Source organism: Rutidosis leptorrhynchoides, chromosome 2 (genome assembly GCF_046630445.1).
Source record: "Rutidosis leptorrhynchoides isolate AG116_Rl617_1_P2 chromosome 2, CSIRO_AGI_Rlap_v1, whole genome shotgun sequence".
NCBI lineage: Eukaryota > Viridiplantae > Streptophyta > Magnoliopsida > Asterales > Asteraceae > Rutidosis > Rutidosis leptorrhynchoides.
The window spans coordinates 559,927,844-559,999,932 of record NC_092334.1 but is presented as its reverse complement, the minus strand read 5'-3'; the positions used below and the strand labels follow the sequence as shown (position 1 = coordinate 559,999,932).

General features: G+C 34.3%; 4 protein-coding genes across 4 annotated transcripts; 3 read left to right on the top strand and 1 right to left on the bottom strand.

Moving 5' to 3' along the window:
* Nucleotides 1-24,199: 24,199 nt before the first annotated feature.
* On the top strand, nucleotides 24,200-26,760 carry LOC139893115 (uncharacterized). The gene is made up of 2 exons (XM_071876253.1): nucleotides 24,200-24,333; nucleotides 25,049-26,760. The coding sequence occupies exon 2, from the start codon at nucleotides 25,132-25,134 to the stop codon at nucleotides 26,671-26,673; it is 1,542 nt and encodes a 513-aa protein (XP_071732354.1). The 5' UTR covers nucleotides 24,200-24,333; nucleotides 25,049-25,131; the 3' UTR covers nucleotides 26,674-26,760.
* Nucleotides 26,761-27,558: 798 nt separating this feature from the next.
* Nucleotides 27,559-29,537, bottom strand: LOC139893114 (uncharacterized). Its single transcript, XM_071876252.1, has 5 exons — nucleotides 29,247-29,537; nucleotides 29,053-29,130; nucleotides 28,769-28,844; nucleotides 28,037-28,110; nucleotides 27,559-27,938 (listed from the first exon to the last, which is right to left on the bottom strand). The coding sequence occupies exons 1-5, from the start codon at nucleotides 29,361-29,363 to the stop codon at nucleotides 27,867-27,869; spliced, it is 417 nt and encodes a 138-aa protein (XP_071732353.1). The 5' UTR covers nucleotides 29,364-29,537; the 3' UTR covers nucleotides 27,559-27,866.
* A 12,751-nt stretch (nucleotides 29,538-42,288) lies between these two features.
* On the top strand, nucleotides 42,289-49,936 carry LOC139893112 (glucose-6-phosphate isomerase 1, chloroplastic-like). Its single transcript, XM_071876251.1, has 14 exons — nucleotides 42,289-42,945; nucleotides 44,484-44,606; nucleotides 44,962-45,060; nucleotides 45,187-45,270; nucleotides 45,999-46,142; nucleotides 46,232-46,297; nucleotides 46,649-46,717; nucleotides 46,834-46,941; nucleotides 48,057-48,109; nucleotides 48,186-48,324; nucleotides 48,722-48,878; nucleotides 49,057-49,135; nucleotides 49,282-49,348; nucleotides 49,575-49,936. The coding sequence occupies exons 1-14, from the start codon at nucleotides 42,394-42,396 to the stop codon at nucleotides 49,707-49,709; spliced, it is 1,875 nt and encodes a 624-aa protein (XP_071732352.1). The 5' UTR covers nucleotides 42,289-42,393; the 3' UTR covers nucleotides 49,710-49,936.
* A 7,240-nt stretch (nucleotides 49,937-57,176) lies between these two features.
* Nucleotides 57,177-57,614, top strand: LOC139889725 (uncharacterized). Its single transcript, XM_071872660.1, has one exon. The coding sequence runs from the start codon at nucleotides 57,177-57,179 to the stop codon at nucleotides 57,612-57,614; it is 438 nt and encodes a 145-aa protein (XP_071728761.1).
* The last annotated feature ends 14,475 nt before the right edge of the window (nucleotides 57,615-72,089 follow it).

Here is a 72,089-nt window from a genome sequence, read left to right as displayed (position 1 = left end):
GCCTATTGTGTCCGGGAGCATTCGAAGATGAGGAAGAGAAGATCGACGCGTTTGTGAAAGGATTACCGGAAAGAATCCAAGAAGATATAAGTTCACACGAGCCCGTCTCCATACAACAGGCATGTAGAATGGCTCACAAACTAGTGAACCAGATTGAAGAAAGAATTAAAGAACAGACTGCTGAAGAGGCCAATGTGAAGCAAGTCAAAAGAAAGTGGGAGGAAAACAGTGATAAGAATCACCAATACAACAACAACAGCAATTACAACAATAATCGCAACAATTATCCCAACAATCGCAACATCAATCGCAACTACAACAAATGGCCCAACAACAACAATAACAACAACAACAACAGCAACTACAACAATCATCCCAACAACAATAATAACCGCAACAACAACAACAATCAGAAGCAGCTATGCCAAAGGTGTGAAAAGTATCACTCGGGGTTCTGCACCAAATTTTGCAACAAGTGTAAAAGAAATGGTCATAGCGCGGCGAAGTGTGAGGTCTACGGACCAGGGGTTAATAGAACGAAAGGAACAAATGGTGTCGGAACGAGTAATGGCGGAGCAAGTAGTGTCAGAGCAAGTTATGCCAATGTAGTTTGTTATATATGTGGAAAACTGGGCCACATTATTAGAAATTGCCCGAACCAGGAGAACACGAATGGACAAGGCCGCGGAAGAGTTTTCATTATTAATGCGGCAGAGGCACAGGAAGACCCGAAGCTTGTTACGGGTACGTTTCTTATTGACAATAAATCTGCTTACGTTTTATTTGATTCGGGTGCGGATAAAAGCTATATGAGTAGAGATTTTTGTGCTAAATTAAGTTGTCCATTGACGCCTTTGGATAGTAAATTTTTACTCGAATTAGCAAATGGTAAATTAATTTCAGCAGATAATATATGTCGGAATCGAGAAATTAAACTGGTTAGCGAAACATTTAAGATTGATTTGATACCAGTAGAGTTAGGGAGTTTTGATGTGATAATCGGTATGGACTGGTTGAAAGAAGTGAAAGCAGAGATCGTTTGTTACAAAAATGCAATTCGCATTATACGAGAAAAAGGAAAACCCTTAATGGTGTACGGAGAAAAGGGCAACACGAAGCTACATATTATTAGTAATTTGAAGGCACAAAAACTAATAAGAAAAGGTTGCTATGCTGTTCTAGCACACGTCGAGAAAGTACAAACTGAAGAAAAGAGCATCAATGATGTTCCCATTGTAAAAGAATTTCCCGATGTATTTCCGAAAGAATTACAGGGATTACCCCCACAGCGATCCGTTGAATTTCAAATAGATCTTGTACCAGGAGCTGCACCAATAGCTCGTGCTCCTTACAGACTCGCACCCAGCGAGATGAAAGAACTGCAAAGCCAATTACAAGAACTTTTAGAGCGTGGTTTCATTCGACCAAGCACATCACCGTAGGGAGCTCCTGTTTTGTTTGTCAAGAAGAAAGATGGTACATTCAGGTTGTGTATCGACTACCGAGAGTTGAACAAACTTACCATCAAGAACCGCTACCCACTACCGAGAATCGGCGACTTATTTGATCAACTACAAGGCTCGTCTGTTTATTCAAAGATTGACTTACGTTCCGGGTATCATCAAATGCGGGTGAAAGAAGATGATATTCCAAAGACTGCTTTCAGAACACTTTCGGTCATTACGAGTTTATGGTCATGCCGTTTGGTTTAACTAATGCACCAGCTGTGTTCATGGACCTTATGAACCGAGTGTGTGGACCATACCTTGACAAGTTTGTCATTGTTTTCATTGATGACATACTTATTTACTCAAAGAATGACCAAGAACACGGTGAACATTTGAGAAAGGTGTTAGAAGTATTGAGGAAGGAAGAATTGTACGCTAAGTTTTCAAAGTGTGCATTTTGGTTGGAAGAAGTTCAATTCCTCGGTCACATAGTGAACAAAGAAGGTATTAAGGTGGATCCGGCAAAGATAGAAACTGTTGAAAAGTGGGAAACCCCGAAAACTCCGAAACACATACGCCAGTTTTTAGGACTAGCTGGTTACTACAGAAGGTTCATCCAAGACTTTTTCAGAATAGCAAAACCCTTGACTGCATAAACGCATAAAGGGAAGAAATTTGAATGGAATGATGAACAAGAGAAAGCGTTTCAGTTATTGAAGAAAAAGCTAACTACGGCACCTATATTGTCATTGCCTGAAGGGAATGATGATTTTGTGATTTATTGTGATGCATCAAAGCAAGGTCTCGGTTGTGTATTAATGCAACGAACGAAGGTGATTGCTTATGCGTCTAGACAATTGAAGATTCACGAACAAAATTATACGACGCATGATTTGGAATTAGGCGCGGTTGTTTTTGCATTAAAGACTTGGAGGCACTACTTATATGGGGTCAAAAGTATTATATATACCGACCACAAAAGTCTTCAACACATATTTAATCAGAAACAACTGAATATGAGGCAGCGTAGGTGGATTGAATTATTGAATGATTACGACTTTGAGATTCGTTACCACCCGGGGAAGGCAAATGTGGTAGCCGATGCCTTGAGCAGGAAGGACAGAGAACCCATTCGAGTAAAATCTATGAATATAATGATTCATAATAACCTTACTACTCAAATAAAGGAGGCACAACAAGGAGTTTTAAAAGAGGGAAATTTAAAGGATGAAATACCCAAAGGATTGGAGAAACATCTTAATATTCGGGAAGACGGAACCCGGTATAGGGCTGAATGGATTTGGGTACCAAAATTTGGAGATATGAGAGAAATGGTACTTAGAGAAGCTCATAAAACCAGATACTCAATACATCCTGGAACGGGAAAGATGTACAAGGATCTCAGGAAATATTTTTGGTGGTCGGGTATGAAAGCCGATGTTGCTAAATACGTAGGAGAATGTTTGACGTGTTCTAAGGTCAAAGCTGAACATCAGAAACCATCAGGTCTACTTCAATAACCCGAAATCCTGGAATGGAAATGGGAAAACATTACCATGGATTTCATCACTAAATTGCCAAGGACTGCAAGTGGTTTTGATACTATTTGGGTAATAGTTGATCGTCTCACCAAATCAGCACATTTCCTGCCAATAAGAGAATATGACAAGATGGAGAAGTTAGCACGACTGTATTTGAAGGAAGTCGTCTCCAGACATGGAATACCAATCTCTATTATCTCTGATAGGGATGGCAGATTTATTTCAAGATTCTGGCAGACATTACAGCAAGCATTAGGAACTCGTCTAGACATGAGTACTGCCTATCATCTACAAACTGATGGGCAGAGCAAAAGGACGATACAAATGCTTGAAGACATGCTACGAGCATGTGTTATTGATTTCGGAAATAGTTGGGATCGACATCTACCATTAGCAGAATTTTCCTACAACAACAGCTACCATTCAAGCATTGAGATGGCGTCGTTTGAAGCACTTTATGGTAGAAAGTGCAGGTCTCCGATTTGTTGGAGTGAAGTGGGGGATAGACAGATTACGAGTCCGGAGATTATACAAGAAACTACCGAGAAGATCATCCAAATTCAACAACGGTTGAAAACCGCCCAAAGTCGACAAAAGAGCTACGCTGACATTAAAAGAAAAGATATAGAATTTGAAATTGGAGAGATGGTCATGCTTAAAGTTGCACCTTGGAAAGGCGTTGTTCGATTTAGTAAACGAGGGAAATTAAATCCAAGGTATATTGGACCATTCAAGATTATTGATCGTGTCGGACCAGTAGCTTACCGACTTGAGTTACCTCAACAACTCGCGGCTGTACATAACACTTTCCACGTCTCGAATTTGAAGAAATGTTTTGCTAAAGAAGATCTCACTATTCTGTTAGATGAAATCCAAATCAACGAAAAACTCCAACTCATCGAAGAACCCGTCGAAATAATGGATCGTGAGGTTAAAAGACTTAAGCAAAACAAGATACCAATTGTTAAGGTTCGATGGAATGCTCGTAGAGGACCCGAGTTCACCTGGGAGCGTGAAGATTAGATGAAGAAGAAATACCCGCATCTATTTCCAGAAGATTTGTCAACACCTTCAACAGCTTAAAATTTCGGGACGAAATTTATTTAACGGGTAGGTACTGTAGTGACCCGAACTTTTCCATGTTTATATATATTAATTGAGATTGATATTTACATGATTAAATGTTTCCAACATGTTAAGCAATCAAACTTGTTAAGACTTGATTAATTGAAATATGTTTCATATAGACAATTGACCACCCAAGTTGACCGGTGATTTACGAACGTTAAAACTTGTAAAAACTATATGATGACATATATATGAATATATATATATAGTTAACATGATACTATGATAAGTAAACATATCATTAAGTATATTAACAATGAACTACATCTGTAAAAACAAGACTACTAACTTAATGATTTTTAAACGAGACATATATGTAATGATTATCGTTGTAAAGACATTTAATGTATATATATCATATTAAGAGATATTCATACATGATAATATCATGATAATATAATAATTTAAAATCTCATTTGATATTATAAACATTGGGTTAACAACATTTAACAAGATCGTTAACCTAAAGGTTTCAAAACAACACTTACATGTAATGACTAACGATGACTTAACGACTCAGTTAAAATGTATATACATGTAGTGTTTTAATATGTATTTATACACTTTTGAAAGACTTCAATACAATTATCAAAATACTTCTACTTAACAAAAATGCTTACAATTACATCCTCGTTCAGTTTCATCAACAATTCTACTCGTATGCACCCGTATTCGTACTCGTACAATACACAGCTTTTAGATGTATGTACTATTGGTATATACACTCCAATGATCAGCTCTTAGCAGCCCATGTGAGTCACCTAACACATGTGGGAACCATCATTTGGCAACTAGCATGAAATATCTCATAAAATTACAAAAATACGAGTAATCATTCATGACTTATTTACATGGAAACAAAATTACATATCCTTTATATCTAATCCATACACCAACGACCAAAAACACCTACAAACACTTTCATTCTTCAATTTTCTTCATCTAATTGATCTCTCTCAAGTTCTATCTTCAAGTTCTAAGTGTTCTTCATATATTCTACAAGTTCTAGTTACATAAAATCAAGAATACTTTCAAGTTTGCTAGCTCACTTCCAATCTTGTAAGGTGATCATCCAACCTCAAGAAATCTTTGTTTCTTACAGTAGGTTATCATTCTAATATAAGGTAATAATCATATTCAAACTTTGGTTCAATTTCTATAACTATAATAATCTTATTTCAAGTGATGATCTTACTTGAACTTGTTTTCGTGTCATGATTCTGCTTCAAGAACTTCGAGCCATCCAAGGATCCGTTGAAGCTAGATCCATTTTTCTCTTTTCCAGTAGGTTTATCCAAAGAACATAAGGTAGTAATGATGTTCATAACATCATTCGATTCATACATATAAAGCTATCTTATTCGAAGGTTTAAACTTGTAATCACTAGAACATAGTTTAGTTAATTCTAAACTTGTTCGCAAACAAAAGTTAATCCTTCTAACTTGACTTTTAAAATCAACTAAACACATGTTCTATATCTATATGATATGCTAACTTAATGATTTAAAACATGGAAACACGAAAAACACCGTAAAATCGGATTTACACCGTCGTAGTAACACCGCGGGCTGTTTTGGGTTAGTTAATTAAAAACTATGATAAACTTTGATTTAAAAGTTGTTATTTTGAGAAAATGATTTTTATTATGAACATGAAACTATATCCAAAAATTATGGTTAAACTCAAAGTGAAAGTATGTTTTCTAAAATGGTCATCTAGACGTCGTTCTTTCGACTGAAATGACTACCTTTACAAAAACGACTTGTAACTTATTTTTTCGACTATAAACCTATACTTTTTCTGTTTAGATTCATAAAATAGAGTTCAGTATGAAACCATAGCAATTTGATTCACTCAAAACGGATTTAAAATGAAGAAGTTATGGGTAAAACAAGATTGGATAATTTTTCTCATTTTAGCTACGTGAAAATTGGTAACAAATCTATTCCAACCATAACTTAATCAACTTGTATTGTATATTATGTAATCTTGAGATACCATAGACACGTATACAATGTTTCGACCTATCATGTCGACACATCTATATATATTTCGGAACAACCATAGACACTCTATATGTGAATGTTGGAGTTAGCTATACAGGGTTGAGGTTGATTCCAAAATATATATAGTTTGAGTTGTGATCAATACTGAGATACGTATACACTGGGTCGTGGATTGATTTAAGATAATATTTATCGATTTATTTCTGTACATCTAACTGTGGACAACTAGTTGTAGGTTACTAACGAGGACAGCTGACTTAATAAACTTAAAACATCAAAATATATTAAAAGTGTTGTAAATATATTTTAAACATACTTTGATATATATGTATATATTGTTATAGGTTCGTGAATCAACCAGTGGCCAAGTCTTACTTCCCGACGAAGTAAAAATCTGTGAAAGTGAGTTATAGTCTCACTTTTAAAATCTAATATTTTTGGGATGAGAATACATGCAGGTTTTATAAATGATTTACAAAATAGACACAAGTACGTGAAACTACATTCTATGGTTGAATTATCGAAATCGAATATGCCCCTTTTTATTAAGTCTGGTAATCTAAGAATTAGGGAACAGACACCCTAATTGACGCGAATCCTAAAGATAGATCTATTGGGCCTAACGAACCCCATCCAAAGTACCCGGATGCTTTAGTACTTCGAAATTTATATCATATCCGAAGGGTGTCCCGGAATGATAGGGATATTCTTATATATGCATCTTGTTAATGTCGGTTACCAGGTGTTCACCATATGAATGATTTTTATCTCTATGTATGGGATGTGTATTGAAATATGAAATCTTGTGGTCTATTGTTACGATTTGATACATATAGGTTAAACCTATAACTCACCAACATTTTTGTTGACGTTTAAAGCATGTTTATTCTCAGGTGAATACTAAGAGCTTTCGCTGTTGCATACTAAAATAAGGACAAGATTTGGAGTCCATGTTTGTATGATATTGTGTAAAAACTGCATTCAAGAAACTGATTTCGATGTAACATATTTGTATTGTAAACCATTATGTAATGGTCGTGTGTAAACAGGATATTTTAGATTATCATTATTTGATAATCTACCGTAAAGTTTTTGAACCTTTATTTATGAAATAAAGGTTATGGTTTGTTTTAAAAATGAATGCAGTCTTTGAAAAACGTCTCATATAGAGGTCAAAACCTCGCAACGAAATCAATTAATATGGAACGTTTTTAATCAATAAGAACGGGACATTTCATATCACCCCCAAACCGTCCCTCTGTTTCCATTTTCTCTGATTTAATTCACAGCCTCATCTACTTAACCCATGTTTCAGTGCTTCCTTAAGACCCACTTAACAAAACAGTCCATGGCCAATTCGGCCCAACAGAGAAACCGCAGCCCAACAGCAATTTGGTCCAACAGACCCATAATCTTAAGGTAGTTTTTATTGAAAAAAAATTATTTTTGCAGCTTCCTGGTTTCGAACCCAGGACCTCTAGATAACCCAACACATCATCAAACCAATGCACCATATCCATTTTTCTGATACATATCCTAAACTAATTTATATAACTCGTCTCTTCTGTTCTTCTTCTTCTTTCAAACAAAGCCCATAATCACCATCATTCCTTCATACCCATCGTCATCATCACTAATCGCTAGCATCATCATCATCATCATCATCATCTTCATATCATCATCATCACGATGATCATCATCATCAATATCATTTCTTCCGTAACTATCATCATCATAACCATATCATAATGATCATCATCATACACGTAATATCTTCATCAATAAATCGCCATCATCATCATATCATCATCATCGTTTCATCATATAGATCGTCACATCATCATCATCGTTTTATCATATCAATCATCACATCATCATCATCGTTGTTATTATCTCGTTACCTTCATTTGTTTTCTTTTTCTTCACGTCATCAACTTCCATCATCATCTTCATTTTTTCATAAATCACGTGTTAACTTCCATATTAACACCGAATAGCAGCTGCAATAACTTGGGCTTGATCAAAACAGAATCGATAGTCTGTGTTGGTTGTTACAGTGGTTGTTTTGATCACGAGGAAGATGGTGGCGTTCGATGAGGATGGTGAAGATGGCCGGTGGTGGTGTTGCAGTGATGAGATGGGTTTCACGGTGGTAATTAGAAGAGAGAGAGAGTAGTAGATGGGAGAGGAAGGTGACGGTTGGTTATTGATCATAGGTGGTCGATGGTTGATGGTGGCGGAGATGGTGGATGACGGCGGTGGTGAGGTGAAATGGGTGAGAGTTGAGTCAAGAAAGGATGCAGATATTTTCCTTCTAAATCTCCATCTCCTCATATACATATAATATTAAATTAAATAATTATAATATTAATAATATTTAATAGTAATTATAATATAATAATAAGTAACTGTTAAACATGTGAGGTTTGAAAATCATTCGGCCGACAGTTCAATTCGGATATTATATCATGCCCCGTTGATAATTAGTGGTGGATAAAAAAAGTCTCAAAAAAATCCCGAACTTTTAGATTAGCTATATTTATTTATTTTGGTCATTATGGTATAAAATTCGATCATTAATTTATTTAATAAAAATTACATCAACTGTCCCTCTCATTTATGGGTGAAATATAAAAAGTGTTAAAACTTAACAAATAGTTCCTAAATACATTTTTATTAAGCCCAAATTTTATAGAACTCATTTTCGTATCACCATTTATTTTAAAATACATAAGTTTGAATTTAACTTGTTTAATATCAATTTCAATCGAAACATCAAACGAGTATTACAATCATTTAATATTTATTTTTAATATACTTTATTTATATAAAGAGATATCTTTTAAATAATAATTATTATATTATCCTGATTTTATTTTATTCATTTTTAATACCAACAACATATAATACATCAAATTATATTTCGAATTATTATTTATATATACATACACACATACCTATTTACAATTAATTGTTCGTGAATCGTCGAGAGCAGTCGAAGGTCAATTGAATATATGAAACAGTTCAAACTTTTTGAGACTCAACCTTACAGACTTTGTTTATCGTGTCGGAAACATATAAAGATCAAGTTTAAATTTGGTCGAAAATTTCGGGTCGTCACACCTAGCTCTTGAATCTTCTTCTAAAGTGTCATCTTCTAACTGGCTTTGAATTTTTTTCGTCATTTAGTCAGCGTCTAACTGATTAGTCGGTAACTCCTTTATCTTGACTCAATAATCAACCGGCGGCTAAATGAAAACCGGCAGTTTTCCAATATTAGCCGACGGCTAAAGCAGTAGCGGGGGGCTCTTTCACGTAGTCTAGGGAACCGATGAACACTTTAGTTGACAGCTAAATGGATATATGTGGGTTGTTTCTATTGAATTTGAGTTTCTTTGACTCTCCCTCCATAAATTCTTTAATTTCCAACTTTTGAGTGTTTTAGCACCGAATTCTACCTTTTTACCTCTAAATACATATAAACATTCCAAACACATATACGTTAAATGTTCATGGAAATGTAATATAATTTAGCTTAAATGGACATGATATCGTCTTAAAATAGTTTGCAAAACATGTATAAAATTGGAGCTATCAGATATACTTATACATACGTCTAAAGACTAAAATTACTCTTAATTTCATCATCATTTACTGATTATTGATTGTCTTAATTTATATATTTTGTCTAATTACACGTACAAAACCATTTATTAAACATAAATCAAATTAACCATTAAAACTATCAACCAAATTTCATCAACAAATTTCTCGTTTCCGTCATTTAAAAACATAGGTGGTTACTCATTATATATATACTAGCTTTAATAGCCCATGCGTTGCACGGTGGCTAAAAAAGTTGGTATAGTAATACGTTAATATTTGTACATATTGTATGTGTTATATATTAAGTACATGTTGTATCTGCAACTAACAATATGTTAAAAAAGTTGGTGTAATAAGTTTTAACGAATTCAACAATAAAACTGAAATTACCTCGGTAAACAATTTATGTGGTATGACGTTGTACATCGACTCCAAATAGCAAACTGCATGTTTTCCAGCTTCATCTTCTATGTGCATACAAATAGCACATTTGTGAGAAGGATACATGAACGGATCATTTGCATCAACGTCTTCTTTAATTTTTATCTTAAAGCCTACAAAATTTATTCAAGGTGATTTGATGTGAAAAAAGTAGTAACTACAAAATTGATTCAAGTTAAAAATCAGTTATCTTGTTTCAACACCAGTATTTAATGAATACGCCATTAACAATTTAATAACATGTACTGTGACTTGCATCTGGATATCAAATATGGCCTACATAAGGGTCCTTTATGTGGAAAAATGGTTCATTAAAAAAAGTCAACATTTCAAAATTCAGTCTCAACAATTGAAATGATGGTATCTGCACATCTAGAATCAAGCAAATTGTTACCCACCACTATATTGAGTATAAAGCTACATGACCACACATAAATATAGCATCCCTATTGATGCAGGTAGTTAACCATGTTAATATAGCATCCCTATAAGCTTTCAATTTCAACAAATGACATTCCAAAAATAAAATCTTTAGTAGTGATAAAGGCACCATGATTCTCATATTTGACTAACTAATTATTAATAATCACAATTGCAAACATGAAGTGTTTTGGAGCCACACGCCCACACCAGCCCGACCCAATACGTACCAAAAAATAACATGTTTTGACCCATTACCCACTAAAGCCCAATAAAAGAGATAAGAGAAAAAAGAACATACCTGCTGGAACATACTAAGAGATGCCAAAATGGATCCCCTGATCCACACGCTATAATACAATGGTCATATAGACCCAAACACAAAAATGAAAGGGATTGCAATAGCTGCTATTAACCAACACCCAAACACGTATCTTGTGTTAAATAAAGAACATATCTTATTATTAGACCCATGTACATAGTTACTATTGTGGGTCATTTAGACCCAAACACGAAAAACATGAAATTTGTTCAAAATTCATGTACACAGTTATAGTAAAATGGGTCATTTAGACCTAAACATATCAAAAAGGAACTGAAGGAGACTACAACTATAACAAATGTATTAGAACAAATTTTAGTGCCATCTATTGAAGGTGATTCTTTATTTATTATATTTCCTTCTTTATAATTGGTGAAACTTAATAGCAGTTGCCTATGTCTATTTTAAGAAATTCAAGGAGTTCATTGAAGGCTTGCAGCTACCCATGTCTATTTTGGGATTGAAACTGAAAGAATGGAAAGAAATCCAAACCTACATTTGAATCCCACACACTGCTAAATTATCAACCTAATATGGTGATATAAATATCATAAATAATGGAACCATGTTGTAATAACATGCAAAATCAATAATAAATTAGATCAAGCTTGCATACCTTCATCTGGATGAGTTCATCAAACTCTATCTATAAAGCATATTAGAAGTTGTATACCCTGTCATCCAATCCAATTCAACAAAAAATCAATATCAAAATTCAGTTGGATAAATCACTATTGTTTATTTTAAGTAGATAACATATCTATGTGAATATTCAGGACACACATACATTATTATCGTAATGAGCAAATGTCAACCAAAAGGTTGGTGAGTTCATTAGTTTATCGTAATCAATCATTTCAATCATTTTAATAGACCACAAGATTTTCATTTTCATTTCTCATAAATATACATCTCATATCAGGCATTTCGCAAACTGCATAGAGATAAAAATCATTCATATGGATTGAACACCTGGTAACCGACTTTAACTTTAATGCATAGAATATCCCCACAGACATCTCGTCTGTATAATAATAATCTCGAAGTACTAAAGCATTCGTACCTCGAATGGGACTTGTCAAGGTCCATAGATCTATCTTTAGGATTCGCGTTAACTAGGGGCCATTTCCCTAAATTCTCAGGTTACCAGACTTGAAGGGCGATATTTGGTTTAGATAATCCAACCATATAATTAGTTTCGATTACTTGTGTCTATTTCGTCAAACATTTATAAAAGCGCATGTATCCTCAGTCACAAAAATATATATTGCAAAAGCATTTAAAAAAGGAGTAATGAAACTCACAATACGATATTTTGTAGTAAAAATATGCAATACGACGATATTGAACATTTCAGGGTTGGCCTTGGATTCACGAACCTATATCATTTATTTATATATTAATACACATAATTGAAATCGAACAAAATATATATATATATATATATATATATATATATATATATATATATATATATATATAAATTTATTAGTTATTTCATTTTATATTAATAACTTATATGTTTTATTGTTTATATTCATTATATATATTTTTAATAACTAAAACTAGTAATATAGTTAAGTTATGTGTATTCAAATATATTTTTATGTAAATCTCATTTAGTTGTTAAATTAATGATAATACCAAATAATGATAATAATTTATCAGATTTAAAAATGATGTCGAAAATAATAATTTTGGATAAGAACATTTGTCACTTTAGTTGTAGTTATAATGATAGTGATAATAATAAATATATTAATAATGTAATATTAATACTAGTAATACTCATATCATACAAATATTCTTTATCATCAAAACATCTCAAGTTATCATCATTTTCATAATAACAATAATATTTATAATACCTAATATTAATAATACTAATACTTTGTAATAATAATAATAATAATAATAATAATAATGATAATTGTAATAATAAGTATAATAATAACAATAACAATAATAATCATAGTAATAATAATAATAATAATAATAATAATAATAATAATAATAATAATAATAATAATAATAATAATAATAATAATAATAATAATAATAATAATAATAATAATAACGAATACTACCTCAAGAGTGTATAAGCTTTAAAAAAAATGCCATAGCCCGGGCTCGAACCTTAGACCTCTCGCTCACCCACTATCACCCCCAAACCGTCCCTCTGTTTCCAGTTTCTCTGATTTAATTCACAGCCTCATCTATTTAACCCATGTTTCAGTGCTTCCTTAAGACCCACTTAACAAAACAGTCCATGGCCAATTCGGCCCAACAGAGAAACCGCAGCCCAACAGCAATTTGGTCCAACAGACCCACAATCTTAAGGTAGTTTTTATTGAAAAAAAATTATTTTTGCAGCTTCCTGGTTTCGAACCCAGGACCTCTAGATAACCCAACACATCATCAAACCAATGCACCATATCCATTTTTCTGATACATATCCTAAACTAATTTATATAACTCGTCTCTTCTGTTCTTCTTCTTCTTTCAAACAAAGCCCATAATCACCATCATTCCTTCATACCCATCGTCATCATCACTAATCGCTATCATCATCATCATCATCATCATCACGATGATCATCATCATCAATATCATTTCTTCCGTAACTATCATCATCATAACCATATCATAATGATCATCATCATACACGTAATATCTTCATCAATAAATCGCCATCATCATCATATCATCATCATCGTTTCATCATATCGATCATCACATCATCATCATCGTTTTATCATATCGATCATCACATCATCATCATCGTTGTTATTATCTCGTTACCTTCATTTGTTTTCTTTTTCTTCACGTCATCAACTTCCATCATCATCTTCATTTTTTCATAAATCACGTGTTAACTTCCATATTAACACCGAATAGCAGCTGCAATAACTTGGGCTTGATCAAAACAGAAACGATAGTCTGTGTTGGTTGTTACAGTGGTTGTTTTGATCACGAGGAAGATGGTGGCGTTCAATGAGGATGGTGAAGATGGCCGGTGGTGGTGTTGCAGTGATGAGATGGGTTTCACGGTGGTAATTAGAAGAGAGAGAGTAGTAGATGAGAGAGGAAGGTGACGGTTGGTTGTTGATCATAGGTGGTCGATGGTTGATGGTGGCGGAGATGGTGGATGACGGCGGTGGTGAGGTGAAATGGGTGAGAGTTGAGTCAAGAAAGGATGCAGATATTTTCCTTCTAAATCTCCATCTCCTCATATACATATAATATTAAATTAAATAATTATAATATTAATAATATTTAATAGTAATTATAATATAATAATAAGTAACTGTTAAAATGTGAGGTTTGAAAATCATTCGGCCTACAGTTCAATTCGGATATTATATCGTGCCCCGTTGATAATTAGTGGTGGATAAAAAAAGTCTCAAAAAAATCCCGAACTTTTAGATTAGCTATATTTATTTATTTTGGTCATTATGGTATAAAATTCGATCATTAATTTATTTAATAAAAATTACATCAACTGTCCCTCTCATTTATGGGTGAAATATAAAAAGTGTTAAAACTTAACAAATAGTTCCTAAATACATTTTTATTAAGCCCAAATTTTATAGAACTCATTTTCGTATCACCATTTATTTTAAAATACATAAGTTTGAATTTAACTTGTTTAATATCAATTTCAATCGAAACATCAAACGAGTATTACAATCATTTAATATTTATTTTTAATATACTTTATTTATATAAAGAGATATCTTTTAAATAATAATTATTATATTATCCTGATTTTATTTTATTCATTTTTAATACCAACAACATATAATACTTCAAATTATATTTCGAATTATTATTTATATATACATACACACATACCTATTTACAATTAATTGTTCGTGAATCGTCGAGAGCAGTCGAAGGTCAATTGAATATATGAAACAGTTCAAACTTTTTGAGACTCAACCTTACAGACTTTGTTTATCGTGTCGGAAACATATAAAGATCAAGTTTAAATTTGGTCGAAAATTTCCGGGTCGTCACACCTAGCTCTCGAATCTTCTTCTAAAGTGTTATCTTCTAACTGGCTTTGAATTTTTTTCGTCATTTAGTAAGCGTCTAACTGATTAGTCGGTAACTCCTTTATCTTGACTCAATAATCAACCGGCGGCTAAATGAAAACCGACGGTTTTCCAATATTAGCCGACGGCTAAAGCAGTAGCGGGGGGCTCTTTCACGTAGTCTAGGGAACCGATGAACACTTTAGTTGACAGCTAAATGGATATATGTGGGTTGTTTCTATTGAATTTGAGTTTCTTTGACTCTCCCTCCATAAATTCTTTAATTTCCAACTTTTGAGTGTTTTAGCACCGAATTCTACCTTTTTACCTCTAAATATATATAAACGTTCCAAACACATATACGTTAAATGTACATGGAAATGTAATATAATTTAGCTTAAATGGACATGATATCGTCTTAAAATAGTTTGCAAAATATGTATAAAATTGGAGCTATCAGATATACTTATACATACGTCTAAAGACTAAAATGACTCTTAATTTCATCATCATTTACTGATTACTGATTGTCTTAATTTATATATTTTGTCTAATTACACGTACAAAACCATTTATTAAACATAAATCAAATTAACCATTAAAACTATCAACCAAATTTCATCAACAAATTTCTCGTTTCCGTCATTTAAAAACATAGGTGGTTACTCATTATATATATACTAGCTTTAATAGCCCATGCGTTGCACGGTGGCTAAAAAAGTTGGTATAGTAATACGTTAATATTTGTACATATTGTATGTGTTATATATTAAGTACATGTTGCATCTACAACTAACAATATGTTAAAAAAGTTGGTGTAATAAGTTTTAACGAATTCAACAATAAAATTGAAATTACCTCGGTAAACAATTTATGTGGTATGACGTTGTACATCGACTCCAAATAGCAAACTGCATGTTTTCCAGCTTCATCTTCTATGTGCATACAAATAGCACATTTGTGAGAAGGATACATGAACGGATCATTTGCATCAATGTCTTCTTTAATTTTTATCTTAAAGTCTGTTGCCCAACTCAAATAGCGATACAAAATTTATTCAAGGTGATTTGATGTGAAAAAAGTAGAAACTACAAAATTGATTCGAGTTAAAAATCAGTTATCTTGTTTCAACACCAGTATTTAATGAATACGCCATTATCAATTTAATAACATGTACTGTGACTTGCATCTGGATATCAAATATGGCCAACATAAGGGTCCTTTATGTGGAAAAATGGTTCATTAAAAAAAGTCAACATTTCAAAATTCAGTCTCAACAATTGAAATGATGGTATCTGCACATCTAGAATCAAGTAAATTGTTACCCACCACTATATTGAGTATAAAGCTACATGACCACACATAAATATAGCATCCCTATTGATGCAGGTAGTTAACCATGTTAATATAGCATCCCTATAAGCTTTCAATTTCAACAAATGACATTCCAAAAATAAAATCTTTAGTAGTGAGAAAGGCACCATGATTATCATATTTGACTAACTAATTATTAATAATCACAATTGCAAACATGAAGTGTTTTGGAGCCACACGCCCACACCAGCCCGACCCAATACGTACCAAAAAATAACATATTTTGACCCATTACCCACTAAATCCCAATAAAAGAGATAAGAGAAAAAAGAACATACCTGCTGGAACATACTAAGAGATGCCAAAATGGATCCCCTGATCCACACGCTATAATACAATGGTCATACAGACCCAAACACAAAAATGAAAGGGATTGCAATAGCTGCTATTAACCAACACCCAAACACGTATCTTGTGTTAAATAAAGAACATATCTTATTATTAGACCCATGTACATAGTTACTATTGTGGGTCATTTAGACCCAAACACGAAAAACATGAAATTTGTTCAAAATTCATGTACACAGTTATAGTAAAATGGGTCATTTAGACCTAAACATATCAAAAAGGAACTGAAGGAGACTACAACTATAACAAATGTATTAGAAAAAATTTTAGTGCCATCTATTGAAGGTGATTCTTTATTTATTATATTTCCTTCTTTATAATTGGTGAAACTTAATAGCAGTTGCCTATGTCTATTTTAAGAAATTCAAGGAGTTCATTGAAGGCTTGCAGCTACCCATGTCTATTTTGGGATTGAAACTGAAAGAATGGAAAGAAATCCAAACCTACATTTGAATCCCACACACTGCTAAATTATCAACCTAATATGGTGATATAAATATCATAAATTATCAACCTAATGAACTTACAATTTGTTTCAAAGTCTAGAGGAAAGTTCAGATTTATAATCGGAGTGACCAGTGACCTACATAAGAAAAAAGATATAAATAAAATATTTAAGCAGTTAACATAGTAGAAATAGAACATATACTCAAATTGTCCCTTACCTAATGCTACTAATCTTAAATCATAAAAGTGCAACATCTGACATCTTAAACAAATGTTATTGTTGGCGCTTCACGTGTGTCAAATTAGGACTTAATTTTGTATCATGGCAATTAAACAATCCAAGGGTATTAATCGATTTGAGAATAGTTAAGTGGAATTGAGACTTACACATTTTCGAATGAGACTAAAGGAAAAGATGTAGTCAACAATCGCTGATTTGAAAAACCCTAATTTTACATACACCCTAATCGTCCATGGGAATTAAAACCCTAATTGAATGAGATTCGTAGTGAAGAAACCATCCAGTAACAATCGTTTTGAAGAACATGTAGTCGATAATTGTGGTTTAATTACGGAACCCTAATTGAAGAACGGGTAGCGATTTGAAAGAGAGAAAGATACGGTTAGAGAGAAAGAGAAGTTATTTTTTTTTGTTTTAAAAAATAGGCGTATGAAAGCTTGACAAATGGCAGAACCTGAGGGAATTGCAAAAGTAATTAGAGAAGATTAAGGGGTAATTATAGGGAAGACACGTGGATTAACCATGTGCTTTATAATAGGTTATATATATATATATATATATATATATATATATATATATATATATATATATATATATATATATATATATATATATATATATATATATATATATATATATATATATATATATATATATATGGGCATGATCAATGGGGAAGTAACCAATTGGGGGGAAGCAAATTTTTTTTTTTCGTTTTTTTGAAAGAAAAAAAATTTCGGCATCAAGATCACACGAAAATATGAACATTTAGAAGAGACACTTCGTGATGAATGTTATTATTTAGGCGGAAAAACGATCGACAAAAATAACATTCAAGATAATATTGTTCGTGAAGAATATGAACGTTTTTTTTTCCATGTTTTGTGAAGTAAAATTTAGCCCGGTTTAGAGTTTAGGGTTTAGGGTTTGGTGTTTTGAGTTTATTCCATAAACCCAAAACACCAAACCCTAAACCCTAAACCTTAAACTCTAAACCATTCGTGTTAAAAACTCAATCTAAATCCTAAATCTAAACCCTAAATCTAAACCCTAAACCCTAAATTTCTAAACCCTAATATCTAAACCCTATAAACCCTAATATCTAAACCCTAATATCTAAAGCCCAATAGCTAAAACCTCAAAATACGCTCGAAAAACACGATAATTGTTATATATTACTTCTTCGAGCGTTTTTCCGCCAAAATAAAAATATTTATCACAAAGTGTCTCTACTAAATGTTCATATTTTCATCACATCTATAATGTTCGTGAACAAAGTTTTTTCAAAAAACGAAAAAAAAAAAAAAAGTTTTCCGCTTCCCCTCGAATGGTTACTTCCCTCTTGATCCTACCAATATATATATATATATATATATATATATATATATATATATATTTGTGGAGATCATGAGCTGGCTTACCTATATAGTGATTAGCTCATGAGTTATCATGGTTACTTCTTGTTTAATACAAGAATACTTCTGCCATTCACAAGAATGATTGGTTGTAGAATACAGATGTCAATTAAGTAAGATTGTAGTTTTTATTTACAATTTTATAAATTAATAAAATAATACGCTTTTTGTCATTTTATGACAAAAAATGATGATAGTAGTTTGTCATGACATCAAATAGTTTATTATTTCTTCTATCCCTTTCGGTCTTGTAATGAAACTAAAGTTATTTATTTGTCTCAGAAACAACATAGATACGAAGTCTTTGTACAAGTTATGAAACCAAACTCACATCTTGAATCTTGAGTATCCATTTGTTTTTACATAATTAAACTAACAAGGTTTCATACTTTCATGCTTCACACTATTCTATTCAGGAATTACGAATACTTTTTATTCAAATGCACACAACCTAATTTGACTATTGCATAATCATTTTTATTACTTCCTCTAGTCGCTCTAAAATATTCTGCTAATAAGATTTCATACATAAATCCTCTTATAGTATATCAGTACTTCAACCATTGATCTATTTTGAGATTATCGTGTTAATACATTGAAATCCCCTTTTTGGTCAAATATATACTTGTGCTTATGATCATCTCCTTCTTTAATCCTATTACAATATGATGACCTTTTGTGGGGTACGTGCATAGACTAAAAGCTTAATTAACTCGCATTACCCTTTAACAAATAAAAATGTGTAATTTTATAAAAAGAAGTGCTAATTACCCATTTCCATAAACAAGATAAGGGTAAATTATTGGGAAAAAAAAAACAAATACTAATACATTGTTTTGTATTTGTAGATTTTTTTTCTGCTAAAAATGATAACATATACGGTATAAAACAAGAGACTTCGAAGCTCCGAAAGAATCAACAACCAAAAAAGAACCGAGCTTAAAGCAAGAAATACAAAGAAACGAAGCTCGCAGTAAACCTAAATATCTAAACAACATAATGAAATTACACAAAAAATACAACACCCAACAAGAAGGAAAAAGAGGGCGATCAATCATATCAAGCGAAAGACGAGCGATTAGCAACCATCTTCCCCCGGATCTCACTAAGCGTCCTTGATGAAAACTCCAAATTTCAACCATCTTCCCCCCTGTATTTGTAGATATAAGTAGTATTAGCTAACCTTTTATAACAAATGGATCACAATCTAAAACATCATATAGAGGTACATTCACCTGGTAATAAATTTTTAAGTGAGTCAGCAGGTACTCAGGTAGCAACATAAAGGATGTCACATCTTTATATTAAAAGTTATATAAAGATCTTTTAGGCTATGTATGTAGGGATTATATTAAAGCCCAATAATAATGAACTTGAGGGTATTCATGTTATATTATATATATTTAATCATGATCTTTAACGCGATGTATTTAATCAGTCATTTAGTCACTAGGTTTGAAAAATGTTGTATATATATTTAATCACGATCTTTTACGCTATGTATGTAGGGAATATATTTTATTGTAACAAACGGAGATTCATGTACCGACAATAGTAATGAACTTGAGGAGAGATCAGGTAATGCATTAAAGCCCAATCGAGACATCAGGCCCACGAAACTCTATTCTTTTGAAACTGGGGAAAATAGGAAAAGGGGGCCCAATTGAATCAAAAGGAGTAGAGCCCAAATTAAACGTGGATCCACTACTCACACCTTAATGCGTCCCACCTTCAAAACGATGAATCATTGGACGATTTAGGTTGCGATCATGTTGTTGCGAAGAATTTTGTTGACGTAGTTCCTGAAACATTTAATGTGCAAGGGAATTAGGTTACAAACTCTTATGATCTTCCAAGGTTTAATCAAAGGAAGACCGAAACTAACCAGGGACGAACTGGAAGTTAGCGTCGGACTTAGCCTGAGTTTAGAACTCACTCTCAAAACCAACCTTGAAGGAGGAGGGGATACTTAGACTTATAAGTTATCAACCAATCCCATACTTGGCCAATGTGGGATTTATTTGATTCATTACAATACCCCACCCTTAAGGACCAACGTCCTCGTTGGTCACGGTTGAAACCCTTCCTTGAGCCCAAGCCACCACTCCGAGTTGTCGGGACCAGCAAGGTGAGTTGCTCTGATACCATTTGTTATGATATTACAAGGATTAATCGAAGGAAGACCGAAACTAACCAGGAATGGACCGGAAGTTTGCCTCAGACTTAGCCTAAGTGCATAACTCATTCCTAAAAGATAGTTTGAAGGAGGAGGGGGCACATAGACTTATAAGTTATCAACCAATCTCATACTTGGCCAATGTGGGATTTATTTAATTCATTAACAAACAAGATTGTGTTAATGATGGAAAAGGTGCAGTTCCTGAAACAACGAATTGTAGGTTGTCTTTGTCTGTTAACAACTTGGGGGTAGAAGAGTTTGGTGCCCAATTGGGCATCAATTGGGATGAGCCTCATGTGAAAGCATGAGATTCAGTGTGCTCCTTCGAGTGATATAAGTTCAAATGAAGATCATATTAATCAATATTCGTGAATTCGGCAAGGTGGAAAAAGGAAAACGGGTTGGGTTAAAAGTTTGTGTTATTCAGAAACACTCATGATATTGTAGCCCGGAAACAAAACTCACAGTATTTGATCACTTCATAGAGATGATACGGGGTTCGTTGGAATTTGGATACATTCATAAAAAGGCTATTGGTGGTTCGGTGGATGTTGTTGGTCCAGAATACAAATGCATTTACGCTGTTGAAAGAAACTTTTTCTTGTGATTAAGGGCGATTGGTTTGGCATGATAAGGAGATGGTGGTTGTAAATGTATATGGCCCGCATAACGAAGATCTAAAAAAGAAATTGTGGGAGAGTCTTGAATGCTTGATACAGTTTGGTAATGTGGCATGTGTCATTTGTGGAAATTTTAATGAGGCTAGACAAAGTTCCGAACGTCAGAATTGTATCTTCATAGATAATCGGGCCAATATGTTTCACGAATTCATTGATTAAATGCAACTTCTAGAGGTTCCATTAGGTGGTAAAAAAATTTACAAGGATATGTGTTGATTCCCCTAAATAATTCAGAATTTAATAATGAATAAACATGATTAATAATTGTAATGTGCAGCCAACATAGGTTTACTTGAATATTTCTAAGTCTGTAAACAACATTTTATGTTGTGTCTTAAGTGTTTTTTGTGCCGCATTTACTATCAGCACAAGATAGTTGAAGATTAATGGATTCTTCAAAACAAGTAGAAGGATGATGCTGACATAGCAGAAGATCAAAGAACCAACAGAAAACACTTAGAAGAATTATGTTTATCAAAGACATAATTGTTTCATGTGTTGTCTATATCCATCGTGTTATTCAACTGACATCGAAGACTAAGTTGAAGAGAAAAGGACACAAGTCAATGGCTGACAAGTGACCTTACAAGACAACAGTGGAATGCGGAAGTATAACTCATGCGCAGTTCATGGTTATACTTTGTCAACGCCTTGGGAACATAAATTCTATTTGTTTATTCAAATAATGTGTTCATCCATTTTGGGTTGTTCATGAGTTAGCTTCAAAACAAAAAAAACCCACGTGACTTCTGATTTAGCTGTCTGCTAAAGTGCAAACATCCAAGTAACCAGCGGATAATAGAACCATTATATGGTCAATATACTCTCTATAAATAGACAAGTCCACAAATGTAATATTTAGTAATGTGAGATTTTAAACTATCGAGTCTATAAAATCTTGTATATTCTTTCATTGTCCGAGCTATCAAGGAGTAATATGCATCAACCTTTTATCTATTCCGTTCTAAGATAATAATAATATTATTTGAGATTAAACTGAGTTTTTTTTTTTTTTTTTAAAGTTTTTTTCACAAAAGCTCCTAAAAGCTTTATACCAAACATACCTATGTGGTATAATATTTATAGGAAAATTGGTCAAAATACCCTTATTTTCAAAAGTCTTTAACAATATGTTCTCAGAAAATGGAAATTAAAATAATACCCCTTATCCACGCATCCTGCACCACGCATGATGAGTGTATATTGGTGCGTGATGTGTGGTTACCAGAAAATGATCGAAACACACACTTTTACTCGCGAACACGCACCATACACCAAGCACCACGCATCGTGCGTGGTGCATGGTGCTTGTTGGGGAAAAACTTTGAATGACCATAATTTTTAACTCGTAGCTCCGATTTAGTTACCATTTTTTTTGAATATGTGTATCTTATCGAGATCTATCCGTTGGAACGCTCCTATGCAGATGCGTTTTTTTAATAACTTTGTAAATGCTCAAATTACGAAATGTGACATTTATTTAAATTGATTGAGGGGTATCATATACTTTTAGTCAAGATTGATGACAAATTTATCGTATCACAAAATAGTATGGTTTATAGCAAGTAATTAGCGGTCAAAATATGTTAAAAAGTCAAAATCAAACAAAAACGGCGAGGTGCATGGTACGTGGTGCTTTGTACTTGATACGGTCATTCAAAGTTCTTCTACACCATGCACCACACACAATGTGTGGTTCTTGGTGCATGGTGCATGTTCCCGCGTAAGTGCATGTTTCAGTCATTTTCTCGTAATCACGCATCACACGCCAAGATACACGCATCATGATGCGTGAAAAAAGGACATTTCTTGCAATTTTCCATTTTTTAAAGGCATATTGTTAAAGACCTTTAACGGGTATTTTAATCAATTTACCATATTTATATATTTATATCGTAGAGTTGTTATCACTTGAATCCAATAATTTCCTTGAAATCCAACGAACCAATCAGAGCGCGACATGTGGTACTACAATCACATGTGATTGAAAAAAAAAATATTTAAAAAAAAATTTCAAAAAAAAAAGTTTTTTACAAATTTTTTTTTTTAGATTTTTTTTAATTTAGTATGCAAATCCAATCACATGTGATTGTGATTGTAAAACTCAATCACATGTGATTCTGCATGTAAAATTCAATCACATGTGATTCATAATTTTTTTTTATTCACATATGATTTGGATTTGACATGTAGAATCACATGTGATCCACATGTGATTGGCATGCAGAATCACATGTGATTTACTGCATGTCAAATCCAATCACATGTGATTGAAAAAAAAATTAAATTTTTTTTATTTTCTGAAAATAAATTCAAATTTTTTTTTTAAAATTTCGAATTTTTTTTTTGAAAATAAAAAAATTTGAATTTTTTCCCCAATCACATGTGATTGTCGCTCCTCATACCACACATTGATCGCTTTAATCTAACCTAAAAGTTAAATTCATTTAAATATTCCTCTTGTATCGTATATTTATTTACCCAACTTTTTTATCGAATAAAAAGTCGGATATATCTGGGTCATCTATACGTCTTAACGGGTCGTCTTTAAACCGTAAGCCTAATGGGTCATGCCCAAACCTTCTTTTTGCTTCTTCAGTGTAGCTGACTCACGCGGCTTGCTTATCCTCCTTCTCCTTATGTTGCTTGAATCTAATAATAGTTCATCGATTAAGTTTCTCATCTGATGGTAATCAAAGGTAATTACTTTTTTTCATAGCTCATACCTTCTACTAACTGTTTATATGCATAATGTATATATGTACGCAAGAATTTAAACAATATTTGTGTTCTTTACTGTGTTGAATGTCATCATATTCTTCTATAAGCTTGCTAAAGTACATGTTAGTGACCCGATTCTACCAACACATTAACCTGTTAAATATACATGTTATAATATGACATGCACACCAAGTGTTTGATAAAATGTCTTCCAAACAAAACTTCTACTTGGAACTTGTCACAAATTTTAGAACAAATATCTGTTGGTTCTAAAAGTGAAATTTCTTTTCATTTGATGTCTACAGATTCCATGCTGAATAATTACACCCAAAAAACTGATTTTGGTACTTTTGAGATGTATCTTTAATCTTTGTTACTATGTGTTTGGTGACCAAACCATCATTTTATGGTGGCTGGTGCATCAACTTTTGTTGAATCTTTTTACAAGTTTATCTGTTGCTATATGATAATCATTCTATGTAATATATTTCACCTTGATTATAGTATAATTGATCACAAATTTCTTAACCGGTTAGTCTCGTTTAACTTTTGTTAAATGCATTATGCGTTAGATTAGCTGCACTTTGGTCACTGTTCAATAATCACCATGACAGATATTTATCGATACATGTATATCAGTATATGTATATGTATATATCAACACCTTTACCTCATATATTGTATAATTTGCAGGACTCTAAACAATTATGACTGCAATAATTCTCATTATCACAAAATGATGACAACAGTTCTTTAGTTTAACCTTACAATCTCTCATGCATTCGTTTAGAATTTCAGTTGGTAGGACCCGCCGGTTCTCGACTTCTTCCAAAGAACCTTCTGTGGTCCCGTTTATTTCTCCCCTTCATTACATACGAGCCAGAGCCCCAAAACCTGAGCCTCCAACTGAACCCTCACCCGAACCTCCCAAAAAATCAAAATATATATCTCATGAGTCAGCTATCACGATGATCAAACGTGAAAAAGATCCGCACCGCATTCTTAAAATTTTCAACATGGTAGCTAATCAAAGGGGTTTTAGTCACAACCATTCAACGTATGCTGTTACTCTCCATAAACTCGCTCGTTTGAAGAAATTTGAAGATGTCGATTCTGTTCTTCATCAAATGACGTATGAAACGTGCAAATTTCATGAAAGTATATTTCTTGATCTCATGACAAATTTTTCAAAATCTTCACATCATAAAAGGGTTATTGAAATGTTCAACACAATCCAACCTATTGTTCGCGAAAAACCGTCGTTAAAAGCTGTCAGCACGTGTCTCAATCTTTTAGTTGAATCGGGTCAGGTTGATTTAGCAAGAAATTTCCTCGTACATGCGAAAAAGACGCTCGATTTACATCCTAATACGTGCATCTTCAACATTTTGGTCAAAAATCACTGCAAAAATGGAAATCTTGATTCTGCTTTTGAGGTGGCTAATGAGATGAAATTGAATGAAATCTCGTACCCTAATTTGATCACGTATTCAACATTAATGGAAGGTCTTTGTGCGAAAGGAAGACTTGAAGAAGCAATCAATCTTTTTGAAGAAATGGTGTCGAAAAATCAAATCGTTCCCGATGCGTTGACTTACAATATTTTGATTAACGGGTTCTGTCGTGGTGGGAAGGTTGACCGTGCTATGAAGATAATTGACTTTATGAAGAAAAACGGGTGTAACCCAAATATATTCAACTACTCGAGCTTAATGAACGGGTTTTGCAAAGAAGGAAATTTACTAGAGGCGAAAAGAGTGTTTAACGAAATGAAAGATGCCGGATTACGTCTCGATAAAGTCAGTTACACTACTTTGATCAATTGTTTGTGTAGAGCCGGTGAGATTAATGAAGCGATCGGGTTTTTAAAAGAAATGGAATTACAAAATTGTAAAGGCGACACGATTACTTACAATATTATACTTACGGGATTATGTAGATATGATAGGACATATGAAGCGGTTCAAATGTTAGAGAGGTTGCCTTATGAAGGTGTTTATTTGGATAAGTCAAGTTATAGAATTGTGTTAAATTCTGTAATTAAAATAGGGGATTTGCAGAAGGCCACAGGGTTGGTACGTGTGATGGCGAGTAGAGGATTTATTCCTCATTTTGCTACGTCTAATGAGTTGTTGGTTAATCTTTGTGAAGACGGGAGGGTTGCTGATGCAGCGATGGTGTTGTCGTTGTTGGTGCAGATGGGGTTTAATCCTGAGTTCGGAGTTTGGAATCGGCTTATTGAGGTTATGTGTAGGGAACGAAGGTTGCTGGATACGTTTGAACTTCTTGATGTGTTAATAAAAGATATCGAGTTGTGAAAATCGAGATGAATGTAAGATTTTCACTGCATGATGTACAAGATTTTTTCTGTAAAAAATTTTTTGCTGCAAAGTTTTGAGTCATTTATCTAGTGCATATGCACATTGCTTCTCCCTGTACCATTTTTCTCTATTATTGATTTCATTATTTCTTATGCATAATATTCATTTTTTACATTAAATAAATTAGACTTAAAATCACATATTATTATTTATATATCATACCCACTATATTACTATATAAAACGAGACCTGTAAAGTAACACAAAATTGAGTTGGAAATATGAGGAGGTCAGGCAAGTTTGTACTTTTACCCTCTACATTATTTCTTACATGTTTCGTTGCGTACTTTTGGTTTCGTAGATCGTTTGTATTTTGTTAGCATTGTTTCGGTTTAGTTAAGATGAGACTCGATATAGATAGTTCGTATGTTTAGATGCTTTCTAGATTCGAGCCTCATCGAAGTTCTCTTTTATATATCTTGCTGGATTCGTTTTCTTTTCAAAAAGGTTTTCCGTTTTTATACACGTCTTTGTTTTCTTCGCCAAAAAAAAAATGCTTTACTACAATAAATAGATAATGGAATATCATTACTAACTGATTTAGTATGATTAATCATGTCGTATTGATCCGTCAAATCTGACCCTTTTCATCAAGGGAAATTAATCGTTTTACATGCAACGCATGCAAATTTGCAAAGCAAATCCATTAATTTCCCTTTCATTATCATTATTCGACATACATCTAACCCATTTAGCATACGTAGATTTGGGCAAGATGTTACCTTCTACTTATAGTCCAAACCCAAAAACTTCAAGGTTTAAGGATCATCGTCTAAAAACACTATTATCATTGGATGAAAATTGTAAAGTATGCACAGCACAATCATCAACACCAACTCACATTTTCCAAAGAAAACTTGTACAAATCCAGAGTAGGAAGTACAAACAATACACAACTCACAGTAGCAGTATCCTACTTCGAATTTGTCAGTTCCCGACCTGGAAAATAGACTATGGAAAAGGGTGCCAAAGGTTTTTAAGCATTAAGCTAAAGTTGATACTTGATAGCAGTGATACAAAATTTTACAAAGTAGTTTGCAGTAGTAACATAAATCAAGAACTGCAAATTCATCACTTGTGCACTTGCACCGCAGTGACATCAACTGCGTCATATGTACCAAAGTTTGTGCTTCACAAGATGGAGGTCTTCATTCCAAGGCCGTTGCATGTTAAGATAAGGCCCTTGTAACGATTAAGATAATCCTGCACTCCACATGGTGTTAAAATGAGTCGATGAAAAAGTAATTAGATTGAAGTTAAACACTTAATTGTGATGATAACTGATCTATGAAGATGCTTACAACGATGTTATAATCATAGAGGTATAACATTCCTTTCCTGTCGTACTCTTCTTTACGGGTAGGATCACTTAAAACTGTAAAGGGAAGTATATGATAATCAAACACTGGATTACTCGCTGTTAGGCAAGAAATTCATATGATCATAAGAAAAGAATAAAAAAATTAGACCTTGAAAAATTGTGCAAATTGATGGTGCAAATACTAGGTTATGCTGCCAATACAAGTACTTTTGGTATAGTTTGATTCTTTAACTTTTATCCTTGGTCTTTGTAGAACTCCTATCCTAGTCTCAAAAGGGAGTTTTTTTTTTTTTTTAATTATATTTTTCTTTTAGTAGACCTATGACAAATTTATAAATTTTATACCAGAACTAAACCAAACACCCTGAGCCATGGCATTAGCTCGTAGGGGTTTGTAGAAACTGACTATCTGTAGAATAGCACATGTCTAGAAACACATTAAGCTGCATACAACGTTGTTTCGGGGATATAATATTTGTAAAACTGTGAATATACAGGGTTTCAACCATCCTATAATCCTAAAATGCTAAAGTAATTAGGAAGCACTTACCTCTTTAGTATGCATTTTCTAAAAGTTAACCAATAATAGGAAGACACTCATACGTTGAGCGCATAAACAAACACACGCTTAGGTTAAATCTTTCGTGCTTCTACTTTCCTTAATACATCCCTATTACCTAAACCATCAATAAAAGACTGATAAAATGCCAACCTCTGTATGCTTCATTTATCTCTTGAAACTTAGACGTAGCACTATCTTCGTCTTTTTGTTTGTCCGGATGCCATTTCTGTTCATCAATATAAACAAAAATCCCTTAATCACTAGATCACAACACAAATACTAATCACCAAAAACTTCAAACATTAACTTCATAATCCACCTTAAGTATTAATTGCGAAATTGGAGAATTAGGCTCTCTTTTTTTTTTTCACTATGCATTAATACAGAATTGTGAATTGTACGAATATAAAACCCTAGATATGTAAAAGACTTACCAGAGCTAATCGAATGAAATTGGAACGAATTTCATCTTCGGTAGCTTCATAATCCACCTCAAGTATTCGATAATAATCCTAATTGAGAAATTTAGTCGAAATTACACACACATAAATAAATACTTTATTATTATTATTTATGCATATAAAAATGAAAAAAAAAAATGAGGAATCGGAGAAATAATACTGAATACCTTGGGTTTAGAAATAAGGGAAATATAATCGAAATTGAGATGCGAAGTGTCTTGTTGTTGTTGTTCGTTGGTGTTGTGATTAACAAAATCGCCTTCTTCTAATTCTTCACGTGTCATTGTTGCCCTGGTGGTTGCCGTTGTTCATTAGCGGTGGAGATGCAGCGGCAGATATTTATGAGGTTTTTATTTTTTGGGTTTCCCGGCGAGATTTTGTTTATGTGATCGGGATAAATCTCAATATCTCATCAACAGTTTGTTTAACTGTTTTTTTAAGAAAAAAAATATATCCATAATAGTCTATACTCCATTATTTTGTTAAAATTTTAATTTCCATGATCATAATACAACCTGTCACTATAATTGTTATTGTTATTGATATTGTGAATAACAGTTAATCATTTTGTCAAGGGACTATACAAGTACAACACCACTAAACATAAACATATTTGAAAGTAGTGTTGATATACAACACAAGAAAATATGTATAATTATTGTACTAATAAAAATTATAGAAACTTAGTAGAATACTAATTATTCCATATACGCCTTCAAATTAATATACGTAGTATTTGTTAAAAATTCTCGCAAGTTGCAAGGAAACTTTGAGAACCTTTAACATTTAGATTTATTGATAATGATAATGACCAATAAAATCATAACCTTGATTTATCAGTCACGGCTGATCGTATGGTCACTGCTGATCATAAGGTCACGGAATTTTCTTGTGACTTTGCGTCTTGCGAAGTTTTGCTATTCTTATTATTACTTGGGTTTGGCTATCTTGCCCTAAGAGCACAAGATAAGAATGATTAAATACACTCAATGTTTCCATATATAATTCAAATTTCATTTATTGAACTCATTTCATTTTCATTTATACATTACTATTAATTAGGATTCACATTAACTTTGGAAAATTATACTTCATTTAATGTGTTTATCATGTACCCTTAAGACATTATTTAGCCGATATGTAAATATGTAATGTGTAAGTGTCATACCCCGTCCTAATTCACCTGGACGAAGTCATCAACATCTGGTCTCATTGCGAGGTACTGACCTAAATATGCCATGAATGACTCCAAGTAATATCTTTAAAATGAGCAAATGCACAACGGAAGGTTTCTTTCATACCTGAGAATAAACATGCTTAAAAGTGTCAACCAAAAGGTTGGTGAGTTCATAGGTTTATCATAACAATCATTTCAATATATTAATAGACCACAAGATTTCCGTTTATAAATATATGTACACTCGCAAGTGTATAAAAGTATTCTATAAGTTGTTGAGCGCTTCGGTAACCATACTTAACAATTAATGTGGCATATTCCCTTTATTATGAAATCTCCCTACACTGTACCAAGTGTAGTAAAAACGAAGTACTATGCAACCATTTATGATACAAGAGCGACTAGCCCGGTTGGGGTGGTCAAACCCGATAGATCTATTAATAGGATTCGCGCTTACATGTTCTTCCAACATGTAAATATTAGTTACCAAGCTATTAGGGAAGATATGCAAGGTGGTACAACTCAACGTAGAATATATTTTAAGTACTTATGTCTATTTCGTCAAACATAAAAGCAGCGCATGTATTCTCAGCCCAAAAATATATATTGCAAAAGCAATTAAAAATGGAGCAAATGAAACTCACAATACTGTATTTTGTAGTAAAAATACATATGACGGCATTGAACCACTGAACAATGCAGGGTTGTCATTTGATTCACGAACCTATATCATTTGTATATATATTAACACACATATTTGTAATCAAAAAAATATATATATAATTTGTTGTTATTAATATACTTGTTATATTATGTTATTTAGATAAATTTGATATATTTAATTTATCTGTTTTATATAATTATTATTCATCATTAATAATATCACTGTATTTTAAAGTTCATATATGATAAAAATATCTATTTATATATAAATTGATATCTATTATATATAGCTTAATTAATATTTTTTTTAAAAATAAAGATATTCATAATAATAATAATAATAGTATTAATAATAATAATAATAATAATAATCATAATCTTAATGATAATAATAATTATAATTGTATTTATAATTATGATAATAATAAAAGGTAACTAATACCTTTTTAGTAACATCGATAATAATAATAACTATAATACTTAGTAATAATACTAATAATTAATATAATACAATAATAATAATAACAATAACAATAATAATAATAATAATAATAATAATAATAATAATAATAATAATAATAATAATAATAAAAATGATAACAAAGATAATAATACTAATAATTATGAGACTACCTTTAAGAAATAAGCCTTTAAAAAATTACTGCCTCGTACTAGGCTCGAACCCCTAACCTCTCGAATACCCGTCAAACACTCAGACCAGTTGGGCTGTTGCCTGTTTTCTGATTTTATTACACTTCTTATTATTATAAACCGTCTTATTTATCTGTTCTATCTTGTAACAACCCAACCCGCGATCCATACGATAATTTTTTTTTTAATACAACACAATTACACGCCAAATAGATATGTAACCCATTACACGAGTTCCATTTAAAACGCACAACATTTAATTGTTTACAAAAGGCACGTGGCCACGAATAAAGTTTTGTACAAGTTTGACCCATTACAAAATGATAGTTTACAATCCAAACGACACTTCAAGCATAGTTTGGGACTAAACTACCCAAAACGTTGGGCCCACGTCAAAACTCCAACAAAGCATCATCACGGAACACCTAATGTCCGATAACCCCCTTGCCCTTAACTGCGCCTGCATCTAAAAAGATAAACAACGAGAGGGTAAGCTAACGCTTAGTGAATGCAATAATTATACATATACATATATAATACACCTACTTGCAAGCACTTACACAAATACCTCATACACGCTAACAATATACATAGCATACCATCGCAAGTATAACTCTAAACCATTCAAGGTCACAAACTAGCACAAACCATCGCATATATATAACCCGAATGATATAATATACTACAAGACAACGCGTAATTAAAGTTAACCAACACACAAGGGAATGGTACTTCGAATTTCCCATCGGTGTTCATAACGACCGTTAGTGTACAACGAAATATATCACTAACCCCAAGGCGACACGGACAACGAAATATCCGTTCAAGAAATCGTTAGTGTACAACGAAATATATCACTAACTCTTGGGCAATTTGGACAACGAAATATCCATCATTAGTGTACAATGACATATATCACTAACTCTTGGTGGTATAGACACATATACCCGGCCACATCCCCCGCCCTACAAATAGATACATTATATACGCACATGTATAATCATTCCACTCACCTCAAGACTCTTGTGGAAGCTAACCGAGCTTGCAAACCTTCAATGTAACGTACCTATTACATTATGCATTTATTAACATACAAACTAGTTGAATTAAATGCCAACCACAACCCTTGAGCATTTAATGACCCGTTTGCATTAAAAGACTCAACTACACCCAAAACCGCCCATTAATGGCCATGCCTCGTCATAAATCACTAAAAGCTAGTGATTAGGGTTTAATAACATCAACTAACATAAACTTGGTGTATTTCACACCCATTTCACCCAATTAGGTCAACTAGTGTACTTTTGACTCTTTGACTCACAAATCAAGTCAAACTTACACAATAACAACTCGTTCATCATTTCAAAAGTGCATTAATGACTAACAACATCATTTAGCACTTATATCCTCAAATCACAAGACCAAACCCTAGATAATAGCTATTTAGGGTTTCCTTTCAATAATCCAACCCAAAAACCCACCCATTTAACCCTCAAATGGGTCACACTAGTTCCATATGAACCAAACCCTAGTTTAAACTAGTTAAAACTCAAGACTTAGAGTTAGAACTTACCAAGACTATGAATGTGTAGCTAGAGATACGATGAACAACTTTAATTCTCGCTTCTAGGATTGATTCACAAAACTTCACCTTCAAATCTTAAGTTTAATCTAAGTGGGTTTTAGGATTTGAGAGGAAATTAAGAAAGAAAAAAGAAAAGAAATGAGAATAAAGAATAAGTGGTTGATATTAAAGGCTCCATCCAGATCTACACGTGAAAAGACCAAATTGCCCCTAAACCCTATTTAATTTTAAGTGGAATTCGGAGTCAGAACTGTAGAATTGCCGCGACGCGGCACCTTTGTCGCGGCGCGACATAAAGAAGGAAAAACCACCCTTCTTAACTCAAGTTCTGATCTGGATTTGCTTTGTTTGTCGCGGCGCGGACCTGTTTGTCGCGGCGCGACGTTAGCCTAGGTCTTGTCACTTCGACTACAATCATAAAACAAAGGTTCAAACACAAGCACAACAACTTTCACCCATCCTATGCACGTCTAAACCTCGACCTTAAGTCTCACACGACTCGACGCCAAACATGACACATTCATATACGCGTACACGCACGCATTTGAATATACCTATGTATATATACACACATATACATATATGCACTTACACCTAACTAACACTTTAGTTCATTTAATCACATGACGAGTAAGTTATAAGCGTACTATTGATTAAGTACGTACCTTTAGACGCGTACGGGAAAATGGGGTGTTACAACTCTCCCCCACTTAAATCGGAGCGCGTCCTCGCGATCCAAGCCGCATGACACGAGGGAAGATAAACCAACACAAATTCTTCGGGCTCCCAAGTAAACTCGGAACCTTTACTACGACGCCATTGGACCTTAAAGGTCCTCACCTCTTTGTTACGCAACATTTTTACCTTCACATCGAGTATAGCAATCGGCTCTTCAACGTATTCTAACTTGTTTTTTAGCTCAATTTCGTCTAAAGGCATCCATGAAGAATCATCCGCAAGACACTTTCGGAGATGGGAAACATGAAATGTATTATGGATCTCCGCAAGTTCTTCGGGTAATTCCAAACGATACGCGACTTCACCAACATGAGCTAAAACTTTAAACGGCCCAATAAACCGAGGAGCTAACTTTCCTCGTTTACGAAACCGAATAATACCTTTCCATGGCGAAACCTTGAGCATCACCATATCACCTTCTTGGAATTCGATCAAACGTCTACGCTTATCGGCGTAAGATTTTTGCCTATCTTGCGCCTTTTTCAAATGTTCCCGAATCATAACGATTTTATCATTTGTTTCCAATACCAAGTCGGAGCTCCCGACTTCCCTTTGTCCCACTTCGCCCCAACAAATCGGGGTTCGACACCTTCTACCATACAACATCTCATACGGTGGCATTCCAATACTAGAGTGAAAACTATTATTGTACGAGAATTCCACCAAAGGTAAATGTTCATCCCAACTACCACCGAAGTCAATGATACACGCACGTAACATATCCTCCAATGTTTGATTCGTACGTTCAGTTTGACCGTCCGTTTGAGGATGGTACGCCGTACTCATATTTACCCTCGTACCCATATCTTCATGAAATTTCTTCCAAAATCGAGAAGTAAAACGCGTGTCCCGATCTGAAACGATAGACTCGGGAATGCCATGTCTCGATATCACCTCTTTAATGAACATCTTCGCGAGTGCCTCCGACGAAATTGCTTCTTTAATAGGAAGAAACAACGCACTCTTCGTCAATCTATCGACAATCACCCAAATAGTGTCAAATTGGGTTCTTGCCGTTTTCGGCAACTTGGTAATAAAGTCCATGGTAATATGCTCCCACTTCCACATCGGAATTTCTAGCGGTTGCAACTTACCATACGGCTTTTGGTGTTCGGCTTTAACTTGCAAACACGTGACGCATTGCTCAACATACTTAACAACGTCGCGTTTCATGCCCGGCCACCAATAATCTTTCTTCAAATCATGGTACATCTTCGTCGCACCCGGATGTATGGAATACTTAGACTTGTGCCTCATCAAGAAGCACCTTTCGGAAATCACCCATCTTAGGTACCCACACTCTTCCTTGAAAAGACAATAAACCACGCGAACCCATTGTAATGAATTCTGATTGCCCCACAATTCGTTTCGCATGCTTGTTGTGAACGTAAGCCTCTATTTGAATCACACCAAGTTTTTCAAGAAAATTGTTAGTAATAATCATACGTAACAATCCCAATTGTAACGCCGGGTGGTGACTCTTTTGACTTAACGCATCCGCGATCACATTCGCCTTGCCCGGATGATAAAGTATCTCACAATCATAATCCTTCACCACATCCATCCATCTACGTTGACGATAATTCAAATCCCGTTGACCAAAAAGATGTTTCAAACTCTTGTGATCCGAATAAATCGTACACTTGACACCATACAAGTAATGACACCAAATTTTCAAAGCATGGACCACCGCTGCTAACTCGAGATCATGAGTCGGGTATCTCTTTTCATGTTCCTTTAATTGGCGAGAGGCGTAAGCGATGACTTTACCTCGTTGCATTAGAACACACCCGAGCCCATTCAAAGAAGCATCACAATAAACCGTCATATCATCTACACCTTCCGGCAATACTAAGACCGGAGCTTGACACAATTCTCTTTCAACAATTGAAAAGCGATTTCTTGCTCGTTCTCCCAATTGAACCTCGCACTCTTCCTTGTCAACTTAGTTAATGGAGAAGCAATCTTTGAAAAGTCTTGGATAAACCGACGATAATAATCGGCCAATCCGAGAAAACTTCGGATTTCCGTAGGCGTAGTCGGTTGTCCCCAACTCTTCACCGTCTCTATCTTCCCCGGATCTACTTGAATGCCATTCTCAAAACTTCAGATTTCCGTAGGCGTAGTCGGTTGTCCCCAACTCTTCACCGTCTCTATCTTCCCCGGATCTACTTGAATGCCATTCTCGTTCACAATATGGCCAAGGAATTGAACCTCCCTTAGCCAAAATTCACATTTTGAGAACTTAGCATACAACTTCTCCTTTCGCAACGTCTTCAACACACTACGCAAATGGTGTTCATGTTCTTTCATACTCCTCGAATAGACAAGTATGTCGTCGATGAACACAATTACCGACTTGTCCAACATAGGTTGGCACACTCGGTTCATAAGATCCATGAATGCCGCCGGTGCATTCGTAAGACCAAAAGGCATAACCACAAATTCAAAATGCCCGTAACGCGTTCGAAAGGCCGTTTTCTCAATATCTTCCTCACGGACCCGCATTTGATGATAGCCGGACCGTAGGTCAATTTTTGAAAAATACGTCGCACCTTGGAGCTGGTCAAACAAATCGTAAATCCTAGGTAATGGATAACGATTCTTGATCGTCACCTTGTTCAACTCCTGATAGTCGATACACATCCGCATACTTCCATCTTTCTTCTTCACGAACAAGACTGGAGCGCCCCAAGGCGAAGCACTCGGTCGAATAAAACCCTTCTCAAGTAACTCTTGAATTTGATTCAACAACTCTAGAATTTCCATTGGTGCTAAACGATAAGGAGTTTTAGCAATGGGAGTAGCTCCTGGAACCAACTCAATGCGGAAATCGACTTGTCTTTCCGCCGGAACACCCGGTAATTCGTCCGGAAAAACATCTTCAAATTCACTTACCACCGGAATTTCACGAATAGGTGGTGGCTCATCATGAGTATCAACAACATGAGCAAGGAAAGCCATGCCACCGGTAACAACGAGACGACGTGCCCGTGCAAAAGTGCATATCAGCACCGGTCTCCTTCGTTTATCACCATGAATAATTAACTCTCCCCCACTTGGGGTCTTCACACGAATAGATTTTTCATGGCACGCAATATCGGCTCTATTATGATCGAGCCAATCCATACCAACCACGATATCAAAATCACCCAATGTCATCGGAATGAGATCAATATTAAAGTTCTCAGAACCAAACAGAACATTACAATTCTTACACACATCAACCACTAGCACCGTCTTGCCATCCGCTATTTTGACTTCTACCGGACGACTTAACTTAGCTAACAGTTTATTAAGTTTAGGCACAAATTTTGGAGACACAAACGATAAATTTGCACCGCTATCAAATAGAATCCTTGCCAGATTAGAGTTAACCATGAAAGTACCTGAAACGACTTCATTGGATTGCTTGGCTTTGTCATTGGTCATCAAATAATTACGTCCCCTAGCCGACCCCGCCGCCTTCTCTATTCTCTTAACTTGATCATTTCGGAGTTCGGGACACTCCGACTTTCGGTGCCCTTCTTGTTGACAATTAAAACATGTGATCACATTAGTACGCGGTTTTGGGCAATCACGAGAGTAGTGACCTTTTTGCCCACAATTGTAACATGTGGTCACGTGAACACTAGGAGCACCCTTCTTCACGCTACCAACACTTTCGGATACTCCTTTACTCTTCTTGTTCGAAAAACTAGAAGCTTCAAACTTTCTTTTACTTGCCGCATAACTAACCGGACTCGGAGCTTGCGCTTCAATCCCCTTCGCCACCGCCAAAAGCTTAGCAAAAGTCTCAACATGACCGATACTAATTTTACCCTTCAAATCATCTCTAAGGGTTGCATGAAAGTCTTCCATTAGCATTTGATCATTTCCCGCATACTCGGGGCAAAAACGTGCCTTGGCGAGAAAGTTGGTTTTAAGAGTGTTTAGGTCCAAAGACCCTTGACGCATGTTCCTTAACTCGTTGCGTAATTTGGAAAGATCCGCTTGCGTACGATATTCAAGGAAAAACTCCTTCTTGAAATCCGCCCAAGATAACCCTATAAAAGCCGCATCACCCACCATGTCAATCTTGCCATCGAGCCAATCTTTAGCATGGCCCCTTAACAAACTAGTAGCAAGCCTTGTTTTCTTTTCGGGAGGGCACTCGGTCGTGCGAAAATAACCTTCAACATCGAAAATCTAAGCCGCACTCTTCATGGGGTCGGGATCCCCGTGAAAGTGAGGAGGCTTAGTCGCCAAGAAGTTCTTATAGCTAAACTCCAACTAATGTCCGATAACCCCCTTGCCCTTAACTGCGCCTGCATCTAAAATGATAAACAACGAGAGGGTAAGCTAACGCTTAGTGAATGCAATAATTATACATATACATATATAATACACCTACTTGCAAGCACTTACACAAATACCTCATACACGCTAACAATATACATAGCATACCATCGCAAGTATAACTCTAAACCCTTCAAGGTCACAAACTAGCACAAACCATCGCATATATATAACCCGAATGATATAATATACTACAAGACAACGCGTAATTAAAGTTAACCAACACACAAGGGAATGGTACTTCGAATTTCCCATCGGTGTTCATAACGACCGTTAGTGTACAACGAAATATATCACTAACCCCAAGGCGACACGGACAACGAAATATCCGTTCAAGAAATCGTTAGTGTACAACGAAATATATCACTAACTCTTGCGCAATTTGGACAATGAAATATCCATCATTAGTATACAACGACATATATCACTAACTCTTGGTGGTATAGACACGTATACAAGGCCCCATCTCCCGCCCTACAAATAGATACATTATATACGCACATGTATAATCATTCCACTCACCTCAAGACTCTTGTGGAAGCTAATCGAGCTTGCAAACCTTCAATGTAACGTACCTATTACATTATGCATTTATTAACATACAAACTAGTTGAATTAAATGCCAACCACAACCCTTGAGCATTTAATGACCCGTTTGCATTAAAAGACTCAACTACACCCAAAACCGCCCATTAATGGCCATGCCTCGTCATAAATCACTAAAAGCTAGTGATTAGGGTTTAATAACATCAACTAACATAAACTTGGTGTATTTCACACCCATTTCACCCAATTAGGTCAACTAGTGTACTTTTGACTCTTTGACTCACAAATCAAGTCAAACTTACACAATAACAACTCGTTCATCATTTCAAAAGTGCATTAATGACTAACAACATCATTTAGCACTTATATCCTCAAATCACAAGACCAAACCCTAGATAATAGCTATTTAGGGTTTCCTTTCAACAATCCAACCCAAAACCCCACCCATTTAACCCTCAAATGGGTCACACTAGTTCCATATGAACCAAACCCTAGTTTAAACTAGTTAAAACTCAAGACTTAGAGTTAGAACTTACCAAGACTATGAATGTGTAGCTAGAGATACGATGAACAACTTTAATTCTCGCTTCTAGGATTGATTCACAAAACTTCACCTTCAAATCTTAAGTTTAATCTAAGTGGGTTTTAGGATTTGAGAGGAAATTAAGAAAGAAAAAGGAAAAGAAATGAGAATAAAGAATAAGTGGTTGATATTAAAGGCTCCATCCAGATCTACACGCGAAAAGACCAAATTGCCCCTAAACCCTATTTAATTTTAAGTGGAATTCGGAGTCAGAACTGCATAATTGCCGCGGCGCGGCACCTTTGTCGCGGCGCGACATAAAGAAGGAAAAACCACCCTTCTTAACTCAAGTTCTGATTTGGATTTGCTTTGTTTGTCCCGGCGCGGACCCGTTTGTCGCGGCGCGACGTTAGCCTAGGTCTGGTCACTTCGACTACAATCATAAAACAAAGGTTCAAACACAAGCACAACAACTTTCACCCATCCTATGCACGTCTAAACCTCGACCTTAAGTCTCACACGACTCGACGCCAAATACGACACATTCATATACGCGTACACGCACGCATTTGAATATACCTATGTATATATACACACATATACATATATGCACTTACACCTAACTAACACTTTAGTTCATTTAATCACATGACGAGTAAGTTATAAGCGTACTATTGATTAAGTACGTACCTTTAGACGCGCACGGGAAAACGGGGTGTTACATATCTTCTCCTTCTCCTGCCTATTAAATCGACCAAAGTTCATTCCCTAAACGAAAAGTCAATTATCCAAACTTGTTTAGTTTCTTCATTAAACATATAACTAATTGTTGATTACAATTTATTTTAACATAATTGAAAAAAAAATTAACAGGAAAGGAACCTGCTGTTACGAAAAAAAATACATAAGAACTCCATAATCGATTTTGATTTCTGGAACGTTTTAGCCAAACATTACAACACGAAATATATTTCAAATCTATCCTAGAAACTTTCTCAGACATCAATTGAATCAGAAACATAAAAATGAACTCGAATTTAATCATTGTTCGTTCGTTTGACTTTTAGAAAATCAACTTTGACTCCAAAATTCGAACGTGATAAGAAAAAGTGGATCTTGAAACTTTCCAGATAGTTTATATGAAAGATTTTTAACATATCTGCATTAATAGATTTTTAAAATTGTTAAATTTTTTTTTGAAGAAACAAATATAATGTACACGAACAGAGCAGCTGTTGGTGTTCTTCCTATTTTCTGTTTGAATTTAATTACATAAAAACTGTTAAGTGTAATTGTGATTGATATTTGATAATGTGAAGTTGATTGGTATTTCATAACAACTAGAATGCATCGAGTTTTATAGCAAAAGAGATAGACAAGATTTATTCTATCAGGAAGAAACAATAAGAAAAAGATAAAAAAACGATATTGATTTGTACCTGTGATCTGTGATCTGTTGATGTTGATATACTTACCAATTAAGGAGACAAATTTAACAGAAGGATAGCGATTAGGAACTGAATACGCAAGTAGGCAAATTATTTGTATTATATACGTATATAAATCTGTATATATAATAATAACTGAATTCTTTTATATCTGATTATATATCCATTTATATAGCTATACTTATATAATTGTATTTATATGTATATCCGTTTATATATATCTGTTTTATTAAATTCTGTAATATTAATTTATGATATCAATCTATTAATAATTTTAATAAAAATAGGAACTAATAATAATGGAAATATAGTATTGATAATATTAATAATAATTCCATCTACATGATATTATTAATACTAAAAATAAAAGAAAAAAAAATGATAATAATAATATTATTATTAATACTAATAATAATACTAATCATAATAATATTAATAATAATAATAGTACAATGATTTATATATATATATATATATATATATATATATATATATATATATATATATATATATATATATATATATATATATATATATATATATATATTCATTTTCATATTAATAATTACTAATATAGATGTTAATATTGAAAGTAATAATAATATTACTATATCAACTATAATTTAATTTATAATTAAACTCATTATATTAGATATTAATATTACATATTATCAATTATGTAGTATATACATAATAATTTACATTAAACATTTAATATTCAACATTACAATATATATATAAAATCACACACACACACACACACACACACACACACACACATATATATATATATATATATATATATATATATATTTCAATAATAACTTACTTGTTCTATATATTATTTTACATTCTAGTTCAAATGATTAAAGTGTACTTTATTAATTTAAGATATTACATATTTACATATATACTTATATTTATATTGGTATGAATATATATATATATATATATATATATATATATATATATATATATATATATATATATATATATAGATATATTTATATATGTATATAATTTACATATTTATTTACACACAATTGTTCGTGAATCGTCAGGAGTAGTCAAAGGTCAAATGATTTCATATAAGCAGTTCAGAAATTTTGAGATTCAACATTACAGACTTTGCTTATCGTGTCAAAAATATTAAATCGTATTGAGAGTTTGGTTTAAAATTAGTCTCATTATTTTGACTATTTAGTCAAACGTCATATTTTGACTATTTATTTTGTAAAAAAAAGTTATATATAAATAAAAAAATTGTATATCTTCACAAAATAACTAGTACAGTATTAAAAACTTGAAGACAAAACATCAACAACCAACAAAAGTTACAAAACTATAAACAAAAGGGTCGATCCGTACACCACTTCAAATTTGTCATACACCACCAAATTAATTATTTAGACATTTTTACCCTTTCTTTTACACTATCAAATTTGTCATACACCACCAAATGAAGGGTATAAATGTCCAAATAATTTATTTGGTGGTGTATGGCAAATTTGAGGTGGTGTACGAATCAATTCCCATAAACAAAGTTCCAAAAAGCTCCTCTCCTCACCTTCTACATTTCAATGGCAGCTGCTTTCTCTCTCTAAAACTACGCCCTAGCTTTTATCGATTTCTTCCTTTCGTTCTCATGGCATCAATTTCTGGATTATACTCATCATCACCATCATCAAATTTAATCCCAAAATCACACTCACTATCAAAACCACAGTTTGTTGACCTTCTAAAACCCTCAAATTCCGTTACTTTTAGTAACAAACTTACCAGCAACGGATTGCTAACACATTCAGTCGCGCGTGATGTCGTATCCAAAACCTCCGCCAGTGCCGGCGATTCATCGCCGGCGCGTGTGAAAAAAGGATTGGAAACTGATCCTAAATTACTGTGGGAGAGATACACTGAATGGCTGTATCAACATAAGGAATTAGGGTTGTATTTGGATGTGAGTCGAATCGGGTTTACGGATGAGTTTTTGAAAGAAATGGAGCCTAAGTTTATGAAGGCGTTTAAGGATATGGAAGAATTGGAAAAGGGGGCAATTTCGAATCCTGATGAAGGAAGAATGGTTGGACATTATTGGCTTAGGAACCCTAAATTGTCACCTAATTCATTTTTGAGGTTGCAAATTGAGAATACACTTGAAGCTATCTGTTCGTTTGCTGATGATATTGTTGGTGGTAAGGTTAGTTTGTTTACCTAATTTACTTCGATTGTTGGAAGTTGTTTAAATTGGTAATTTAAATGTAGCTGGTTGAATTTGGAGTTGGACTGAGGGTTGACTTGGTTAGAAACTATGTTGATATTGGTATTGTTTGATTTTAATGGATAGAGAGACTTGTTAATTTGAGAAATTTATAATATTGGTAACTGATAGAAGATTATTTCATTTCAATACTTATAGAAGTTCAGACTATTTAGACTTTTTATGGTCCAACAAGCCATTTATATAGGATTTAAGCCATATGTATGTACGTATATATGTGCATACATATGAAATTTAGGTTTATTGATAAACAAGGAAGCGTCTTTTAAATGTACACGGACTAGCAACAACACTATTTTTCTAGAGAATTTATAGCGTAACAAATAGTACTATGAACAAAGTGGTTGTGATCTTCAATAACATTAAACACATGACTTTTATGGTTGAAAAAAGATTGCTCATTTTATTGGAACGTTGAGAATTTTCTTTTCTTACAATGATCTTAAATCCGGACTAGTGCCCAACTTTAAAAATCCGGACTATTTTGATATTGACATAGTTGTTAATAGGAAATGTAATGTCACATTTATCCTTACCAATTGTGGTTATCTTCTATTAGTTTATATGAAGCTACGAGTGACTTATGTTAGAACTCCAATTAATTGACTTCTATGATTTTAAAGATACTCGAACCTATTTCAACCGGTTTACTATCGAATGGGTAGATTTGGGTTGTGATTTATCCCAAATGGATCTGAAAGTGGAATGGTTCAAATGGGCTAAATTTGTCAAATTGGTCGAAGATCACCCAAAGCCTAACTATAATTCATAAAAGACAAATCGATTGAATGGATGTGTGGGTCAACCCAACTGACCTGACTTTTTTGACCCGGTCGAAATAATGACCTATTTTAGTCTGCCAATCTTACCACCTGTATTACTAGTTTACAAATTACAACCCAGGTTGTAAAGCTTTACAAATACAACTGGCTGAAGGTTACTTAGTAATCCAATCTTGTATACAAGTGTTATAAGGCTACATCTCTATGTCATGAACTCATGATGTCATAAGAAACGCAAGTTGAACAACTACCAAAGTTGTAAAAGTCGCGAGTCGTGGACGAGTCGGTTTTGACCTTGGAGGGACGAGTCGGGCGTTAACCATCGTTGACTTTTAAAAGATAAAACATAAATATTACACATAAATATATTTTAACATAAAACATAAATATTTCAAACATAGATATATGGCACAAAATCTAATTTTAAGAGATATAAGATTTTGACCTAATTTTGACTTTGACCGACTCAGACCGAATTTGTAGCATTGACCGACTTTTAATGCATTTTCCGGCGACTTGGGACGAGCTAGTCCCATAACCGACGCGTCTCAGCCGACTTTTACAATAGTGACAACTACTCTCTTTATCCGTGTTATGCATTATACATACGTCTTGTAGTGCTTCATTGACATGTTATTGCGTTCTCATGAGATGTTTGAACTTTATATTATATAGATAAAGCCCCCATCTTCACCAGAGGGACGCTTCACACAAATACTCTCTGTTGGAATTGGTGGTTCAGCTCTTGGACCACAGTTTGTTGCCGAGGCTTTAGCACCTGATAATCCTCCTCTTAAGGTAACGGGTTCATCAAACATGTAGTCGTAATATAATCAAAAATATATTTACGGGCCAATATGACTTTTTAGTTACCATGAAATATTATGTGGCATTGCAAGCGAATATTTCGACATGCCACCTAAACCAAAGGGTCTTACTAGCTAACTATTGCTGTAAAACTTTACAAATTCATCAACGGTAATAATAATTATAAAACATTCTGTAAATCAACATAACATTTTGTTGATACTGTTACTAATGAGTTGAGTTGGTTTTCTTCATATCTCAATTACAACGTGCTATTGCATGTTCATCTTTCACATTTGATCTGCCATTGTTGAAATCTTAACATCTAATGTTGACTGATTATCAGATAAGGTTCATCGATAATACAGATCCAGCAGGAATTGACCATCAAATTGCTCAACTTGGTGCAGAACTAGCATCTACACTTGTAATAGTGGTTTCAAAGGTCTAAATTGTTTTAATCCCTCTTTTATTTGGTTCCTGCTACGTTGCTACATTGTTCTACAGATCACTTTTAAGCTTTGTTCTTATTTTTATTTTCTTTTTTTCATGTTCCTGAACTTTGACTCAGAGTGGTGGCACTCCAGAAACGAGGAACGGTTTGTTGGAAGTACAGAAGGCGTTTCGTGAAGCTGGACTCAACTTTTCAAAACAGGTTTTAATTTCAGGTTCTTCTTTTAGCTTTTATTATATTTTCGTGGACCCATTCGGGATGGATGCTTCACTAAGTTTATTGAACTAATGAAATATATGTTTCATGTAACGGAGGGTAAAATAAACAATACCAACACATAAAATGACAAGGATTTATATGGGTTTTTATTTACTTTTGTTTATTTTGTTGTTTTCTGAAAAACGGATGCGCAACAAAGATTGGTGTTTGGAGTTTGGAAAGCACTTACAGTTTCAGATGACCAAAATGAAATCTATAATAGTGATCTATACTTGTTTTTTTTCTTTTCCTAAATATGTGTTGACTATTTGACTTTGACAAACTTGAGTTTTTTTAACCCGGTTCACCACAAAGTTTTTCATTACAATTTTCATCAAATATAGATATGTTTACCTAACACGTTTTCAGTTGTTTAAATGAGAATCACTACTATGTTAAGTATTTTTACACCATACAAACTGTAAATAGAATACACAAGTATTACAATAGCAGGATCTTGGATTAGTTGCATTAACAAAGGCAGATGTGTATGTGTTTCACTGTCCAAAACTATTAGACTGTCCTTTTGCTCACTACTGACAACAATCATATCAAAATTTTAGCCCTTCACGTGCTCTTATATTTGGCCTGGGGCTTCACGTTTGTTAGATCATAACTTATTTTTTTCTGCATCAAGTAGATTATTCCTTATGTGCATACATGTTTTGCAGGGTGTTGCGATTACACAAGAGAATTCACTACTAGACAACACTGCAAGGATTGAAGGGTGGTTAGCCAGATTTCCCATGTTTGATTGGGTCGGTGGCAGAACTTCTGAAATGTCCGCTGTTGGTCTACTTGCTGCAGCACTTCAGGTTCTCATATATCTAAAATTTCGGTGAAATATTTAAATTGCTAGTTTTTTAGCGTAAGACAAATATTCAGTTACCTTATTTTTATTCAGGGAATCAACATCAAAGAAATGCTTACCGGTGCATCACTTATGGATGAGGCAAACAGGACCCCTGTGGTACATTAATATCTTCTAATGATATTTACTTTTTGCTAGATATATTTATTATGGCTCTTTTTTACCATTACTATGTTAGTGTTGCAAAACTCAGAATCACTCGACGACGAGTACGAGGTTTTTGCAACTCGGGGAGTACTCGGACAAAACTCGGGATTACTCGGAAAATCAGTCAAAACTCGGTTAAAATTGGTCAAAGTGAAACTTGGTCAACATCCGAGTACTCCTTAAAAATTTTCAACCAATTACTCCCCAAGCTGGGATTTTTGCAACCTTGACTATTTAGTACCGGTACTATTTACTATGTGGATCCGTGTAAAGCATAGACTTGGTGAATGTTGTTTCTGTTAGGTCAAGAACAATCCTGCAGCATTGATGGCGTTATGCTGGTACTGGGCTTCTGATGGTGTAGGATCAAAGGTAATTACTATTTCAACAATATTAAATCTTTTTTTTTTTTTTTTTTCAGATTTACATTGACCTTTCAAGATATTTTTTTTTACAAGGTATTTGATTGTTTTTTTGGGTTTTAACAGGATATGGTGGTACTTCCATACAAGGACAGCCTTTTATTGTTCAGCAGATATTTGCAGCAGTTAGTCATGGAGTCCATTGGGAAGGAATTTGACCTTGATGGGAATAGGGTATGTCTAACTTAAATGTTATAAACACAAATAATTTTTAAGAGAAAATAAAAGTTCATGAAATAGTCAATTTCTGAAAGTTCGATTTCCCTCCAACTTGTGTAAAAGTTGGTATTCCTTAAAATCAATTTTGTGATTCTCAGAAAACGTGGCCCCCTGGTAAGAAGTCGTTTGAGCTCGTAATAAATCAAAAGTTGCTCCTGCCTACCCAATTGAGAGCCTTAAGCGCATATAAGTCATGTTATATTGTTAAATGACAAACCTTTAGTTTCCATTAAATCATCACAACACTGCCTAATGGTTGGCGTTCCAATATTCTCGCAAGATATCTCAAATTTAAACCTCCTTAGCAACATATCTTCGGGTGGCTAGAGAAAGGGTCGGAAACGGTTACAGGATAACTCGGTTAGGCCACCTACATCCGAGTAAAAATACTCGTCCTCCCGGGTAACATGGACATGGATAAACCTAATCCATTTTACCTTTAGTTTTCTTCGAAATTCATGTACTAGGGAGACCAGATAGGTCACCGTGAGTACTTGTCCGTCATGTCATGTTTTACTAGGAAGTATAAAAAGCCATGTTCTGAAGTTTGTTGTGAGGAAAAGGCAATTTAAAAATTTCTGACAATAATAGGTAATACTTCTTTAAGAAGCTTGTGACTTTGCCCGCACAAAAGTACAGGACATATAATAATCTGTGATCCGAAAATTACTCATGTTATTAAAATGTGTTGTTGCGAGAAGTTAACGAGTTGCATTTTGGATTTCAAGTATGTTTTATGGCCAAACTGTCATTCTATCTGGTTGTCCTCAAGTCTTCATTGCAAGCTGTATAAATACATTCTTTTAGTATCATGTAGTCGTCTCTCTCAAGAAAGAAGTTTGACATCGGTTTAAATTGTCAACAAAGTTACATTTAATAGTTCAAAATCGATACAGATGCTAAGCATGTGATGAAATTTGTGACATCATACTATTGAATATAAGTTAATTATATAAGAGCCTTGACATTAATAATCAAAACATAGATGGTAAAGTTTGTAACTAAGGTGTATTAAACTTTGAGCTGGAACTTGTTTTTATTTATATAAATTTCATCCTTTGATTCCATAGGTAAATCAAGGGCTTACGGTGTACGGAAATAAAGGGAGCACAGATCAGCATGCGTAAGTTCCGAGTGCATTGGTCAACCATTTATATTAGTTTAAGATAATTTAAACATAAAATTTGGTATTGCAACAGGTACATTCAGCAGCTGAGAGAGGGTGTGCATAATTTTTTTGCAACATTCATTGAAGTGCTACGTGATAGGCCCCCGGGTCATGATTGGGAGCTTGAACCGGGGGTCACTTGCGGTGACTACTTGTTTGGAATGTTACAGGTCCCTACCATAACCCGTCTCTATAATCATATCCGTGCTACATAACTCGGAATTACTCGGCGAGTTCTCTGTTTTTGCAACTCGTGGAGTAGTCGGCGAAGTACCCGGTCCAACTTGGTCAAAAATCGGCCAAAAATCGGTCAAAATTAGTCAATGTCAAACTTGTTCAACATCTCAGTACTCCCTAAAAAGTCTTGATCGACCGAGTACTCCCCGAGTAGCAATTTTTGCAACTTTGAATCATATGGATATCCATGAAATTGCAGTTTGTCTTTTTCATTGTTGATCTGGGTCTACAATATTTCACGCGATCATTGTGATTGATTTAAGACATTCGACTATTAGTCGATTAACACTGCGTAGCATCGACCTGGTACATAATTTTTTTAATTTGCAGGGAACAAGATCGGCGCTGTATGCAAACGGGAGGGAGTCAATTACAGTGACTGTGCAAGAAGTGACTCCTAGGTCTGTAGGCGCTTTAATTGCTCTTTATGAACGAGCCGTTGGTATTTATGCATCACTTGTGAACATCAACGCTTATCATCAACCTGGTACATATTCTTTTCTTTATATTATATTTTAGCTGAAATACGTCATAGGATACAGAATGTACAATGAACCCAAAAATGTTGCAACAATTGTATAACTGAAGACCCTGTTATAAAATTGACAAATACAAGTTTGACCCTAAAAGTCAAATGTTCACTAATGCGTTTTATTTGACATCAGGAGTTGAAGCCGGGAAGAAAGCGGCAGGAGAGGTGTTGGCTCTACAGAAGCGTGTTCTTTCCGTTCTCAATGAAGCCAGGTATGTTAATATCTTGTTTGTTAATGATCATTTTCTTAATCATAAGTAACTTTATTTACCGAGTCTCATTTATATAAATTTTGTTAGTATTAATATCCATTTTATATGCATGAACTGATTGATGTTGTGTATCAACGATTTTCCAGTTGTAAGGACCCAGTCGAACCGTTATCGATCGAGGAAGTAGCAGATCGCTGCCATGCTCCCGAAGATGTATGTACTTAACTTTTGTTATCAATTTAATTTAATTTTAAATAAATTGTTCTGCATTTTCATTTTGAGGATCCCATCTGTACCATTAATAAAAAAGGTGGTAAGATAGTTTGGTTTGGTGGATCGGGTAAGGGGTCAAAAACGGGTTAAAAGTTTTATGTATAGAGTGGGTCGACCCACTTAATTGTTTGTAGATAAATACATCTTATATTCGTTTTTTTGGCAGATTGAAATGATCTACAAGATAATTGCACACATGGCGGCCAATGATCGAGCTATCATTGCTGAAGGCGATTGTGGTTCACCTCGAAGTGTTAAAGTTTTCCTTGGGGAGTGTAATGTTGACGCGCTATATGATTGATTAAACATGCTCTTGGTAGCGTGTGCATAACTGCCATTGTCACATATAACTTCCTTTTTCATTTACTTGCATTCAAAGAGAAATTGTGATCATAAAAATATAGGGATGTCATTCATATCATATATTTGAGAAAAATAACACTACACTTATTTCGCTTGTTAAAATAAAGTTATTATGTCTTCTCATCTCAAGTGTTATTTAAATTAACGGAATAAGGATACAACAATTTGATCTTGGATTTTATATATTTGTTTCACATGAGCAAACTCAATTGCAGAATGAAGTTGTCACGAGTTACTACATGAAACTTGTGTATATTTTTTTTTGTTTAAAGGTTAAATTATTATAAAATGTCATCACATAAATCATATTAAGCATATTATACGAGACACTATACGGTCTTAGTTGATATTTCTATAGTTTGGTGGTGACAGGTGGTGAGTCGCTAACCAACATAATACCGAAAGACACTTTTTTTTTTTTTTTTTTATTAAACATGTATCAATTTCAATTTTGTGTTTACAAGTATAATGTAAATGTATATGTATTTAAATGTTGAAGTTATTTGTAATCTCGAGTTAAAAGTAAGTAATTTGTTTTTGTCATATACTGAAGCAAGCATTCCCATCATAATTAATGTTGATATTTAGTAATGAACTAATGATGGGTAGCCCGCTTTGCTGTGAAGGGATAAAAAGACAAAAACGACTGTATTTTTTAAAAAGGAAAAAAGACAAAACGACGCCGTTTAGGAAAAAGGCAAAGTTACCACAAAAATGAATAACTTGCACTAGTGAGAATGCCCCATTTCCCATGACTTCCATTCCAGAATATAGTAGTATTATAGTAGTACAATTAAAACAATACTAGATAAAACAATGATTGACGTCTTAATATTCTTACAAGAAGTCTATTACGGAGTATCAACACCCTTTCACGAAAATGATCTTTTAATTTATATGTAATTTCTCTTAATATAGGAATAGATAGATTAGATTTAGAGGTAGAAAAGTTGTTTGTCGGAACTTATGGTTAACATGCCTTTGTAATGTTTTTTCTAGCATCTTGCTAGAAGGGTTTTTTATATCTAAAATATGTCGCCATTTTAAAAAAAATTCTTGAAGTTCAAGCTTCACTAGGAAAAATACTTTAGGCTAGTTAGGGAAATAACTAGCAATAGTCACGGGATAACCCGGACATCTAACTAAAATTGCCCTCTGTTATCTAATACGGAGTAACAAGTTAAGTGTATAACCTGACAATCTTTACAAAATATTTGACGGTTGATAAACCGTACATTAAAGTATTCTAATTCTAATTCTAATTTAGATACTAAAATACAAGTTGTCAATAAATAATATGGTTGAACTACCATCATTATTTGTAAAACTAGTTAAACGAATTTATGTTGGTCTTTGAGCAGAGCCGGACCTGGGGGTGGGCCACAAGTGCGACCGCACTGGGCATCAAGATTTAAGGGGCATAAAAAAATGGAGGGTTTGAGTTTTTTTTTTTTTTAAGTTGCAGAAAGATACATGAGGAGAAGGAAACGGAAGAAGAAAGAGGGGTAGGTAAAAAGTTGGAGTGAGCAAAATAATTGTATGGATAATAGTTAACTTTTGTTACAAAATAGCTAAATTTTGTTCCTTTTCTGTTAGTTTTAGCTTCAAAATATGGTACATTTTTTACAACGTATTGTATAAACTATTGATCTATAGTGTAAACTTTAAAATTTTTATTAAAAAAGTAGACTGCAGAATGAAAAATATGTACCATCTGTTTTCAATAATGGAGTATTGAACTTGATTTTTAAAATGTTCTTGACCTAAGTTATTTCTTTAAGGAAAAAAGTCTTATTTGATTTACTTCATACTTCATTTATAATACATTAATTAGTTTTATATTGTACACTCAATTAGTATTAATTTTATAACTTTATTAAATGTTTTATACTGCATTGTGTTACTGTTTATATACCCTCCTCTTAAGTAAATAACTATATACTCACTTCGTCCTAAAACATATGTTCTATTGGTGTAACTTTAACTAAAGTATAAAAATTTCTCTTCTAAGAGGACAAGAGATAATGTCACTTCTAATATTTATAAACTTTTAAGTAAAAGTATATATATATAAGAGTAAAAAAGTAAAGTTGATTGTCTATTTTGAAGAAAAAAATTTAGAAATACACATGTATATGGAAATGGATGAAGTAATACTATATACTACACAGTATTAATTTAGCAAATTTTGGCATTATAGGAGTAAAAGATTACGTTAGTTTTTCAGGTTTGAAACACCTATATAAGATGGAAAATGGGCATTATTTGGCCGTTTTATACCGGACATCAAAATACTCAGGACCGGCTCTGTCTTTGAGTATGGTTATCTAAGAAACAACAATCCTGGCCCTGTTTGAAGAGTTGAAACTTAAAATAGTCGAACATAATAATCTCATTTGAAAATTATCAAACATTCAACGTTTCAAACAAATATGTAAATTAATCATAACATGATTTATATTTTGTTAAGTTGTTATTTAGATTAGCTAATTAGCTAGATTTGGATTGCAGACGAAAAATTATATATTATAATCTAAATTTATTATTTATTATTGTATTTGGATTCATAATAACTTAGTCACCGCCTAATAGTAATAAACTCAAAGTGCTGACTTTTCAACCGTTCATACATATGCATTCATGATTCAGTTGTTATTCCATTGTACGTGTGTATTAATTACGGGTTATTATCTTTGAATAATTGGCTTTTAACATATGCATCGTTAGGCATTAGGATGATGATGATGATTCACACACAACTTTATGTAATAAGGAGTATAATCTATAATCTATAGTGTTGTCCAATATACTAGTAAAGTAAAATCAATGTTTTGTAAATTTATCACGTTCTTAATAGGCTTAAAGCTACAAATAGGCAATATACTTTCTCAAATGTCTCGATATAGGCTATATACCCATTTTTGTCTCACTGTCGGCAATATACTTTCAAAAAGTGTTCTCATGTTAACAATTGGTTACCAGTTACCGTACAATCGGTCAAAATAATTACCTGTGATTTTTTTATTTTTTTAAAGGTGACGTAGATTAAATATATTTTCTCTTTTGTTTCAATGTAGGCTATATAGTTTCTTTTTTTATTCCTTTGTAAACTATAAATATGATAACGCTTCATCAACTTTTAAAGTTAAAAAAGTATAATCGTTTATATTAGTACACTTTTTGAAAGTATATAACCGACAGTGAGACAAAATGGGTATATAGCCTACATCAGAACATTTGAGAAAAATATATAACCTATTTGTAGCTTTAACCATACTTAATATATCAGTAGTGCACAAGATAGACAAAATTGCGCGGATGGTCCATCATGTTTGTATCAAACTGCATGATAAACCTTTATTTTTTTTTTTATTTTTTTTTTGACTTAGATGACCCTGAACTATCACTTTTCGACATGGATGACCCAACCACTAACACCTGTTAATTTTTTGACATTAACTATGCACACGTGTCAAGCATGTGAGGGTAATTTAGTCCACATCTTTTATTTGTTGGAGAATAAACCGGCAACTGTTAAACCCAACCATTGTTAGTTATATTTTGGTTAGAAGGAAAAATGGAGTTTTGTCCCACATTGGTAGAAGAGTGAAGTTGGAGGTGAACTCCTTGGCTATAAAAGGAGGCCATGAGATTACTTCCAATTTGCACCAATCAATACACTTTAAGTATTTGATTATTTCTTTCTTTCTTACCTTTGTTTGAGAGTTGTATTACTTAAATATTTTGGAGAGTGTAGTTGGCTTAAGAGAGTCGTCTATATCATTGTAACAATTTGTGATATAGTGTATTTCTCTCTTTGAGGGCCGGTGGTTTTTCTCCTGTTTTGGAGTTTCCACGTTAAATCTTGTGTTGTGTATTGTTCTTATTTATTTACTGTTATTATTGGGCTGGGTGGTGGGAATTAGTGAGGCCGTAATTTCCCAACAACTGGTATCAGAGCGTCAGGTTTGACGGGGGTCTCGGTTATAGGAGTCGGAGTATGCTCTGTGGTTGCCACGGGAGTGGATCGTCCACATCAGAAACGAGTTCTATTGATCGTATAGGGTATCTGGTTAGACAATATTTTTTCTGATTCGTAGTAATAGTTGGATTTGTTAGTGGCGAGTTGTGGATTTCCGATTTAAAGGGTCCTGGCTACCTGCTACATCTTTTGGCTATTCGAAACGTGAGCAAAATCAGAGAAAATGTTGTTTATAGGATACGAATACGATGTCGAAGTTCAGTCCAATGAGGCATTGAAAGGTAAACCCACCTTTGTTTCCGGCAGTGATTCTAGCAGTAAGTTCGATGAAGAAGAATGGGATGATATGGATTTGAGGGCAGCAAGTGCGATTCGTTTGTGTCTTGCAAAGAACATGCTTGCAAATGTGCACGGGTTATCAACGGAAAATGAGCTTTGGGTTAAACTAGAGCAGTTGTACCAGGGCAAGGGCATCTCAAATCGGTTGTGTCTTAAAGAACAATTTCATACTTTGCGTATGGATGGGGGTTCAAAGATTTCAGATCATCTAAGTATTCTTAATGGTATTGTTTCAGAACTTGAAGATATTGGAGTTAAAGTGGATGATGAAGATAAAGCTTTGAGGTTGATATTATCTTTGTTATCGTCTTATGAACACATGAAACCTATTTTGATGTATGGGAAAGAAACTCTGAAGTTTGAAGACGTTACTAGCAAGCTCCTATCCGAGGAGAAAAGACTGGAAGGTAACGGGGTCTCGTCATCAGAAAGTACGGTACTGTTGTGTTCGGATAGGCGGAAGAGAAACTCCGAAAAGAATCTGGTATGCCAGAAGTGCGGGAAAACTGGGCATATAAGGGTTAATTGTCCAGGTGGAGCTAATTCGGCAAATGGCTCCAAAGGCGCTAATGATGTCTCCGTTGTTACGGAGAGTGACGAATTCCTCTGAAGTCACGTCATCCTCATGGTGTGTCCGCGCCACCGTGGAAAGGGATGTTCGTTAGTGGTTCCACAATTACACATGGGCATTGGTTTGGCGTTGATGCAGGTTGTGTGGTGGAAACTGATGTTGTAGCTGATGGAACTTTCGGGAAAGCCAAACAGGGAAGTTGCACCATAAAGTTTTAGCTGGTTGTTCAACAACATGTGTCGAGGTGAAATGGTTGGAATGTGATATTCTAAGTGCTATATTCTTAATGGTGGAGTATGATAATTCTTGTTAAGAGTTATGATTGTCTGTGATGACAATGATTGTCGGTTTTAGACATTGTTCGGTAAAGATGCAAGTTTTGTCTCTTGGGAGATAATGTCAACGGCATGAAGATGAGGATCTTGAAGTTGTCGTCAAGGAAGCGTCTACATCGGTTATCTTTGCAATGTGGAAGCATGATTATTTTCTTCTATCTAAAAGGTGGAGATTTGTTAGTTATATTTTGGTTAGAAGGAAAATTGGAGTTTTGTCCCACATTGGTAGAAGAGTGAAGTTGAAGGTGAACTCCTTGGCTATAAAAGGAGGCCATGGGATTACTTCCAAATTGCACCAATCAATACACTTTAAGTATTTAATTATTTCTTTCTTTCTTACCTTTGTTTGAGAGTTGTATTACTTAAATATTTTGGAGAGTGTAGTTGGCTTAAGAGAGTCGTCTATATCATTGTAACAATTTGTGATATAGTGTATTTCTCTCCTTGGGGGCCGGTGGGTTTTCTCCTGTTTTGGAGTTTCCACGTTAAATCTTGTGTTTTGTATTGTTCTTATTTATTTACTGTTATTATTGGGCTGGGTGGTGGGAATTAGTGAGGCCGTAATTTCCCAACAACCATTTCGATTTTTTAGTCAGAAAAATTAATCATTGAGTTTCTTCCGAGTTAACTCATAATTATTACCTATATAAGCCACCGATAAAAACCACCCATGTACGTATAGCTAGCACTAGCAACACATGGATAATACATAATAATATCACAATATAGGAACCAGAAGTATTCCCCTTTGAATTACAAAACCATTTCCTACAAGAAGGCTCACTATACCTCACAATACAGCCACCTGATTAACATTACTATTATTATTTCCTCTACCACCCTTACCGGAAGTGGCAGAGCCAGGTGATGCGTTGCTGTTAGAGCGGTGGTCGGCAGCAGCGGTGGAGGTGTCGACGGAAATAGAATTGGTAGGCCAAACTTATGATGATGAAGGTGAAGATCGAACGACATTCGGTTGTGAAAGCTCTTGGAACTCAAGAAGTTTTCATCGTCTTGTTTGTTGAATTCTAAGAATGTGTATGCGTCGTCGATGCCGGTGTCCGGCTGAGAAGCCATGTCGAATAGGTTGTTAGGTTGAGAATTCATAAGGAATTGAAAGTGAGTTAGGTTTGTATTTTTGACAGAATGGGGATTTTGATAAACGATTTGTGATAAGATGAGATGTTTGTTGTTTTAGGGTTCATGAAACGGGGGAAGAGGGGCGATTAGGTACAGGGGTGGTTTCTATTCGGTGGGTTATAGGACATAATAGTTAACTCGAATGTGACTTGATGATTAATTTTTCTAACCAAAAAATTAGAAATAGTTGGGTTAAACAAATGCCCAGTTTATTCTACAACAAATAAAACATGTGTAGACTAAATTACCCTCGCATGCTTGGCACATGAGCATATTTAACGTTAAAAAACTAACGAGTGTTAGTGGTTGGGTCATCCATATCGAAAAGTGATAGTTCAGGGTCATCTAGGTCGAAAAAAAGATAAAGGTTTATCATGCAGTTTGATACAAACATGATGGACTATCCGCACAATTTTGTCCACAAGATACATGTGATTTTAGGAGTAAAAACATAATCGTTTTAGATATTTGGAATTTACTTTTAGATATACGTAACAACGGGTTTGAAGAGTATGAAATGCACGCTCGTAAGAGTTGATTATATACTATCACGAAAATAGTGAGGGTCAAGGGGGTTGCACTCCCTTGCGGGGTCCAAGGGGCAGCGCCCGATTTTCCTGCCAAACGGCATGATTTTTAGTCAACCGATTTTTCCGCCAAAATAAAGGGTTACACCCTTTCATTCTCAACCTCCAAGTTAACAGAATATTCATTTCGTTTTGACAGCCTGTTTTTCATACTAATAGTGTATAGTCGGACTTAGTATTGTGTAGTGTACATGTATCACATGTTTGTATATCATTGACACAGTATGTAGTCCAGAATATTAGCATAGTTAGTTAGCTACAATAGTGGATAATTAGCTATCTCAATTGTGTATAAATACATGTATCTGTCGATCAATAAAGTCATTCACAGAATTATTATTTACATGGTATCAGGCCAATAAAACATTACCTTTAAACAGCCGATTTCCTTCACTCAATCTCCTCTTCATCACTTTATTCAATCCCTTCACTTTTTCATCTGATTTCTTCAATGGCTGCCGCCAGGTTACAGCCTGCAATTACTGTTAGCAATATCAAAAACTTTGTTCCAATTACCCTTGGACTCAACACAAGCCATTACTCTTCATGGGCTGAATTATTCAAGATTCATTGTCAAGCTTTTGACGTTCTTGACCACATCGTCCCCTCCAATGATGCTTCGTCTGGTTCTTCCAATGCCGGACAAACTCAACGGACTAATGCTGCTGATTGGACCAAACTAGACGCCATTGTTCTCTCCTGGATTTATGGTACTCTCTCCAACGAATTACTGCTCAACATACTCACTCCTGGTTCCACCGCTCAACAAACGTGGGACCAAATCAAAGGCATATTCCATGACAATCAAAATTCGAGGGCTGTTCACCTTGCTGCTAAATTTACTAACACCAAGCTCGAAAATTTCTCCAATATGTCTACTTACTGCTAGGAGATGAAGCACATTGCAGATCAATTAAGTGATGTCGGACCCAAGGTTGAAGACGATAAGCTTGTGTTACAGTTGATTACTGGTCTTAGTGACGGGTATGATACCGCCGGTTCCCTTATCGCACATGCCAAAAAGCTTCCAACTTTTTCTTAAGCACGATCTATGTTGATTTAAGAAGAAACAAGGAAAGCTAAGCAATCACCTAACCCCAATTCTACTGCTCTTGTTGCTACAACACTGTCCCCATCACCACGAGCTTAGAACCAGATCACTTCTCTAATCGGCCTAATTACAGTCGCAATCGAAATAACTCTAGAGGAAATGGAAGAGGTCGCCAGTCATCATCAAGAGGGAGAGGTCGCAATTCATATGCGCCTCAATTTATCCCTAGTTTTAATTCTCCAGTACAGTGGCCTTATGGGCCAAATATGTGGCAATCACCTACATGGGTGATGTGGAACCGAATGACGAGTCCTACAAGATTTAGGAGTCTAACTAGTTATCTCTTACTTTAAATTATTTATTATTTAGTTACTTAAATTAATAGATAAATATTATGGTATGTTTAAAATTAGAGTTACAAGTTGGTTAGGATTAGGAGTTTACTCGATGTCGGTTTATGTTTTTATTATATATAGTCCACATTAATAATGTAATTCGTAGGGATCTTTTCTTGAATAATATACGGAGTAATTTATATTGTTTGACGTGTGTTACGTTTAAGCTTGTTTTCCAGGTCACGTATTATTATATAACATATACGTGAGTATTTATCAATTAAGAGCATTGTTGTGTTTTAATTATTTGTTGCGAAGAGCGTTTGTCTTCCAACGGATCCTTTGATCCTCATAAATGGACCATTCCCCCTTGCCCATATCCGACATCTACCTGGACCAGGCCCACTAGCAACCAAAACCAGTCTGGAATTTTAGGCCCACGCCCACAACAGCATTATGCTAACTCGGTTGCTTCTACTGCCACTCCAACTGATATTGAAGAAGCCTTGCATACTATGACACTCCACCCTCCAGATGAAAACTGGTACATGGACACAGGTGCCACTTCACACATGACAGGTAATCAAGATACTCTTACTTCTTATTATTCAAACAGGTTACCTTCACGTATTATTGTCGGTAATGGTTACAGACTTCCCATCTTGGGCTACGGCTCATCAATTCTTCCTATTAACCACACTCGACCACTTTATCTCTCAAATTGAAACACCCCGTCAAAATCCATTAACGGCGATGTTAACTCTGGTCCCAGCGCATGGCTTGAGTTCTATATAACAGAAAAGTTCTACAGCGGAAGCAATTAATACCTGAGAAATAACATGCAAAACGGGTCAACAATAATGTTGAGTGAATCTACAGGTTTAAGTAAATAATACCGTATGTTTAAGAAATGATTTTCACGAAAATGTTTATTAGCATAAGACCACCAAGGTTTAATATTAAAAGTTTGTAGACAGCATTTGTCAAGTTTTAATCTATTTGTGAACAACAATGTCAAGTTTCAGTTGTGTATGACATTCAAAAATGTTTTGTTCCTCCTTGCTTGTAAAACACCAGTTTAAGTAATCAATTATAACATATGAGACTACAAAGCTTTCATATTTAAAGTTTGTAGACAGCACTGTGTCCTGTTTCAAATGTTTGTAGACAATACCATGTCAAGTTTAATTTCTCTTGTTTGTAAACCACAGGTTTAAGTAACATAAAGTAGTGTCTGAAAGTCAGTATTCAGAAAAGTAGTTATTAGTTTTTGACCACGAGACTTCATAAGTATATACAACCATGAGCACTTGAATACTAGCTAAAGACCTGCGTATAGTTTATAACTACACTTATCCTTTACCCCATATATCGTATACACTTGTTCGAGTGTACTTGTAGTCAGAATTAAATGCACCGCAGTTATAGTAGGGTGAGGTTTGCCTAACCTAACGGATCCGTCCATCTAAATCGTGCTTACCCGAAGGTAATTAAAGTATTCAACTAGGGGCTTTGTGAACAATAACTCAACATGTATAATAGTACTCGTGTCAAAAGTAAAAGCATTTGTAATAACGTAATGTAACCAGCGTGTATTCTCATCCCATAAAATATGTAAAAAGCAGGACTGTAGACTCACACTGTATAATAATGGTCGGTTCTCAAGTTCATGTCCGGTTTCAATAGCGGGAGTTCCGTATGCGTCCTAAGGTAAATGAGGACGGTCAATGTCTATATAAGTACATAAATATAGAAGTAAATTTGTAAATGTGTCATCATTATGCTTGTAATCGTGTTCGAGTGTTACTTTTAATTAAGTAGTTAGTCGTAAGTGTTCAAAAGTGTACTGATTTGGAAGTCAGTTTTATTATGGCTAAATCTCCTAGAATATTAAGAGTTAGAAAACTATTCAAATACAGAGATGTAGCTTATTGAGTTAGCTTTCCAACACATATAGTCACAGCCACTAATTCCAAGTATAAGCCACTCAAAATCATGAACTTTTCTGTAGTGGTCAGAATGTGTGACGGTTGGCGAACTCAACTTGCTCGGTGCATAAAAATCAAATGACAAACTTAATTCATACAAATCCAAAGCCAAGAGTTGTCTAACATCTGGAATTAAGTCATATCCAAGGCACATGACTCAAGTGTTTACCAAATGTTTCAGAATGAAAACTCTTAACATGCATGGTTTCAATAATCAAAATCAAACAACAAAACACGAAGATTGACCATTGGTGTTATGCGAGGTGTATACGAAATAGTTATATTTTTATTGATAAATACTATTAAATACGATACAATTTTACATAAGTTATTTATTTATTTATAGAGTGGATATACCTAAACCTTGCTACAACACTATAGGTAGTGTACCTAATCGTACAGTAGTTTTTAGTAAGTCCAGTTCGTTCCGCATGAAGCTAGCCAAGTTTAACGCTATATTTTTAAAACTATATTTGCATATATATATATATAAGTAATATTATTATTATTATTATAAAAGGGGGGTTTTACCGTTTAATGACCGGTTTGTCGATTTTAAAACTTTAGTCACAATTAAAACCTAATGTAAAATATTAAAAATAAATATAACTTAATTTAAAGAGTAAAGTAAATGACGATAATAAAATTACAATAAATAAAAGTGCGATAAATAAAATGACGATAAATAAAATTGCGATAATTAAAAGTACGATAATTAAAGGTGTGATAAGATATAAAATAAAGGAATTATGCTTATTTAAACTTCCGTAATTATGATGTTTGACGTGTTGATTTTAATTTATTACCATGGGTTAATTGTCCTTTGTCCTGGATTATTCAATATCTCCATACGATTTTTGTCCATAACAGTCCATCAGTCATAAATATAAAGTGCGAGTGTCCTCGTTAAATTATCCTTATATCCAAAGTTAAATATTCCAACTAATTGGGGATTCGAACTGTAACAAGGTCTTAATACTCTGTTTAATGAATACACCAGGTCTTAATGCTCAGCTTTGACCTTAGAACACGTCAAACATTCTCCTACGTATTTAGCAACATCGGCTTTCATACCCGGCCACCAAAAATGTTTCTTGAGATCCTTGTACATCTTCCCCGTTCCAGGATGTATTGAGTATCTGGTTTTATGAGCTTCTCTAAGTACCATTTCTCTCATATCTCCAAATTTTGGTACCCAAATCCTTTTAGCCCTATACCGGGTTTCGTCTTCCTGAATATTAAGATGCTTCTCCGATCCTTTGGGTATTTCATCCTTTAAATTTCCCTCTTTTAAAACTCCTTGTTGCGCCTCCTTTATTTGAGTAGTAAGGTTATTATGAATCATTATATTCATAGATTTTACTCGAATGGGTTCTCTGTCCTTCCTGCTCAAGGCATCGGCTACCACATTTGCCTTCCCCGAGTGGTAACGAATCTCAAAGTCGTAATCATTCAATAATTCAATCCACCTACGCTACCTCATATTCAGTTGTTTCTGATTAAATATGTGTTGAAGACTTTTGTGGTCGGTATATATAATACTTTTGACCCCATATAAGTAGTGCCTCCAAGTCTTTAATGCAAAAACAACCGCGCCTAATTCCAAATCATGCGTCGTATAATTTTGTTCGTGAATCTTCAATTGTCTAGACGCATAAGCAATCACCTTCGTTCGTTGCATTAATACACAACCGAGACCTTGCTTTGATGCGTCACAATAAATCACAAAATCATCATTCCCTTCAGGCAATGACAATATAGGTGCCGTAGTTAGCTTTTTCTTCAATAACTGAAACGCTTTCTCTTGTTCATCATTCCATTCAAATTTCTTCCCTTTATGCGTTAATGCAGTCAAGGGTTTTGCTATTCTGGAAAAGTCTTGGATGAACCTTCTATAGTAACCAGCTAGTCCTAAAAACTGGCGTATGTGTTTCGGAGTTTTCGGGATTTCCCACTTTTCAACAGTTTCTATCTTTACCGGATCCACCTTAATACCTTCTTTGTTCACTATGTGACCGAGGAATTGAACTTCTTCCAACCAAAATGCACAGTTTGAAAACTTAGCGTACAATTCTTCCTTCCTCAATACTTCTAACACCTTTCTCAAATGTTCACCGTGTTCTTGGTCATTCTTTGAGTAAATAAGTATGTCATCAATGAAAACGATGACAAACTTGTCAAGGTATGGTCCACACACTCGGTTCATAAGGTCCATGAACACAGCTGGTGCATTAGTTAAACCAAACGGCATGACCATAAACTCGTAATGACCGTAACGTGTTCTGAAAGCAGTCTTTGGAATATCATCTTCTTTCACCCGCATTTGATGATACCCGGAACGTAAGTCAATCTTTGAATAAACAGACGAGCCTTGTAGTTGATCAAATAAGTCGTCGATTCTCGGTAGTGGGTAGCGGTTCTTGATGGTAAGTTTGTTCAACTCTCGGTAGTCGATACACAACCTGAATGTACCATCTTTCTTCTTGACAAACAAAACAGGAGCTCCCCACGGTGATGTGCTTGGTCGAATGAAACCACGCTCTAAAAGTTCTTGTAATTGGCTTTGTAGTTCTTTCATCTCGCTGGGTGCTAGTCTGTAAGGAGCACGAGCTATTGGTGCAGCTCCTGGTACAAGATCTATTTGAAATTCAACGGATCGATGTGGGGGTAATCCCGGTAATTCTTTCGGAAATACATCGGGAAATTCTTTTGCAATGGGAACATCATTGATGCTCTTTTCTTCAGTTTGTACTTTCTCGACGTGTGCTAGAACAGCATAGCAACCTTTTCTTATTAGTTTTTGTGCCTTCAAATTACTAATAAGATGTAGCTTCGTGTTGCCCTTTTCTCCGTACACCATTAAGGGTTTCCCTTTTTCTCGTATAATGCGAATTGCATTTTTGTAACAAACGATCTCTGCTTTCACTTCTTTCAACCAGTCCATACCGATTATCACATCAAAACTCCCTAACTCTACTGGTATCAAATCAATCTTAAATGTTTCGCTAACCAGTTTAATTTCTCGATTCCGACATATATTATCTGCTGAAATTAATTTACCATTTGCTAATTCGAGTAAAAATTTACTATCCAAAGGCGTCAATGGACAACTTAATTTAGCACAAAAATCTCTACTCATATAGCTTCTATCCGCACCCGAATCAAATAAAACGTAAGCAGATTTATTGTCAATAAGAAACGTACCCGTAACAAGCTCCGGGTCTTCCTGTGCCTCTGCCACATTAATATTGAAAACTCTTCCGCGGCCTTGTCCATTCGTGTTCTCCTGGTTCGGGCAATTTCTAATAATGTGGCCCGGTTTTCCACATTTATAACAAACTACATTGGCATAACTTGCTCCGACACTACTTGCTCCGCCATTACTCATTCTGACACCATTTGTTCCTTTCGTTCTGTTAACCCCTGGTCCGTAGACATCACACTTCGCCGCGCTATGATCATTTCTTTTACACTTGTTGCAAAATTTGGTGCAGAACCCCGAGTGATACTTTTCACACCTTTGGCATAGCGGCTTCTGATTGTTGTTGTTGTTGCGGTTATTATTGTTGTTAAGATGATTGTTGTGGTTGCTGTTGTTGTTGTTGTTGTTGTTGGGCCGTTTGTTGTAGTTGCGATTGATGTTGCGATTGTTAGGATAGTTGTTGCGATTATTGTTATAATTGCTGTTGTTGTTGTATTGGTGATTCTTATCACCGTTTTCCTCCCACTTTCTTTTAACTTGCTTCACATTGGCCTCTTCAGCAGTCTGTTATTTAATTCTTTCTTCAATCTGGTTCACTAGTTTGTGAGCCATTCTACATGCCTGTTGTATGGAGGCGGGCTCGTGTGAACTTATATCTTCTTGGATTCTTTCCGGTAATCCTTTCACAAACGCGTCGATCTTCTCTTCCTCATCTTCGAATGCTCCCGGACACAATAGGCACAATTCTGTGAATCGTCTTTCGTACGTGGTAATATCAAATCCTTGGGTTCGTAACCCTCTAAGTTCTGTCTTGAGCTTATTGACCTCGGTTCTGGGACGGTACTTCTCGTTCATCAAGTGCTTGAATGCTGACCACGGTAGTGCGTACGCATCGTCTTGTCCCACTTGCTCTAGATAGGTATTCCACCATGTTAACGCAGAACCTGTGAAGGTATGCGTAGCGTACTTCACTTTGTCCTCTTCAGTACACTTACTTATGGCAAACACCGATTCGACCTTCTCGGTTCACCGTTTCAATCCGATCGGTCCTTCGGTTCCATCAAATTCCAAAGGTTTGCAGGCAGTGAATTCTTTGTAGGTGCATCCTACACGATTTCCTGTACTGCCAGATCCAAGGTTATTGTTGGTATGTAGCGCAGCCTGTACTGCGGCTATGTTTGAAGCTAGAAAAGTACGGAATTCCTCTTCATTCATATTCACGGTGTGTCGAGTAGTCGGTGCCATTTCCTTCAAAATAGTCAAATGGAACAAGTTAATCATACAGAATATTAAGAGTAGTTAATAGTATTTCGTAGCATAATATGAACTCATTTATAAAAGCTTTTTCTTCATATTAGCGTTTTATAAGTTTAAATTCGGGTAGTACCTACCCGTTAAGTTCATACTTAGTAGCTAATATACAATTCAACTACTACAATTCTATATGAAAAACTGATTATAATAATATTTCGCGTTCAAACTTTTATACAATATTTTACAAACTTACAATACCGCTTATTTTACATAAAGCATGAAATATAGCACACAATAACTTTGATACAAGATAGTTGTGAAGATAATTCTAGCTAGTACACAAGTCGTTCAGCAAAGGCAATAAAGACACGTAATTCATACGTCCAGAAACAAGTCATGCATTCTGGTTTTACTAGGACTACTTCCCATCCTTGGTCTTGTGCAACATAACCGTTATGGCCGTTGATAAGACAGCGTGTTGTAACGTCGTCAAAGGGACGAGGGTTACGTAATGTCCAACAGTCCCGTAACAATCTAAAAATCTCATTTCTTACCCCAATTACCGACTCCGTCACTTGTGGGAACGTTTTGTTTAATAGCTGTAGCCCGATGTTCTTTTTCTCACTTTGGTGAGAAGCGAACATTACTAACCCATAAGCATAGCATGCTTCTTTATGTTGCATGTTAGCCGCTTTTTCTAAATCATGAAGTCCTATATTCGGATACATTGAGTCAAAATAATTTCTTAACCCGTTGCGTAAAATAGCATTTGGGTTCCCCGCAATATATTCGTCAAAGTAAACACATCGTAACTTATGGGTTTCCCAATGTGATATCCCCCATCTTTCAAACGAAAGTCTCTTATAAACCAAGACATTCTTGGAACGTTCTTTGAATGTCTTACAAACTGATCTCGCCTTAAATAGTTGTGCGGAGGAATTCTGACCGACTCTAGACAAGATTTCATCAATCATGTCTCCGGGTAGGTCTCTTAAAATATTGAGTTGTCTATCCATTTTGCGTTTTTATACTGTAAAATAGACAAGAGTTAGATTCATAAAAAAAAATACTTATTAATACAAGCAATTTTTACATATATCATAAAGCATAAGCACACTATATTACATATATTACACCACATGAATACAACTATCTTATTCCGACTCGCTTGTTTCTTCTTCTTCGGTTTTGGTTCGTTTTGCCAAGTTTCTAGGGATATATGATTTTCCCCTAATACGAGCCGTTGTTATCCACATTGGTTTAGAAAAACCTGGTGGTTTAGAGGTTCCCGGGTCATTGTTACAACTTAAGGACTTCGGGGGTTGACGATACATATAAAGTTCATCGGGGTTGGAATTAGATTTCTCTATTTTTATGCCCTTTCCCTTATTATTTTCTTTTGCCTTTTTAAATTCAGTTGGGGTAATTTCTATAACATCATCGGAATTCTCGTCGGAATCCGATTCATCGGAGAATTGGTAATCCTCCCAATATTTTGCTTCCTTGGCGGAAACACCATTGACCATAATTAACCTTGGTCGGTTGGTTGAGGATTTTCTTTTACTTAACCGTTTTATTATTTCCCCCACCGGTTCTATTTCTTCATCCGGTTCCTCCTCTTCCGGTTCTGATTCTTCTTCCGGTTCCGACTCTTCTTCCGGTTCCTCTTCGGGAACTTGTGAATCAGTCCACGAATCATTCCAATTTACATTTGACTCTTCATTATTATTAGGTGAGTCAATGGGACTTGTTCTAGAGGTAGACATCTATCACATAATATCAAACACGTTAAGAGATTAATATATCACATAATATTCACATGTTAAAAATATATAGTTTCCAACAAAATTTGTTAAGCAATCATTTTTCAAGTAAACACGGTCGAAGTCCAGACTCACTACTGCATCCTAAAAAAACTCGATAAGACACACTAATGCAAAATTCTGGTTCTCTAAGACCAACGCTCTGATACCAACTGAAATGTCCCGTTCTTATTGATTAAAAACGTTCCATATTAATTGATTTCGTTGCGAGGTTTTGACCTCTATATGAGACGTTTTTCAAAGACTGCATTCATTTTAAAACAAACCATAACCTTTATTTCATCAATAAAGGTTTAAAAAGCTTTACGTAGATTATCAAATAATGATAATCTAAAATATCCTGTTTACACACGACCATTACATAATGGTTTACAATACAAATATGTTACAACAAAATAAGTTTCTTGAATGCAGTTTTTACACAATATCATACAAGCATGGACTCCAAATCTCGTCCTTATTTAAGTATGCGACAGCGGAAGCTCTTAATAATCACCTGAGAATAAACATGCTTAAAACGTCAACAAAAATGTTGGTGAGTTATAGGTTTAACCTATATATATCAAATCATAATAATAGACCACAAGATTTCATATTTAAATATACATCCCATACATAGAGATAAAAATCATTCATATGGTGAACACCTGGTAACCGACATTAACAAGATGCATATATAAGAATATCCCCATCATTCCGGGACACCCTTCGGATATGATATAAATTTCGAAGTACTAAAGCATCCGGTACTTTGGATGGGGTTTGTTAGGCCCAATAGATCTATCTTTAGGATTCGCGTCAATTAGGGTGTCTGTTCCCTAATTCTTAGATTACCAGACTTAATAAAAAGGGGCATATTCGATTTCGATAATTCAACCATAGAATGTAGTTTCACGTACTTGTGTCTATTTTGTAAATCATTTATAAAACCTGCATGTATTCTCATCCCAAAAATATTAGATTTTAAAAGTGGGACTATAACTCACTTTCACAGATTTTTACTTCGTCGAGAAGTAAGACTTGGCCACTGGTTGATTCACGAACCTATAACAATATATACATATATATCAAAGTATGTTCAAAATATATTTACAACACTTTTAATATATTTTGATGTTTTAAGTTTATTAAGTCAGCTGTCCTCGTTAGTAACCTACAACTAGTTGTCCACAGTTAGATGTACAGAAATAAATCGATAAATATTATCTTGAATCAATCCACGACCCAGTGTATACGTATCTCAATATTGATCACAACTCAAACTATATATATTTTGGAATCAACCTCAACCCTGTATAGCTAACTCCAACATTCACATATAGAGTGTCTATGGTTGTTCCGAAATATATATAGATGTGTCGACATGATAGGTCGAAACATTGTATACGTGTCTATGGTATCTCAAGATTACATAATATACAATACAAGTTGATTAAGTTATGGTTGGAATAGATTTGTTACCAATTTTCACGTAGCTAAAATGAGAAAAATTATCCAATCTTGTTTTACCCATAACTTCTTCATTTTAAATCCGTTTTGAGTGAATCAAATTGCTATGGTTTCATATTGAACTCTATTTTATGAATCTAAACAGAAAAGTATAGGTTTATAGTCGGAAAAATAAGTTACAAGTCGTTTTTGTAAAGGTAGTCATTTCAGTCGAAAGAACGACGTCTAGATGACCATTTTAGAAAACATACTTCCACTTTGAGTTTAACCATAATTTTTGGATATAGTTTCATGTTCATAATAACAATCATTTTCTCAGAATAACAACTTTTAAATCAAAGTTTATCATAGTTTTTAATTAACTAACCCAAAACAGCCCGCGGTGTTACTACGACGGCGTAAATCCGGTTTTACGGTGTTTTTCGTGTTTCCAGGTTTTAAATCATTAAGTTAGCATATCATATAGATATAGAACATGTGTTTAGTTGATTTTAAAAGTCAAGTTAGAAGGATTAACTTTTGTTTGCGAACAAGTTTAGAATTAACTAAACTATGTTCTAGTGATTACAAGTTTAAACCTTCAAATAAGATAGCTTTATATGTATGAATCGAATGATGTTATGAACATCATTACTACCTTAAGTTCCTTGGATAAACCTACTGGAAAATAGAAAAATGGATCTAGCTTCAATGGATCCTTGGATGGCTCGAAGTTCTTGAAGCAGAATCATGACACGAAAACAAGTTCAAGTAAGATCATCACTTGAAATAAGATTGTTATAGTTATAGAAATTAAACCAAAGTTTGAATATGATTATTACCTTGTATTAGAATGATAACCTACTGTAAGAAACAAAGATTTCTTGAGGTTGGATGATCACCTTACAAGATTGGAAGTGAGCTAGCAAACTTGAAAGTATTCTTGATTTTATGTAACTAGAACTTGTAGAATATATGAAGAACACTTAGAACTTGAAGATAGAACTTGAGAGAGATCAATTAGATGAAGAAAATTGAATAATGAAAGTGTTTGTAGGTGTTTTTGGTCGTTGGTGTATGGATTAGATATAAAGGATATGTAATTTTGTTTTCATGTAAATAAGTCATGAATGATTACTCATATTTTTGTAATTTTATGAGATATTTCTTGCTAGTTGCCAAATGATGGTTCCCACATGTGTTAGGTGACTCACATGGTCTGCTAAGAGCTGATCATTAGAGTGTATATACCAATAGTACATACATCTAAAAGCTGTGTATTGTACGAGTACGAATACGGGTGCATACGAGTAGAATTGTTGATGAAACTGAACGAGGATGTAATTGTAAGCATTTTTGTTAAGTAGAAGTATTTTGATAAGTGTATTGAAGTCTTCCAAAAGTGTATAAATACATATTAAAACACTACATGTATATACATTTTAACTGATTCGTTAAGTCATCGTTAGTCGTTACATGTAAGTGTTGTTTTGAAACCTTTAGGTTAACGATCTTGTTAAATGTTGTTAACCCAATGTTTATAATATCAAATGAGATTTTAAATTATTATATTATCATGATATTATCATGTATGAATATCTCTTAATATGATATATATACATTAAACGTCTTTACAACGATAATCGTTACATATATGTCTCGTTTAAAAATCATTAAGTTAGTAGTCTTGTTTTTACATATGTAGTTCATTGTTAATATACTTAATGATATGTTTACTTATCATAGTATCATGTTAACTATATATATATCCATATATATGTCATCATATAGTTTTTACAAGTTTTAACTTTCGTGAATCACCGGTCAACTTGGGTGGTCAATTGTCTATATGAAACATATTTCAATTAATCAAGTCTTAACAAGTTTGATTGCTTAACATGTTGGAAACATTTAATCATGTAAATATCAATCTCAATTAATATATATAAACATGGAAAAGTTCGGGTCACTACAATGCGATCGCATGGCCACCTTTTCCTGATCACAAAGCTTCCAAAACGTGGGCTGCTATGATTAATTTAATATATATAATTTTATATAATTAATTATATATTATATTATATTCTTGTACTCCATTGACTTGTAATTTTAGCTCCGTTGCGTCACGCGTTGATAGTTGGTTCATGTCCCGGTTCCAAATTTTCGAACGTCCTTTCGTACTATTTAATATCTTGTACTTTGCGTTTCGCGGCTCCTACTCTTGTAATTTTTAGACGTTTCCAATCAATAATTTGAACCACTTGGATTGTACTTTGTACTTTTTAGCTTTTTGGTCATTTGCATCTTCAATTCGTCGAATCTGTCTTTTGTCTTCACCTTTTATTATTTAAACGAATATAACTTGTAAATAGAACAACTGCAACTAAAAGCTTGTCTTTCTTGAAGGATAATGCAATGAAATATATGTTCGTTTTTAGCATTATCAAATATTCCCACACTTGAGCGTTGCTTGTCCTCAAGCAATATAGTCTTGAAATAAAAATACTAGAATCACTTCTTTATTCTTCACACTTTGTACATCAGTGATTTCTATACGGCGGTATGAACAATGGTAGTAACATTGTGGTTTACAGTCTCACATGATTTTGAAAATTTAGATCCTTAAGGAAATTAGATCTTTATGAAAACATTTGATCTTTTGAAAATTAAATCTAGCTTTTACACTAGATAAGTTTTCCGGAATAACCCTTCACCGGTGTTTGCAAAATGTTTTTGTGGGTTTCAGATTTGAAAATTATAGCTCAAAATTTATGGTTTTGTGTCACCCACTTGCTAACCTTGTATTGGGAAAGCAACACGTCCAGTATACTTGCTCCGTATATTACCTTTCGGTAAACTACCGTCCGGTTGTAAAGGAAAGCGTTGAACAAGCTACTGTTAAGGCAATGTCCCATGACATGCTTTTAATTATGGTCTATATTGTGTCGGATGCAATTACTATCCTTTGTAGGAGCAATAGTAAAGCTCACCCTATGGTTTTTCGGTCTGGCACAAGGTCCTGTCTTTGACCATGCTATGCAACCACCGTTCTTACGGTTGACACCCGATTTGGTTCAGGTGACCTAATGAATTCCAGGTGAATTCCTAGGATTTTACGTTCAATGGTAATGAACGCATTGAAAATGGGTTTTCAGAAAACAAATCGGTTTGTAATTTGATCAAAATATTTTCTCGTTCAAGCTCGAGTTTAGATATCATTGAATTCCATGAGTTTGAATTCTCAATCTTTAAGGTCAATCTCAAGGATTGAGTAATATCAGGCTTAAAAGCTGATTTTTGATCTTTAAGGAGATTATCCTTTCTGGGAATCTGATTCATTAGTCTTATAAGCTAATTTGCACGGTGCCCCCCATTGTACGAGACAGATCCTCTCATGGTTAGGATAAGTCTGACCACTTGGCGACCCTATTTGATGCTGAGGTCCGTGGATTTCCAGCTGATTTTCGAGAAAACTTTTCAAGGTTTTTCGTAGACTCTACAACTGGTCTGGACGACAACTTCCTGACCTAAATCAAGAAGCGCGTGTATTTTTCTCTCGGAAGACTTTACTTCCTTTTAAATTTCATTTATATTACAATAAACTGGGTAAAACTGATTAATATCGTCCAAAACAAAAGTATCTTCAATTATTTGTACAAAAAATATGTGACATATGTTCTAAATAACTTGGTAAATTTTTCCACACTTGGATTTTATTTTTCTTTCTTTGCCTTTTTATTCTCCTCTATTCCATTTTTTAATGAATTCAAGTATTTTGGGTTGTTTCGCAATTTATGTCATTTCCGAGGTAACAATAATTTCGATGTTAACACCTAGTTTTATCGTTCATAAATATGTATAAACATGATTTTGAGTTCATTTAGTTGGAAATTTTGAAAAATTTTACTAGAATTGGGTAGTCAGTATATAAGACTAGTGCTGTTCTTTATTATCAGAGAGCACTAGATTCTAATACAACTACTGCGTTACTAGTATTTTTTTTATGGTAACCAAGTGTTTAAATTAAAATTTTAAAAATCCGAAAGAATTTATCCGAAAGAATTTAACCCCTTTCCACACTTAAGATCTTGCAATGCCCTCATTTGCAAGAAATCAGTAGCAATTTAAATTATTGAGGGTGATTAGCATAGAAAAATGATTAAATTTTACCAAAGTTTCCAAACATATTGTTGTTTGTGTTGAATGATAAATGGTGCACATCATTTGTTCATTCCATCTGTTGTTAGATCACACTTGTTTTTCGTTTTGTCGTTAAAATTAAT

Coding starts and splice junctions, on each gene's coding strand:
- LOC139893115 (XM_071876253.1), top strand. CDS start 25,132: ATGCATTCGTTTAGAATTTCAGTTGGTAGGACCCGCCGGTTCTCGACT.
- LOC139893114 (XM_071876252.1), bottom strand. CDS start 29,363: ATGACACGTGAAGAATTAGAAGAAGGCGATTTTGTTAATCACAACACC. Junction 28,845..29,052: donor ATTTCATTCGATTAGCTCTG/GTAAGTCTTTTA, acceptor ATTGATGAACAG/AAATGGCATCCGGACAAACA. Junction 27,939..28,036: donor TCTATGATTATAACATCGTT/GTAAGCATCTTC, acceptor TGTGGAGTGCAG/GATTATCTTAATCGTTACAA.
- LOC139893112 (XM_071876251.1), top strand. CDS start 42,394: ATGGCATCAATTTCTGGATTATACTCATCATCACCATCATCAAATTTA. Junction 42,946..44,483: donor ATGATATTGTTGGTGGTAAG/GTTAGTTTGTTT, acceptor TATATTATATAG/ATAAAGCCCCCATCTTCACC. Junction 46,143..46,231: donor TACTTGCTGCAGCACTTCAG/GTTCTCATATAT, acceptor ATTTTTATTCAG/GGAATCAACATCAAAGAAAT.
- LOC139889725 (XM_071872660.1), top strand. CDS start 57,177: ATGGCTGCCGCCAGGTTACAGCCTGCAATTACTGTTAGCAATATCAAA.